This window comes from Sciurus carolinensis, chromosome X (assembly GCF_902686445.1).
Source record: "Sciurus carolinensis chromosome X, mSciCar1.2, whole genome shotgun sequence".
Classification (NCBI taxonomy): Eukaryota; Metazoa; Chordata; class Mammalia; order Rodentia; family Sciuridae; genus Sciurus; species Sciurus carolinensis.
In genome coordinates this window covers 85,670,826-85,742,613 of record NC_062232.1, presented here as the reverse complement: position 1 = coordinate 85,742,613, position 71,788 = coordinate 85,670,826, and the positions used below count along the sequence as shown (strand labels likewise).

At 41.0% G+C, this 71,788-nt stretch overlaps 6 protein-coding genes and 1 pseudogene across 8 annotated transcripts in view; 4 read left to right on the top strand and 3 right to left on the bottom strand.

Moving 5' to 3' along the window:
- Window positions 1-3,700, top strand: part of Slc25a53 (solute carrier family 25 member 53) — an 11,271-nt gene extending 7,571 nt beyond the window's left edge. For all 3 annotated transcript variants that reach the window (XM_047536937.1, XM_047536938.1, XM_047536936.1), the window contains one exon: window positions 1,218-3,700. In XM_047536937.1, the coding sequence (XP_047392893.1) occupies window positions 1,218-2,172 (955 nt within the window). In that variant the 3' untranslated portion in view covers window positions 2,173-3,700. The remainder of the gene's footprint in view (window positions 1-1,217) is intronic.
- An 11,040-nt stretch (window positions 3,701-14,740) lies between these two features.
- Tmsb15c (thymosin beta 15C) lies at window positions 14,741-17,919 on the top strand. Its single transcript, XM_047536713.1, has 3 exons — window positions 14,741-14,841; window positions 16,303-16,419; window positions 17,486-17,919. Exons 2-3 carry the CDS (start codon window positions 16,320-16,322, stop codon window positions 17,521-17,523), a joined length of 138 nt encoding a protein of 45 aa, XP_047392669.1. The 5' UTR covers window positions 14,741-14,841; window positions 16,303-16,319; the 3' UTR covers window positions 17,524-17,919.
- Window positions 17,920-24,963: 7,044 nt separating this feature from the next.
- LOC124971593 (histone H2B-like) lies at window positions 24,964-25,449 on the top strand. The gene has a single exon (XM_047535287.1). It carries the CDS (start codon window positions 24,964-24,966, stop codon window positions 25,447-25,449), a length of 486 nt encoding a protein of 161 aa, XP_047391243.1.
- Window positions 25,450-32,145: 6,696 nt separating this feature from the next.
- Window positions 32,146-32,565, bottom strand: LOC124971592 (late histone H2B.L4-like). The gene has a single exon (XM_047535286.1). The coding sequence runs from the start codon at window positions 32,563-32,565 to the stop codon at window positions 32,146-32,148; it is 420 nt and encodes a 139-aa protein (XP_047391242.1).
- Window positions 32,566-34,283: 1,718 nt separating this feature from the next.
- On the top strand, window positions 34,284-34,703 carry LOC124971590 (late histone H2B.L4-like). Its single transcript, XM_047535285.1, has one exon. The coding sequence runs from the start codon at window positions 34,284-34,286 to the stop codon at window positions 34,701-34,703; it is 420 nt and encodes a 139-aa protein (XP_047391241.1).
- A 6,700-nt stretch (window positions 34,704-41,403) lies between these two features.
- On the bottom strand, window positions 41,404-41,889 carry LOC124971589 (histone H2B-like). The gene has a single exon (XM_047535284.1). The coding sequence runs from the start codon at window positions 41,887-41,889 to the stop codon at window positions 41,404-41,406; it is 486 nt and encodes a 161-aa protein (XP_047391240.1).
- A 16,904-nt stretch (window positions 41,890-58,793) lies between these two features.
- LOC124971588 (histone H2B-like) lies at window positions 58,794-59,195 on the bottom strand (annotated as a pseudogene).
- Window positions 59,196-71,788: the final 12,593 nt, after the last annotated feature.

Genomic DNA, 71,788 nt, shown 5'->3' with positions numbered 1-71,788 from the left:
CCTGCTCAAAATGTCAATAGTGTTGAGGTTATGAAACCCTGCTTTATTATATAGGTACTCCTCTTAAAGGTTAAACTTGGAAATTGCCAGGGGCTAAACTTCTTGGCATTGTAATAGTGCCCCTTGAAAGGGGTAGCTGCTTTTCCCTTCCCTCATTTGGGAGAGGGGACAGGGTATTGATCTAAGACAGCTACAATTTAGGCAGGAATCTACAGCGGGTGGGGAAATTCTCCCCTCCCCATATTTACTACCAACTTTTACTTATTTATTTTTTTTAAGTATTGGGGATTGAACCCAGGGGCACTTAACCACTGAGCAACATTCCCAGCCCTTTTTTATGTTTTATTTTGAGACAGGGTCTTGCCAAGTTGCTTAGGGCCTTGCTAAGTTATTGAGGCTGTTTTTGAAATCTCAATCCTGCCTCAGCCTCCTGAGTCACTGGTATTACAGGCATGCCCCATGTACCTGGAACTACCAACTTTTAGAAGAAGTGTTGCACCACAACTTTTGAACACTTCTTTTTTTCTTTTTTGGTACTGGGAATTGAACTCAGGGGTACTTAATCACCAAGACACATCCCCTAGCTCCTTTTTTAAAAGATTTTATTTAGAGACAGGGTCTCACTGAGTTGCTTAGGGTCTAAGTTGCTGAGACTGGCTTCACACTCCCAATCCTCTTGCCTAAGTCTCCTGAGCCACTGGGATTACAGGCGTGCGCCACCACACCTGGCTTTGAACACCTTTCGAAAGAAAATTTGAGGGTGCCTGATGAGTGTAGCTAAGTGCTAGAGCAGGAGGCCCTGGGTTCAATCCCTAGTGACACATGCACACACACAATTTTTTGGGAAAGAGAATAGTAATTTAACAGTCTAGTAGATCATAAAATGCAAAGTCTTATGCAGTGAAAGTTGAATGTGATAGTTTTTAGAGACATCCCTCCTCAGTTTTCCTGATTTTAATTTATGATCCTTTGAATATTGGAATATTTGCTGTGTTACAAAAATACTCCAGAGGTGACTATCAACAACTAACTATCTTTATTTTAAGGTTGATAAATTCTTAATTTCTTTCTTAAGGGTGCGCCTGTTTCTCAGAAACTGGCCCAAGTGTTGCTTGTTTCCTTAGATTTGAGTTTCTCGGGGCTCCATTTCTAACCAAGCAATGAAAATGCTTGTCAACAGATTTAAATTGTCAATCTAACTCCTTCCACCTTGCCAGTTTCTTCCAGCTGCACCCAGTTGTCTTCAGTATGGGGGAGCCGAACCACTCCGCCTCCGGGAAAGAGCTTCAGCACAGGACACGAACAGAGGCTCCAGCAAAGAAAAACTGGCACTCCCAGGCTTACACTCTTGGGGCCATTTCCAACTTTATGTCCACTTTTCTGACTTTTCCTATCTATAAGGTGGTATTCCGGCAGCAGATCCATGCTATGGCAGTGTCAGAGGCTGTGAGACAGCTTTGGCATGAAGGTCCTCAGTACTTTTACCGGGGAATCTACCCTCCTCTTCTCTCCAAGACGTTGCAAGGGACTCTCCTATTTGGAACTTATGATAGCTTGCTGTGCTCTCTCTCCCCTGTTGGGCCACATTCCCTGGGACACCGCTGGGCTGCAGGGCTCATGTCCGGGGTGGTAGAGGCTGTGGCACTCAGCCCTTTTGAAAGAGTTCAAAATGTGCTCCAGGATGGTCGAAAGCAAGCTCGCTTCCCCAGCACCTTCAGCATTCTCAAGGAATTCAACTCTTATGGGCTGTGGGGGCGGCTGTCACTGGGCTATTATCGTGGTTTCTGGCCTGTCCTTGTCAGGAACAGCCTGGGGAGTGCTCTCTATTTCTCTTTCAAGGATCCCATCCAGGATGGCTTGGCAGAGCAAGGCTTGCCCCATTGGGTTCCTCCATTGGTGTCTGGTAGTGTCAATGGAACAATCACCTGTCTAGTTCTGTATCCTCTGATTGTGCTGGTTGCCAATATGCAGTCCCATATTGGTTGGCAGAGAATGCCGAGCCTGTGGGCCTCTGCCCAGGATGTGTGGGACACTCGGGGCCGAAAGGTACACCTGATCTACCGAGGAGGTTCCCTGGTTATCCTAAGGTCCAGTGTGACATGGGGTCTCACTACTGCTATTCACGACTTCCTGCAGAGGAAGTCTTACTCCAGGAAGGAGCTGAAAGACTGACTAGCTGAAGGAAGTGTGGCCGTGGCATCTTTGTTCTTCTCAATCTTCCATGGTTGGTCCTATCTAGCTTACTTTTTGACTTGATTACCTAATGCAGCCATTCTTTACCATCTGTCATTGAACAGGAGAAGTTCCCAACTACCAGCCTGTTGGGAATGGACAAAACCCAACAGGACCCCTTCGTCAGAGAGAGTCACCCCAGTCTATCCACAGCTTCAGTAGCCTCAGAGCCAGGAGGCCTTTAAGTAACTAGTAACCTAGATTAAATGTCATTCCTTTAAGGAATTCCTTAATAAAAAGACAGTTCAACAGATGAGTTTACTCAGTTTCTCTGAGTTCTGGGACCACTCCAGGTGTCCTCCAGACCAAACTGAGAAGAACTCCAATTTCAAAGAACTATTCTGGACACTGAGGATGGGGATTCCATAGAACTTCTCAGATTGTCACTTTGTTCACTGCCTCTATCCCAATCACTCTCCCTTCTTCAGGCTGTAGGGCCTTGTTTCAGGGTAGTAGTTGTGGCTGGAAATCTTAAATTTGGGTTGCTTCATCTCATCAGGTGCCAAAAGATCTGGTGGGGCCAAAAATGGAAGTGTGGAGAAATTTGGTCCCTGAATGGAATGAATATAGACTTTGAACAATGAGATTTAATTACATGCAAAATAGAAAAATTTACTATAGGTCACTTGATATTATCTGCTGGGACATTTTTGATAGCAAAAATTACATGGCCTAGAAACCACTCAAGTTTCCCTAAGAAATCTGGAAGTGAAATGACCATATCCCTTTACTAATAATTATGTATTTTGTTGATGTAGATAGAATTACTATGACATAAAGATCAGAAATTTTAGCTTTGTCCTTCAAAGCCATTCAGTGTATTAACATACCACTCCTACTTAAATGGACCCCTATGCCAGCCAAAATGAATTATTGTTTCCTTCCCAAACATGCCATGAACTTAACCCATAGTCATACTTTGGCTCAAGCTATTCTCTCTGCCTGCAGTTCTCCTTTTTTTGGCCAGCCTGCCACAATCCTAGTTCTTCAAAGCCCAACTCAGATACCAACTTCTGTATGGAGCCTCTTCTCAATTTCCCCTAACTGAATGTGATATTAGTCTCTTATGATGCCCCTTTCCAACAGTACATCAGTATGGCACTATTTCCATTATGTCCCTGATCAAATGTGGCCCTGTGTTCTTAATGTTCTTCAATACCTCCTACTAGACTGTAAAACTTCTTGAAAGCAGGGATTCTTGTATGCATTTTTAAATTCTCCATTGTGCCTAGGTGCTCAATAATATTGGTGAATTATTGAATTGATTATCAAGCTGTGATATGGTCTATATCCTCAGGGTGCTCTACCTTGTATATGAAGATAATGTTACTGACTCATTGTCAGCAAGACATATCCTTTTGGGGTGTGTTTTGTTTTCTTTTAATATTGGATTTAGTTTTGTGCTAATGATAATGATTCCAATGACGATGATAATAATAATAACAATAAATCACTTTCAATGAGAACATTTGATGAGTTTGTGTTTTTGATAGCATATTTTTTGTTAGGACCAGTTTAGGGACTGAAATTTTAGAAACAGAATCACGTTAATATCTATCCCATTCATATCAACTGTGGAATTTTGAGTATTTCCAAGATAATATGTGTTGCAATTCTCCCTTTATAGATAATATCATGATAATGCCCTCTACTCACACCTCCTTACTGACCCAAATGTGTCCTTTATAATGACCAAATTATAGATCTAGCAATGGTAATTCTTCACTGAATGTGATAAAAATTAAAGATAGTTATTGGCCATATGGTATCAGCATTTGTCACTGAGACTAAAAACATGGATGTCCAGAAGAACTGCAGATGAGTTTCCACATCTGGAGAACTGGATGGGTTGGGGTAATGCTATTGGTCCTCTGTCTGCAGGTTCCACATTCTTCATTCAACCCATTATGGATAGAAAATATTTGGAAAGAAATTACATCTGTACCGAACATGTATGGCCTTTTTTCTTGTCACTATTCCCTAAATACAATATGAGCGCCATTTACATAGCATTTATTTTGTATTAGGGATTACAAATAATCTCGAGATGATTTAAAGTATATAGGATGGGAACTTATAAGCAACTGTGCCGTTTTTTTGTAAGGGACTTTGGTGTCCATGGATTTTGATATCCATGGGGAATCCTGGAACCAATCCCCTCTGACCATGGACGGATGACTATACTTGTAGCTTAAAGGATGTAGAACACATAGTTGGCACAAGGTAAGGAAATACAGAACAGCAGCTAGTTATGTTTAAGGCTCTCAGAAGAAAAATAATGCTTAAAAAATGTGTAGCAACTTAGGACTTTAGTTTTTAAGGTAAGAAGAAGAGGGATAAACTGCCACTACTCCCCGTTTTTATATAAGAGATGCATTAATCTCCAAGTACATTGATTATTTACATTTATGTCACTGTCAGTTCATGTCCCTTTCTTCATTCTAGCTTCTCATTTACAAATAATTTTGAACATATAAAAACGTTGCAAACATAAAGCATAAAGAACCTCCATATACCTTTTACTCACATTCACCTATTATTAATCTTTTTACCAAATTTTCTATATTATTTAAGTATGCATTCTCTGTACAGGCAAAAAGTATTTTTTCCTGAACTGGGCACTGCATATATTAATTTTCAATATCTCTATATCTAGTATTTATAGATTTTAAATTCTTTTAAAAAGACTTTTATATCTGTGGTAATGGTATAGAGCTGGGGATGTAGCTCAGTGGTAGAGCACTTGCCTAGCATGCACAAGGATCTGGCTTCAATTCTCAACACTGCAAAAAAAAAAAGCAAATAAAGGTATTACAAAATATAAATTGAAAACTTAACATGACATTTAAAGCTAAATTGGTGGTCTTAATTGAATTTACAATCTTTGCTTTTATAATTACAAAACATTTACATTATGTTTGTTGGAACAAAGTAAATGCAATTATTAAACATGGATTTGAAACTAAAGCATGTTATAATTTAAATTATTTTTACAAATCGATTCATATAAACACTTAGGTAATACTGTAAAATTATAGGAACCTATCAACTTTTCCCATTTTTCAGTCTTCCAAGTAAAGTTTAAGAGTATAATGGCTTTTTAGTAATTACATATGACATTAATATTTGGTTTTGCTATGTTAATGTAATCATGTTTCTGATATTTAAAAAGTTACCATTAAGATGAGATTGATAAAATAAGGAGTAGTAAACACCTATATCTGTGTAAAGACTTATAAAATGTAGAGTTTACCATTAAAGGTACTTGACATAAAAACTTGAAAGATAAAAAGCAATTGTACAATTCCTGTATGAGCTCTCTATAATTTTGCTAAATATAAAGTTCATCAGCTTTACTGAACTAAACATAAAATAATATATAAGTAATATATTATGAAAATTATCATAATTATATCATTTACTTAGAATTAATTTTGCTGTTGAAATATTTGTAAACATTAAGTAGCATTATAATTTAAGTATTTGGGACAACTACATAAAATGTAGTATATTAGAGTTGATAAAATGAAGTTATATGACAGAAAAAGTATAATAAATGTAAAAAAGCTTTCATAAAAAATAAGATTAGAATACTTCATTTCCCTATTCTATTTACTTTCCAATGTCTCTGTGTCTTTTATACCATCTTCTTTTCTTCAAAAAAATTTTTTTGAGGGAGGTATCAGGGATTGAACTCAGGGCACTCAACCACTAAGCCACATCCCCAGCCCTATTTCTGTATTTATTTTAGAGACAGGGTCTCACTGAGTTGCTTAGTACCTCAGTAAATTGCGGAGGCTGTCTTTGAACTCTTGATCCTTCTGCCTTAGCCTCCCAAGCCGCTGAGATTACAGGCATGGGCCGCCACGCCAGGCTTCTTCAAATCTCTTAAAGCTTCCTCCCGCAAGGTCAAAATTGGTGGCCTTGCTTTCTATTTCATTAAGAGAAGCATTAAACCGGTGGTTCACGCCCACAATCCCAGCAGCTTGGGAGGTTGAAGCAGGAGGATCACAAGTTCAAAGGCAGCCTCAGCAAAAGCGAGGTGCTAAGCAAGTTAGCAAGAACTTGTCTCAAAATAAAAAAAAAATAAAAAAAGGGCTGGGGATGTGGCTCAGTGGTTAAGTGTCCCTTGGATTCAATCCCGGGTGAGGGTTGGGGGGGTAAGGAAAGAACATTCATAAGGCTCTCACGCATGTACTAACATCCAGGACAAGAAATAGAACACCTTAATCTCCCTCCACACCATCTTAGTGGTAACCCCTATTCTCACTTTTATGACAATTGTTTCTGTGCTTTTGTCATAGTTTACCTTTCTTGTTAGCATCCCTAAACAACAAATTTGTATTACTCATGTTTAAATTTTATGTACTTTGTAAACGTCGAACTGTGACTATCTTATTTCATTCCACATTTTTGTGAGACTCATTCACGTTGCAGATAACAGTTGTTGGTTCATTTTTAATGTTGGGCAGTATACCATTGCATGAATATGCTTTGGACCAGAAGGTTGTTTCCAGTTTTTTGTTAGTGTCTGTTTGTTTTTGTGGTACTGGGGATTGAACTCAGGGCCTTGTGCTTGAGAGGCAAGCACTCTACCGACTGAGCTATCTCCCCAACCCTGTTTCCAGTTTTTGACTGCTAGAAAACAGAGCTACAATGAATATTCTTGGAAGTGTGCATAAACACGGGTGTTTGTAGGGCATTTTCCTAAGAATGGAATTATTGGTTTATGGAACATGTACACTTTCAACTTTCTAATGGTATGTCCTAATTTACACTCTTATCATCCATGTTTTGAATTCCTACTGCTCCACCTGCTGGCCACAACTTGGTATTACAGACTTAATTTTTGCCTATCCACTGGGTGTACAATGGCATCTCATAATTAGATTCTCCTGATCCTAATAACCTTGAGCATTATTCGTATGCCTATTGAACATTAACATTTCTTCTTTCCGGCTGGGCTTGTGGCTCAGTGGCAGGGTGATTCTCTAGCATGTGTGAGGCACTGGGTTTGATTCTCAGCACCACATAAAAATAAATAAATAAATAAAATAAAGTTTCATCAACAACATATATATATATGTGTATGTGTGTGTGTGTGTGTGTGTGTGTGTGTTGAATTATATATATACATATATGATTTCTCTTCCTTAGAAGAAATTATTGAATTATTTATTCAAGACATTTCAATACTTTTTTTATGTTGGGTTCTGTGAGTTTTTCAAATTAATTTGTGGGTGTTACTTGTTCTAACTTCAGTCCTGTTTCCTTTGTATGAGTGGCATATATCTTTCCCAACTTAGTCATTTATTTTCTCATTTCCTTAATGGCTTCCTTGGGTAATCAGAAGTTCTAATTATAATATAGCCAAAGTTATCAATTTTTTTGTTTATGGTAAGCACTTTTTTGTGTTTTTTTTCAAATAAATTATTTTCTACCTCAATATCATGTATTCTCTTATATTAACATTTAAGTTTTCATAGTTTTGCCTTTTGCATTTAGGTCTTCAGTAATCTTGGAATTAATTTTGTGTGGTATGTAAGAATAGAGGTCCAGTTTCATTTTTTCCCCTTTATATCCAATTGTCCCAATATCATCTGTTAAAAAGTCTTTCTTTCCCCATTCATTTATAATGCCAAGCCTGTGAGGTATGAAGTACTCATATATTTTGGGGATTATTTCTGGCCCGTTTGTTCTATTCCACTGGCTTATTTGCTTAACCTTGTGCTAATATGGCATTGCCTCATTACTGTAGCTTTGAAATAAGTTTTGATATCTAATAGGGAAAGTCTTCCCACCTCATTTTTTTCAACAGTATCATAACCTTATAAATAGCTACAGAAATAGAGTTCATTTTCTATAAAACTTAATGTTGAGATTTTAATCTAGCAAGAGTAACTATTGAATTTTAATGTAAACAAAATAATGATTGTACTCTAATTTTAATGTTTCTCAAAGTTTTATAATATTCCTTCATAGGGCTTAACATATTCTCTTTTGGATTTTTTTTGTGGTGCTGAAAATTGGCCTCAGGGCCTTCAGCATGCAAGGCAAGCACTCTACCACTGAGCTATATTTTTCAGCCCCTGTTGGATTTTCATTAACTGCTTAATTTTTTACAAATTACTGACAATAAGAGGATTCTCAAGAATAGGTTTATAATGGGTTTCCTGTAGGTAATGCTATTATACTTTGTTCTAAGAAAAAATATTTATCTGTTAAGATATCAGTTTATATATAGTGATCCCTAAATTTTTCATATTCAATATTATATATTGATTAATATGCTACTAAATTATAAAGATACCAGTAATTCACTAGATTTTTCAAAAAGTAAATAGCAAACCTTAAGTAAATTATAATGATAATGGAGAGGAACTGTGAGATAGTGCGCAAAGAAGTACAAGATATTTGTTTCCAACTGACTGTGTGACATTTTCACTGAAATATGGACATTCCAAGCCTGCTATGTCAAAGATTGAACTTTTTATTCCCTCTACCAACCTTTCCCTAGTCTTTCCACTTCCCATGGCATCAGCATTTTCTTGTACTTTCAACACAAAGAATCCTAACTTTGGGCTGGGGTTGTGGCTCAGTGGTAGAGCACTTGCCTAGCATGTATGAGGCCCTGGGTTCCATCCTCAGCACCACATATGAATAAATAAAGTAAAGGCATTTTATCCATACACGACTAAAAAAATTTTTAAAAATCTCTTTAAAAAAATAAAAGAATCCTAACATATAAGGGAATACACTCTCATTCACCTATTTCCAGCATCCAGAATGTCTCATATATAAATGCTTAATAAATATTTGTAGAATGAATGGACCCAGTCTTCCGAATATGTTCAATTAAAAATTTTTCAAGCCTGGGATTGTGGCTCAGTGGTAGAGTGCTTACCTAGCACCTGTGAAGCACTGGGTTCCATCCTCAGCACCACATAATAAATAAATAAATAAATAAACAAATAAATAAATAAATAAAATAAAGTTATTGTGTTCATCTACAACTAAAAATATATTTTAAAAAATTTTAAAAATTCAACAATATACACAAAGCAATATATTGAAAAAGCCAAATACTTCTGGCATTTCATTTCTATTATTAGACCTACTACTTTTGTTCAGTTCCTCATTTTATACCTGAACAATTGCCTCAACGCTATTTAGTGTATCTGCTTGCCCTCTTCAAATGTGAATAGCTTACAGGATAAGATTCAAACCACTCAGCATGGCATTCAAGGTTCTTTATAATCTGAGACCAGTCTACCTTTTCCACCTCAGTTTTCTTCACTTAAATATCACGAGTCCCAATGTTTCAACCATGTTAGACCAATGGGCATTTTCCTAGTGTGCCCTGCACTTCCCTTTGTTCTTATTTCCCCCCAATTCTTGGAATTTCATTACCCTTATTTCTTTCTTAACCGAATGCTACCCATTCTTTATGACACAATTCAAATGTCATTTTACGTATTCAGGTTTCTCCACCTTACCCCAGTACTTATTAATCTTGATAGAGCACTTACAATCATAGAAATCAGAGAATGAGATTTTAGACTCAGAAATGGTTTGGTGATTGGGGCTGGGGAGATAGCTCAGTTGGTAGAGTGCTTGCCTTGCAAGCACAAGGCCCTGGGTTCGTATCCCCAGTACTGCAAAAAAAAAAAAAAAAAAAAAAAGAAATGGTTTGGTGATCATGAAGTCTTACTTCCTCATGGAGGGCCAAAGCAAGAATCCAAATTTTAAAATCTGCCTTGCTTCATAATTTTGTGTGTGTGTGTGTGCTGCTGTGCAGGGGATTGAGTCCAGGGCTTTGTGCATGCTAGACAACTGCTCTACTACTGAGCTGCTTTCCCAATCCTTAAATACTTTTTATCTTTTTCCTGATATGTTATTAGGTAGAAATAGGATCTTATTCATCTTTTTGCACTCCATGATACCTAATGCAGTCTATTACACACAGTGGAAATACAATAAATGTGTTTTAGTTGACCCAAGAATCAGGAACAAATGAAGTAAAAGTGCTATTTATAATAATTAATGTTTACTGACTTCATACTCTGTACCAGGTACTATACCAAAGCTTTACAAGAATTATGTAACTGATTACACGATCCTATTAGAAAAGTACCATTTCTAGTTTTCATTTGCCCCATATTTCATACCAGTAAGTTGTGGACCATGATCTAAATTTGTGGGGCTCCAGATCCTTTACTGTTAATCATTGTGCTACAATACAGAGCATTAAGGTAGTCACTTAAACATTATGAGTTTGGAAGATGGTTGATGAATGAATTTGGCATGAAAGGCTAAATATTATTTCCTGGAAGACATTGTAGCTAGGTTTGGGAAGGTATTATGAGATTAAATTATGGATGGCCTTGAATGCCAAGAATGGTATGAGAAATCACCTCCCTTATCTGTTCTCCATCTGCACCAGTCTAGATCACCTTCTGAGATCCAAATCAAATGATACTTATTGCATGAGGTCTTCCAGAATCCTCCCAGTCACAATAATTTGCCCCAACTCACATAGTACTTTATTCATATATCTGTTATACTGCATTTTATTGCTTTCTTAATATTTTGGGAATGTCTGTCTTCTTCATGATTTTTAAAACCCTTAAGGGTAGGCACCCTATTTTATTTGTGGTTGTACACCTCTCATTCCTTAGTTAAGAACATATTATAAAGTAGATGCTCAATAAATGTTAGTTGAAGTACATGTTTCACTGGAAAAAATGCAGACATGAATAAGGCATTGTTTCTACTCTTGAGAGAAGTCAATAGCATATTGAGGGAAAAATGCAGTACACTATATGAGAAGTTATACTAGTGACACAGAAAAATCCTGTGGAATTCAATAACCAACTAGAAAATACAACAGAAAAAGCCCATTCATGATAGTACAAAATATATAGGACATCTATGAATAAAACTAACAATGATGAATAAGCATTATGCAGAAAATCATAAAATTATGCTAAAGGAAAAATAATGTATGTAAAAGAAAAATATATGCTTGTTCAGAACTGTACAGGGTCTGGGATTTTACCACCTATACAAGCTAGCATATTTGCCTGCCATAGTTTCATGGATTCTATCAGAAGACATAGGAATTTTAGGCAAAAGACTTTACTACTCACAGAAACAGGAGTTGCCAGATATTCATGTTGGTTTTTATTTGTTCCCTAGGCCTCCCAAGCCACAAAAGGGCAATGCAAAAGAATGATGAGAGGTGACTGCACACACAGTGCGTTGCATTAAAGCAAAGGAACAGTAATTTGAAGAATCCAGTGCTTTCATAGGAAATAGAAATAAGTCTGCTCTTTGTCTGTGAGGTGATGTTTCCTCATCCCTCAGGGTTGGCCACTGCAAACATGACCTTGAGAAAAGGCCAAATGATTAGAGCCCTACATTTTTGGCATACTCATCAAGCACATGAAATGACACTCAGGGCCCATGAAGGGGTGACTTTCCCAACAATATTCCATTATGAATTGGATATATGATATGGAAAGACTTCTTGTCAGTAAGATGGCAATCGTCAAATTAATGCTCAACACTAATCCAACCAACACATTAGCAGGTCCATTTTTTTGTGGAATTTGAGAAGTGATTACAAAATTGAAAAAGGTATATGTGGGAAATTGGTATATGAAAGGTGACATTGCAAAGGAGTAGAGAAAGGATAAGTAATTTGATACATGTGATTGGTTCAGTTGGTTTTCCCTATGGGCAGAATCTAGAGTCATGCCTTATACAATAAAGTCTAGATGTACAAAAGACCCAAGTAACAACCAAAATGTTAAAACCAATAAAATAATCATAATGTACTTAGAGAATAATTTTCTGAATAAACACCCCAAATACAAGTTTTTAAATGAAAAGCTGAATACACTTCATTCCAGAAACATTGTATAATAAAATACATGAGAAATAAAAGACAATTAACAATTGGTATAAGCTTTATAGCAAACAAGTTACCATATCTATTAAAGCTGAACATATGATTCCTTATGACCAGCAACTCTAATGCATGCAACCAAGAAAAAATGTATATATATATGTTTACTAAAATACATATTTATGCTCATAACAAAACTATAGGTAAACTAAAGTCCCTAAAATTGAAATAAATAGGACTGGAGAGGTATCTCAGTAGTGGTGAGGGGAGGAGAAAGAAAGACAAAATATCCATCAACAGTAGAATGAATAAATAAACGGTGGTATATTCGTACATATGTTGAAATACAGTACACAAAGGAGACCAAACTAATGACAAGTACACATGAAAACATGGATGAATCTCACAAACCTCAAGTTGAAGTTGAGCAAAAGAAGACACACACACACACACACACACACACACACACACACACACAGTGTTTATTTAAAAAATGAAGGAGGTAAAACTAATTGTCAGGGGAGTATCTATCATCTTTGCACATAGTGGTGACTGGAAGGTTGCACAAGAGAGACTTCTGGAGGGCCGATCATGTTTCATGTCCTGATCTGGGGACTGGTTAAGTGGGCTTCACCACCTTGTGAACATTCATCAAGATGCATACCTAAGCCCAGTACAGTGGTGCCTTACTGTAATCCCAGCGACTTGGGAGGCCGAGGCAGGAGAATCACAAGTTCAATGCCAACCTCAGCAACTTAGTGGGGCCATAAGTAATTTAGTGAGACTCTATCTAAAAACACAAAATAAAAAAGGGCTGGGAATGTGGCTCAATCCCCAGGACAAAAGAAGATGCATACATAAGATATGTCCATTCTTTGTGTATGTATATTGCACATAAATAAAATATTTGAAAACCTAATAGAACACTTCCTGACATATGGCTGTCGAAGTGAAGTTGTGTGCATATCAAAAGTTATTTTTCCTCAGACAAGTTAATTTCAGTTATACTAGTTGTAAAACAATAGAGTATGAATGCAAAAAAGGACCAGCAACAGATTCAGAGAATTTTTTTGTTAAATTACTACAAATGAATGATTAGAATACAGAATATATAGAGTCCACAAGAAGCAATACTAAAAAGACAAACAACTTTAAAAAATGGGTAAAGAATATTTTAAAAAGGTACTTCACAGAAGAAGAAATACATATGACCAGGAAACTTATAAAAAGTTGCTCACCCTTATAAAATAATCTGGGAAATGCAGGTTCAAACACTAGAGAAATGAACTGGAAGGCTATACATCACATTCAGGATAGGACTACCTCTAAAAGGGGGAAGGTTGAATGGAAATGGGACAAAAGTCAAGAAAACCTTGATTTTTCATTACTTACAAAAAAGAAAGTAAAATGAAATGTACCTAAATATTAATAACGTTGAAATCTGAGTGGTAGAAACATGGGTATTTATCATTTTAATGCCTGGAACATTGTAGGTATTCAATGGAGTATTATCTGTTGAACAAATGTGCCTTTCAATTTTAAACAATTCTCTAAAGACATACAAAACTCTGAAATTAACACAAAGTGACTCAAAAGCATAGAAAACAGAATGGAGTGAGGTGGGAAAGTTTTGAGAAATCCCTGTAAATAGTGATTTCTGACCTTCGTAGCTTTATAGTATCATCTATGAGCCCTGTAGAAAACATAGGGTCCAAGCTATATATAGTTCTACTTCCATTTTACCTTAACACTCTAAGTTTTTGGGTGAGTACCCAGAAAATGACCTTGAACTTGAAGTCCTTTCGAGAAAATCTCGGATTCTCACTTTTCTCCCCTAATAGACACTGGGTGGTGCTGCTGTTCAAAAATTGTGCTCTTTCATGAATTTATTACTTCAAACTACAGACATGTCTTTATCCAGTGTCTCCTATGGGCCAAGCAAAGTGCTGGGGACTGGGGATATAAAGATGGACAGTCCAAGCACAGTCTTCTGTGATTATTCAAATACTGACTGCTATCATGTTCAGTGGTAGAGAAAGTGAAAAAAAATGTGGCTTTTACATAGGAGGGCACCACTGTCACAGAAATGTCTAGCTGTGGGAGTGAATGACCCTGAACCATCCATCCTTACCCTGAGCAGTAGCCCTACTACAGGCTGAGGATTAGAATAAACATCACTGAGCACCTCTTCCAAATTACTGTTGGGTCATCACAGTGAACTTCGGCTCCATGGACTATAAAATGCCAAGAGAGCCTAAGCACTGCTCATTCAGCTTGAATCTTGGAGTTTCAGACATTCAAATCTAAGTGGGTTTGATGTTTGCTTATTGCAGAGGCACCTGCTATTGTGGAGGAGTGAGGGTATTTGGGATGAAAAGAATGTGGACCCTCAGGACTAAAGCAGTGGAAGTGGGGAGTTGAGCCCTCCCTGGAGCAGGGTCCCCTAGGACGTCATCAAGTATTGTGGTGAGGGATGAAGTATATCGTACAACAGTGGACTCAGGCCTGCTGGGCTAAAGCAGAGGCAGGCAGGGAGGCGAGCCCAGACCCCTCATCCAATCAGAGGGCTGGGGAGGGACATGGGGGCGGGACCTGCTATAGACGTATAAGTGCCTGGTTCTGCGCGGGAACGCCAACCTGGTCCAGAGTGAACGCGGCGGCAGTTAACAGACAGCGGCACGCTAGACTCAAGCCTTCAGGTGAGGACATGTGGTCTCATCCGAATCAGAGGACCATGGGTACGGGAGGGCGCAGGGCGTCTGTCGCGCCCTCAGGAACCGAGGAGGCGGGGGTTGGGCGGGCGTTTAGCGTCTGTGTCGCAGGAGGGTCCGCGCCTTTGTCTCCCGGCGGCACCACCTTCTGTGTGAGATGTCGAGCCCTCCTGGGAGTCGGTCTCTGGAAGGCCCAGGGGGCTGGACTACCAGAACCGCCTGACCGTGGTATATGCAGTTCCCGAGACTGCGAAGACGAGGAGTTTGGGGATCAACCAGAATGGGTCTTCTAGGGCTGGCCCCTTGTACCCTTGCCTCTCCGTGACCATTCAGCTGGGCGCCAGATAGTGATATTATTTCTTAAAAATGTATGTAAACCGTTCCTGACAAATCATTCCTGACAAACTCGTCAATGAGCCCCGCCCTGCCTTTATTATTATTAATATTATTATTATTTTGTTAATTTCAGTTTTCCAAGCTTTCAGAATGGTGTCCGATGGCTTGGCAAGAGGGCCTTAACTGGAGGCATATTTGGGACTTCTGGCTGTTTTTGTGTGTGTGATGTGGGGCTCTTCATTCTGTTCTGGGTACTAGACGTGTCTTTCCCCACAAGGGTGGGGCCAGCCACGCACAGGAAAGCTCCCTTCCGGTTTGTGGAGTCTCCCATTGTCTCTCCTGGACAAATAAATGCAGGATATTCAGAGGGTACCTCTGAGCCTCATCTCTTTGCTTCTTCTTTTGCAAAGAAAATAGGGTGAAATAAGAATCAATTCTGTTTGGTTTACCCCAAACAGAGTCTGATTCTAATTAGCTATTCCTTACAATGTTTACCAAACTTGTGCCACAAGAAGCTATTACCAGACCTGTGATTAGTTTTGACCAGATTAAATCTCCCCCTTTCTTATTGAAGTGTCTTTGGACATTTAAAATGGAAAGAAATGGGTGCAATTTTGCATATTACCTTTTTTTTTTTAATGATACCCCTCATCGCCCAGGGAAAATGCCAGAAAAAAAAAGAAAGAGAGAGAACTTGAATAGAAGGCAAAAATGCTCAAATAGTGCTAGCTCCTGGTACAAAATCATTAACTAGTCAAAACTAACCATTCTTCTTATTTTCTTTGTCTTCTCAACCTACCTGCTTATGTGCTTCTCTCATCTCCATTTTACCTGTGCTGTGATTTGGAAAGGGTCAGACATATTGGCTCTGGGTATCTAGAGCATCTTGGTTTCTACTGCATTCTTCCACTATCATTTACTGTCTACCAGAAATGGGCTAATGATGCAAAATTGAAAGTATTCTAATAAAAGTGTAACCTTTCTAAGCTCTGTTACTCCTTCTGTTGAAAATCAGCAGGTAAATACACATTGGTATTAAATGAGAACAGTTTTTACTGTTACCCGTTACTCTGATGATAGTTCTGCCAGGCAACTTAATTTTTTTTTTTTTAGTCTTTCTTTTAGTCAAGATGAGTGATAAACCAGACTTGTCCGAAGTGGAAAAGTTTGACAAATCAAAACTGAAGAAAACTAATACTGAAGAAAAAAATACCCTTCCCTCAAAGGAAAGTAAGTAATGGGGGATTTGTAATTGATACCAACAAGGGTTGAAGTCATTGGGTTCAGTAAATAAACCCATCTTCTAATATATTTTGCCACAAAATGGGCAGTAATTAGAGTATCATTGTATTTAATACAACAGTTAAAAATATCAAATAGTTGACTTGGTTATTGGGGTTACATAAATGGTTCTCACATGATAGGCCCCTTGCAATATGTGGGAATAGAAAACTATGTTTTTTGAATATTACTAATAACCACATTAAATCCAATCTTGAAATATTGGACTAAACACTAGAAGAGCTTTGGTTTTATCCACTTTCATTTATCTGGTATTTTTTCTGCATTTAGAAATTTGAGTCTGTGATCTCACCCTTAAAGAACCATGTAGATTCTGCAGTTTTGACCTTCTCTACCTAATGATAAGAGGGAAGAACAAGTTTAGATCTTGAATATACTTAAGATTCCCAGACTTCAGGGGTCAGTTTTACTCTTTAGAGTTATGGCCTTCTGGAGAAATTCCAAGTGTATTCACAAATGCTCTGGGACATTTTTGTCATGTCAACATTATTTGGGAATTTCAAGAAATATCTTAAAGTATAATTTTCTTATTGTATAGTAATTGAAAATGTGGAAGAAAATGCTATGCTTTCTCTTCAATCTCAAATAATTTATGGAAAAATGACAATAGAATAAATCACCCTCTCAAGTGAGGAAAAAAAAGCCCACAGTTGATGTAGATTCTAATGTATGTTCAGGTAGTTAAAAAGCATGCAATACTCACACTGTGAGGATTTGTGCTTAGCACCTTGGCATCCTAAATTTAAAGCATATATGGCAGACTTAAGTGATTTAGCAACGATTTCATGTGTATGTGTGTGTGTGTGTGTGTGTGTGTGTGTGTTTGTGTGTGTTGCTGGGGATTGAACCTAGGGACTCCTGCATATTGGGTGAGCACTCTGCCACTGATCTGTACCCCCTGCCCAGTAGCAAATTGTATTTTTGGAAGGAACTGAAGTTAATCTTAGGAAAATACTCTCTTAATGTTTTTTTATTGTCTTGTTTTCCTCCTTAGCTATCCAGCAGGAGAAAGAATGTGTCCAGACATCATAAAATGGGGATCTCCTCCCAAGAGCAAATTTCAATGTTGCTGGAGAGTCTTAGTTTTAGGCTTGTTTTTTGTAAACCTGTGTGTTTGTAGAAGTTTTCAGCACCTATGGCTTCTCACCTGTACTCCCTGGATAAAAGATCGACACTAGTTAATGTTCCCTTAAATTTATTTTTAAACTTCTCATTGGTATATAAATAAATTACAGATGACAGATGCTATGAATAATCTCACCATTGATTATCTTTGTGTGTGTAATCTTTGCAACCCCTATAAGGCAAACCAATTTTAACTTAGAATGGGCACCACCATTGCTTCTTAATCTTCATGAAGTTACATGCCTTTGTAGCTTCTTACAGTTTATTTTCATTTCTAATGTATCAATAAAATAATAAATACAATCACTGTTTTCCTGTGGTTCATTCTTGGTGTTCTTCTAAGGAATGAAATTAAATGAGGGTATTCTTTTCAACTAAGCAAAGTAGTTGAAAGGAAATCTCTTTAGCATCTTATGTGTGAAAAAAATGCTTGTCCTGTTCAGGTCTGGTGGGTCCTGACTTGGGGATGCTAGATGCTTTCCCCTTAGAGTTGGAATCATAGATAACCTTGGAAGAGAAGGTCATGTGGACTAACCTTCTTAACTCAGAATGAAGAAATGGAAACATGAGGTCTGAAGAAGTCTGTTTAAGATGAGTAATGGCTAGGATTCATGCTAACCCTCTTGTTTTCTGGAAAGTATTTTTCAATTTAATGAGAGGGAACACTCAAGGCTGAGGTTGAATGGGAAGGGAGAAGGAGATGCTTGCTAATGTGCATCATACTAAGAATATCAGGATGTTCCATTGAGTGTAAACTCAGATTTCAATATCACTAATGACCTGTAGCACTGAACCTCTGGTCTGGTCCTTTTTATTTTTTTGGTACCAGGGATTGAACTCAGGGGCACTTGACCATGGAGTCACATCCCCAGCACTTTTTATATTTTATTTTTAGACCGGGTCTCTGCTAAGTTGCTTAGGGCCTTGCTAAATTGCTGAGGCTGACTTTGAACTTGTGATTCTCCTGCCTTAGCCTCCAAAGTACTGGGATTACAAGTGTGCTCCATCATGCTTGACCTCTGGTTTGGTTCTTTTGTACTGAACATAATTTACTGTCTTATGAACCGAGCATTTTTGGTCATTGTGGTGAATATAAGTACTACTGACTGAATTGTGTGTGTTGCAAATTTACATGTTGAAGTCCTAACACCCATGACTTTGTATCTATCTGGTGGTGGAGGTTTTTTGTTTGTTTTTTGTTTTTTTGTTTTTGTTTTTGTTTTTTTGTTTTTTTTAGTGGTGGAGTTTTTAAGTAATTATAGTTAAATCAGTCCATAAGGGTTGGATCCTAGTCTAATAGGACTGTGGCCTTATAATAAGAGGAAGGGAGAAAGAAATACTTCCTTTCTACTGTGAGAAGACATGATGAGAAAATGGCCATCTACAAAAAAGGAGGAGTACCTTCACCAGAACCTGTCCATGCTGGACCTTGACCTGGGACTTCTAACATCCAGAACTGTGAGCAAATAAATTTCTGGTGTTTAAACCACCCAGTCCATGGTATTTTGTTATGGCAGCCTGAGGTGATTAATATAATAAGGAATACATATAAGTGCATGTCTCAATCCCTGCCTGTAAACAATACTTTTATCACTTTATATTTATAAAACCAATCACCTGTAGTCCCACCAATTAGAAGTATTAGCCATCCAGTATAACTATCCAATGTTATCTATTAATATACATATCATCCCTTAAAAAGGAATTACACTCTGAATACCTATTCGTGACCTGAAGTATTATCTTATTTCTTACACCCTTAAATAATCACTGTAATTAAGTGGAACCCATTTTCTCTGCTATGGCATGAACTTCCATATGAAAAACAGTAGGTGGGTCAACTTTGATCAAGTGCCAATGAGGTAACACAATCACAAGGCTTTTTAGCGAGAGGATCTGAACCTCGTAAGTAAACATGTTAGTCACTAATATATTTTTCCAATAGAGACACTTAGCCCCTTGTAGTGACATGTTGCTTACACTGTGCCCAAAGCTGCCTTCTTGTAACTTCTATTCAACAGTCATAAGTTATGCACAGGAGGCTCACACAGCAGAGTTAATCTGAAATACAGCTGCTGTGTGCCTGCCCCTGTACCTCCAAGTCTTCTCCATCTGACACTTCTCAGATACTTTGGCCCAAGTTACATGGATAGGGGACATCCTGGTTCCCCATAGGCTTGAACTTGTTCATCATTGGATCTCTGGATCCTGATTCTGTTATCCAACATGTTTGTTCTCCTTTCAGTGGTGCCATTTACAGAGACATTATTCATCCATGATAGATTCAGCAACCTCTGTATTTGCACACTAATATAGCTGAAAGAAAGGTGAGCTGGGATTAGCCAATAACTCCCAGTGTTAAGTTGCTTCTGGTAGCCATCTTCTTCATTCAAGTATTGGTTCCACCCTGGGTAGGGTAAGTGCTAAACAGAGTGGGAATAGATGAGAGGTACAAGGCAGGAGTTGAAACACATGTAGTTGCTAAGTAAATGTTAATAAAGAATGGCGGTGGGGAAAACAATTTCTTAAATACATAATGTGGGGCCACTCTTCTAGTCACTAGGTTCACTTGCCTTACCAACAGTGGGAGAATTTTTTCCCCAATATGCAGGGATTGACATTTAGGGCCAAAAATCTATTTTTTGCAAAACTGACAGCACTAAGGCCTGTTGTAGCAGAAAAGGGAAAAGGAAAAGGGCTGAGTTTAAATAATTATCTTCTCATACACATGCATATCCTTTAAAAAATACTGATATGTGTCTTAAAAAATTTATCCTGTCCTTGAACATAATTAGATGTGACCTTAATTACTAAAAACAAAAGGGGCGAAATGTCAAACATAATAAAATATGCCCTATTAATTTATTTGTTCATTCAACAAATATCTGAGAATTATTATGCCCACAACTTTCTACATGATCTAGTTACCCTGGGAAGTGTGGAATAGTAAATTGGAGCACATCACAGATTTTAAGGGATGCTATTTAGAAATACACAAGAAGAGCAGGTAAAATCAGGGCAGAAGGAAAATGCCTGGGAATACAAAAAAAGAGTAAATGGCCACTTGTTCAAGATTCTGCACCTACCACCCAATTTCATACTTTTATTCTTCCCTTATGAAATGATAAAAGAGGAAGACTATTATATTGGGTGATGAATCAGGGTCAATCATATTTGCAGAGAGCATTGATTTGAAGGAGGTGTTTTCATTATCCCAAATTACTACAGTGGGTTATTTTTGTCAGAGACATGATTAAAAGTGGAGAACAAAATAACATAATAATCAAACAACTTGGTAAAAAGAATGGAAGATTAACCCTAGTTCTCTGAATTGGTCATCATCATTTTCTTAATATGATGCTAGAGAGAGAAGACATGTACACTCATAGCTTTGGATTCATATCCTTAAATTGCCATGATTAAAAGCAAAACAACAACAACAAAAAAAAAACTGACCAAAGAACAAACACAAAAACAAAATATCAATTTCCTCCAAAATCTGCAAATCTGAACACTCAGGAAAGCACTTATTGGTTCAGCCTAGATTACCTGTTCACACTTTGAGCCAGTGGAAAATACATTTTGAGCAGCTCTCCTTGAATGCTTCCATTATTCCAGTAATGCATAGTTATAGATAATAAAGCTTTAAATTAGAAAAAAAGATTTTAGACTGTTGATATAATTTGGATAGAAGACTTGGACCCTAGTGCAGAAATGTTCGGAGGTTGAGCTGTTGGGAAGTAGCTGGATTTTGAAAGCTCTGATCTCAACAATGATTAACCCATTGATGGATTCATAATTGAACAAACTGTTGAGAGGTAGTGGGTCATATTGTAGGAAGTAGGTCACATGGGGCATCCCCCTGAATAGTATATCTTGTTCCCAAATCCCCTTTTTCTCTCTCTGCTTCCCATTCACCTAAGGTATGAAGATCTGTTCTGCTATACCGTTCTACCATGATGTTCTGATTCACCTCAGGCCCAAAGAAATGGAGCCAGAGATCATGGACAGAATCCTCTGAAACAATGAGCCAAAATAAATCTTTCCTCCTTTAAATTGATTTTAACAGGTATTTTGTCACAGTACCAGAAAGCTGACTAACACAACCTTCCAAGGTTCCATGTGTTAAAGCCTTAACCATCAGCCTGTGGAATTATTTTGAGGTAGCAGATCCTTTAGGAAGTGGGGCCTAGTGAAAGACAGATCATTTAGGGCATGCACTTGAAGGAGATACTGTAAGCTGACCCCTCTTTCTCCTTTACCTTTTCTCCTCCTACTCCTCCTCCTCCCCCTACCCCACCTCCTTCGTCTCCTTCTCCTACTCCTCCCTCTCTCTGTGTTTCCATTCCTGGCATTTAGAAGATAAGCAAATTCATTTACCATGTTCTCCTGACACCTGTAGAGCCTCATCACAGGCCCAAAGTGACCATGGACTGAACCCTTAGAAACCTTAAGCCAAAATAAATGTTTCCTACTTGTAAGTTGTTTATCTGAGGAATTTTGTTATAGTGATGGATAATTGATTAACAGAATATGAAAAAAAGAGAATCAGATAAGTCTGAATGAGGTAGAACTGTTACCTCAGTTTGAGAAAGGTTGAAATGAGAAGTCACTATTTTTTCTTTTTTTATTTCTATTATATTCTCTTTCATTTTCTTTTCTTTCTTATTTCTTTTTCAGTGTTCTAGGACTCAAACCCAGGGCCTGATGCAGGCTAGGAAGGTGCTCTATCACTGAACCAAATCTTTGTATCATTTAAGTTATTCATGTACTATTTCTCCACTGGATTTGGTCTTTGGTAATATATTTAAATAAAATTTTTGGAGGGTACCAGATATTAGACTCAGGGGTACTTGTCCACTGAGCCACATCCCCATCTCTATTTGAATCTTATTTAGAGATAGGATCTGACTGAGTTGCTTATCCTTCACTTTTTCTGAGGCTGGCTTTGAACTTGTAATTCTCCTGCCACAGCATCCAGAGCCACTGGGATTACAGGCATGCACTACAGCATGCAGCTATTTGAATGAATTTTATAGTATGGATTATGTTGAAAAAAAGGTGGAATGAGACACTTTGATACCATTAATAATGTTTTCCCTGATTGCTATTGTTATTCCTGACAGCAAACTATTCCTTTAAATTGATTTCTTTAATGTTACATGGTATATTTGATTGCTGATATTTCAAGAAACATTTTTGTATCTTTGCTTAAAATGAACTGCACAGAATTTCTTAGCATGCTTCTTTCAACAGGTTTTCTCATCACATCATGTTTTGGGGAAAGAAACGGTTTTCATCCCTTCATTTTCTAGATTTATTGCTCGATTCTTACAGGCCTGACAGGAAACACTGTGGGAACTCTGGCCATTTGGTGTGACATCTCATGGCGGATCTGCGTTTCTTCAAGTCTTTTTAATCCTTCAATCCTTCTTTGGCTCAGTTTCTGCAATTTATGTTGTACTTCTGTCTATTTAAGAAATGGTTTTGAGGGCTGGGGAGATAGCTCAGTCGGTAGAGTGCTTGCCTTGCAAGCCCAAGGTCCTGGGTTCGATCCCCAGCACCGCAAAAAAAAAAAAAAAAAAGAAAAGAAACGGTGTTGAATGTGTTATCATAGATTCTTGAAGGATATCCTTCCATTGAAAGCCGTGTTCCACTCACTTTATTCCCTTTGTGTCCCTAAGGAGGTTTCTTAGAGAAATTAGGTTAACAGTAGTTGCCTGGAACAGCTCTCGTTCTCACATCCTAGCATTTAGAATACTTTCAGAATCCAGATATTGTTAAGAAAACAGTTTTACACTTGGTAGAAGTTTCAGAAAAATTAACACTTATGTGTGTGTACCCATTTCTCTTTGTGGTTCTGGGACTGGAGACTGTGGATTTGCTATTTCTACTTTTCTGATTCTCTGAGGGTTTTGGTCAAATGTGAAGACAGAGGGTATGCAGCCAAGACTCCACTTCCAGGAGCCCTGCGCTGGCCATGTCAGGGAATTCCTGCTCAAAGCAGGGTGGGTGATTCCAGGAAAGCAAAAAAAAAAAGTTCTGATTTGAAGGAATACTGGACCAAACTGGCTTAAAGTCGCTTCACAGGGGAAAGGGACTTGGATTGCAGAGGTCAGGCGGTTGTCTAGGTAATGGTGAGGCCCATGTGGACGTGTTTCAGCCCTGGAGCAGGTAGGTAGCAAAACTGTTGTGATGAACACTAGACTCGAATTACTGAGACTAGACTAGCTTTCTCTCCCTCCCTCTGGTGGTTTATTACAGAATTAGTGTCATATGTAATTTCAGTCGGGACCCTTTATCTTCATTCACCAATGCTAGTATGTGGAAGCATTTTATTTTAAGGATTAAGTATTGTTAAATATACGATTTGGATCAGGCATGCTGAGGAAGGCCTGTAATTCCAGCTGCTGGGAGGCTGAGGCGGGAGGCTCACTAGTTCAGGGTCAGCTCAGCAGTTGAGCAAGGCACTACACAAACTTAGTGAAACCCTGCCTCAAAAAAAGAAAAAAAAAATTAAAGCCTGAGAGTGTGGTTCAATGGCTAAGTGCCCCTGAGTTCAATCCACCGAAAACCCCCCGCCCCCCAAAATTAGCATACAATTTGGACTTGGAAAATGCTGAAGGAATTTGTACATACACAAATAGCCAGCTTCCCCGTGTTCACCGTTTGGGAACTGGGGTTTTGTCATTCTCCCTTTCCCGGTTCACTGAGGGACTGAGGGGACCTCGAGGCATGAGAGGGATGGCCAGGCCCCTTGGCTTCCAGGAACTCTCAGCTGGCCGGGTCAGGGTACTCCTGCTCAAGCCAGCCTGGCTCACCTCGGGACAAAGATATTGTCCGCTTTGACAGAGTAATAGCCCAAACGTGCCTACTGGCACAGCTCTGAGACCGTGGGCTAGGGAGACTGAGGATAGACTCTGTCAAAGAGCCAGAGCTCTAATCCCCACTCTCGAGGACATTTTGGTAACATGTTTTCAAAATGCTCTTGGTGTGCCTTGAGTCACTGGAAGTGCTTCGTCCGATGACCGTTTGCCCTCTGTGGCCTCATCCTAAGTCTCTGGCAGAGGCGACGGCTGGGTTCTGGAATGACACACATTCTCTATGGTTGGTGAGGCGGGAGGACCATCCCACCACAATGGGCACCCACTCTGATTGGTGGGCAGGACGACAAGGAACAGGTCCATCCAATCACATTGGGCCACTGGCAGTGTCCCCGCGTGGCAGGCCATCCAATGGGGCATCGAGCTGTCCCATGACGTGACACAGCTCGGCCTACATAAAGGACTGCTGGGCCTAGCAACTCTCATTGTCTGTTGGCCCCAACTGTCGGGCGGTGCCAAGGCGATGGCTGAGGAAGCTTGTGGCTTGTGTGCTCCCCCACCGTCAGACGGTGCAGAGGCGATGGCTGAACAAGCTTGTGACACGTCTTCTGAGGAGTCCCTGAAGTGCCAAGAACTGGAGAAGGCCGGCCCAACCGCCCCACCTGAAGAGAAGAAGCAGAGGCGCGGCAGACGCTCCAGGTGCGCCAAGCGCGGTAGCCACTCCAAGTGCGGGGACGGTTTTGCCACCTATTTCCCCAAGATGCTGAAGCACATCCATTCGGACCTCAGCCTGTCCCGGTCCACCGTGAGCGTCCTGGACTCCTTCGTCAAGGACATGTTGGACCGCATCGCCAGCGAGGCCAGCCGCCTGGCCCGCCAGAACAATCGTGTGACCATCACCTCCAGAGAGATCCAGACGGCCGTGCGTCTCCTGCTGCCCGGGGAGATCGGCAAGCACGCTGTGTACGAGGCCACCAGGGCCGTCGGCAGGTCACACCACCGCCAGTGAGTCGCCTCTGGGCGCCCTAAGCAGCCAACCCCGAAGGCTCTTTTCAGAGCCACCACTGGGCCCCAAAGACCCTTAGTGCTGCCACGTTGCACAGCTCGGTTCTGGGGGTCCCACGGGGGTGCCTGCTCATTCTCAAAGCATTCATTAATAAACGACGCGTTGTCACCTCTAATACATCTGTGGTTTCATTTTCGCCAGCGAACATAGTGGATTTCGTTTAATCATCCTACACTTAATCATTCTGAATAATGGCAAATTTTGATAGGTATATTTCTAGGTCACTCTTCCTAAGGCTAAATCGGGTCGCCTCGGTTGTGCAATAATGGAATTTACATTTTTCACTCTTATTCTCCAAGAAGTGTGTGGCAGAATTACATTTTGAGGGATAGGGCAGAAAATAACCAGACATCCCCCAGTCAAAGATATGAACGTATCACATGTCCAGAATTCATTCAGTATGGTAAAGAAGGTAGAGTGCACAATGAGTGAAGCCAAAATGTCGAGAAATGATTCATTTTCCAGTCTCCCCAGAGCCCGAAATTAATAGTCTAATTCATTGAGATTTTTCTTATGTTTAAGCCAAATCCCTTCATGCTGTGCAGTTACGCATGGATGGTGGGACCACAGCCCAAGTCCCAGTCAGAGACCTGCAGCATCTAAATCACAGCCATAGACCCACAGTGTGGGTAGGTTGCTGGGCTAAGGCAGTAAGACCCTCCCTGAGAAATTCTTCTGGGGGTTTGAGGAGAGAGGTTGTGATTCCTTTTGTTGCCACGGACTGATGGCCTACTTGTTTTTAAAAGCAGTGATTTGAAAATACAAATCCAGAGCTGTGAAAGGAACCTGTTTCTTGTCCCTTTCATCAAATTAGGAGGAGGAAGGCGAGTAATTAAGAAAGCTAGGATTACTCCTTTTTTCTCACACGATCTCAGTGTTAATATTCATGTTAATGTCTTCTAATGTGTTATAAATAAGTCCTCTCATGAGGATTAGTACCTATTATTGCTCTGGAAATTGGAACAAACTCATGAAAACATCTGAAAAAAGCACTTGCTGCACAAAACGACCAAAGAAAACTACTGTGAAATCAACTGCTAGTAAATCCTGGATGGTGACTCGAAATAGTTGTACACAGCTGGAATGAAACTGTGGGTGCCAAGGGGGCATATGCCCTTTTATGTGGGCCAGTAGGAACATACCCATTTCCCTAAACCACTACATTCATCATGGTAGTTGGTACTGCTTCAAAATGCCAGTGTTTCCATTTGAAACATTATTCCAAGTTATTTCATGCATACCATCCTCAAACTTATCTTTGTAAAAGAAGTAAGGTTCAGAAATAACATCCATTTGATTATCTCTACTTTGCTCTGGGCTGGGTGTTTTACCTTTGGAAATGCAGAAATCCAGTAGCATTCATAAAACCACCGGAAACGGGTCTGTGGATTGAAGACAGGGAGCGTAATGGGACTGACACAGGTAAATTGTTGGGAAGAGAGGGGGCCATGGAGATGAGGACTGGAATGGAATATGAATTCATGTGATTATTCACTTCAGGGGTTGATAGAGTAAAAGGGGCAACCAGTGAGCAATCATGACCTCATGGTATGTTTTACTGAAAAGACAAACTACGGGAAAGAGTTAACGTTCAAATAGCAAATCGTGGAGTGCGTGTGGTGATTACATGGGGCGCTGGGCTGCGAAGAAGGTGCCTGAACACTGAGCAGGGGCCCGACGGGTAGGGTTGTGTTGAGGATGGAGTCATCGGGTCTCGAGTCGTGACTTCTTCATGGTTAGTCAAAGGATCACAGGCATGGCCCAAGGAGCATCCAGACAGCAGAATTTCCAGAGAATTTCCAGGGAAGGTGGCAGGTGTGTCACTGACATGCTCTGACAAATGGTGAAGACTCGGGCTGCTGAGAGAAGACCGTGAGAGGTCCCACTCATTACCCAAATAGGTTGGTTCTCAGAGGTGGTGGATCTAGGGCACTTCCAGGGCCACAGTAATTGACCCGGGGCTGCAGCAGTCCGGGGGGAGGCAGGTCAAGGGGCAGCTCAGGTGATTGCTCACTAGGTGCCCCCTCTACTCGATCAACCACTGAAGTGGTTAATCACATGCATTCACATTCACCACTGGTCCTCAACCTTATTATTCCACTCTCAGTCCAACTGTTGATCCGTGTCGGTCCCACCATATTCCCTGTCTTCAATCCACAGACCCGATCAGGGTTGTTTTACTAATGCCCCTACTGTGATTTCTGAATTCACAAAGGCAAAACACCTATAGAAAAATAGATCCAATGTAATGAATGTGGCTTCTTAAAATTACCCCTCCTAAAGAGATTTGTGTGAAGTCAGTATGCGTGAGACCCTTTGGAACAATAGTTCTCATTAAAAATAGCTGCGAATTGGTGCAACCACGCTGGCAAGCAGTACGGAGATCCCTCAGAAAACTCGAAATGGACCCACCATTTGATCCAGCTATCCCACTCCTTAGTTTAAAATCAACATACTACAGTGACAAAGCCACATTCATGTATGTTTACAACAGCTCAATTCACAATAGCTGAACTGTGCAACCAACCTAGAGGCCCGTCAGCAGACGAATGGATAAAGAAAGAGTGGTGCAGATACACAATGGGATATTACTCAGCCTTAAGAAGAATGAAATTATGGCATTTGCAGGTAAATGGATGGAGCTGGAGAATATCATGCTGAGTGAAATAAGCCAATCCCAAACAACCAAAGGCTGAATGCTTTCTCCCATAAGTGGATGCTGATCCATAATGGGGTGGGTATGGAAACATTAAGGAACTTTGGGTTGTGGAGAGGGGAGTGAGGGGAGGGGAGGTGCTGTGGGGCTGGGAAGGACGGTGGAATGCGGTGGATATTATTACCCTATATACATGTATGATTACACTACTGTCGTGACCCTGCACCATGTACAACCAGAGGAATGAGAAATTGTGCTCCATTCATGTGCGATGTGTCAAAATGCAGTCTACTGTCATGTATAAATAATTAGGACAAATTTAAAAATGAAAGATGAAATAAAATAGTGGCATTTTGAAGCAGCACCAACCACCATGACTAATTCAGCAGATTAGTGAAATCTTTCTTTCTTCCTCCCTTCATCCTCTCTCCCTCCCCCCTCCCCCCTTCTTTCGACAGTCTGTAGAAAAAAGCACATGGCTCCTTCAGCATCCACAGTTGTATTGTGGGATGTGTACAACAATTCGAGTCACCACCCGGGATCTCCTTGAGTTTGATTTCGGGGTAGCTTTCCTTGGGCTTCTTGTGCATCAAGCACCTTTATTCACATCTTTTTTATGAGGTTGTTCTAATTTTCCTGAACGATAAGTACTAGTCCCGATGACAGGACTCATTTGTACTATATCCTGTCACTACTGACCCCAGGTGGAACTCTGGAGGTGAAATTGCACACCCCACATCCCTGCATGTCTCAGGGAATCCTCTCTTGCTATTTTCTCCTCAAGCCCACAGGGCCCTGTCAAACAGAAGAATCCATGTCAGGGGATCTCTCCTGGGAGGGTCTTATTGCTCCCCTGATGGGCTCAAGAAATGTTTTGATATTTGCAATTTACCCAGATTTTGTCTCATTGTTTGGCTAAGACTGGCTTCCTTAAGGTTGTGTGCATACTTTTAATAAGGTCATTTACAACATTTAAGAAATGTGCAAATGAAGCACTTCACAAAAATGATCAAATATTGGGCATTAAAGAAAACTATAATAAGTGTCTTAGGACTGAAATCCCAGAGTATGCTCTTTCTCTGCAAATAATGTCAGCTAGGAAACAAGTTTTAAAAGAAAAGTAATTAGAAGATTGCCAACTGCTTTGAAATTCAGCAGTACATTTATAGAAAAATGAACCAAATGAAGTTGTTGGGACCAAGAAGAAAACACAATGGAAATTAAAATACAAGAACATTAAATTGAGTATTAACATTCAGATCACTTAAGGAAAAGGCATCATCGTAGTTCTTCTATCAATGGGCAGACCTTACTCCTCCTATTTGATGCAAGGGATAGGGAAATATCCCACTCCCAGGTCCATATTCCTATTTTTAAAATGCCAGGAAAACCACAAAGTCAGAGAACAAAAACAATAACAAATTTAAGTCCCATTCCCCTTAATCTATAAGCTGCACATCGCAGGAAGGCTGTGTCTGGCATAATGCGGGTCACTTTCCCACACATCAGGCCAATGATTGTGTCTCAGTGGCTGCAGGTCCCTTCTTGGCATCACCATTCTTACCGGAAGCTCCCTTCACCCAAGAGATGCATAATTGCATGTAATAAAGTTTTTGTTTTGTTTGTTTTGTTTTTTGCCATGCTTGGCATTGTACCCAGGGCCTTGCGCTTGACAGGCAAGCACTCTACAAACTGAGCTATGTCCCCAGCCCGAGGTTTGTGTTTTTAAAGTTGGAAGATTATCATTAGTAAACAGTAGAATCGGATAAATCCCAATGATTCTAAACACCAATTACAGCATCCAGGGAGCTGGAAAAGAGAACTGCTTCTTGAGATTTTTATTTAGCTATTTCCCTACCATCTTTTGGCACTACTTTACATAGTTACAAGAATTCCGTATGAGGGATATTTGGAAAAACTGAATTGGACAGGTGTGGTTTTTATGTCAAATTCTTCATTTTATATGTGACCTTATCACACATACTGACCTTCTGGATTATCCCACTGAATCCTTTACGGTGAATGAGAATGAAAATGATGAAAGACATTATTACAAAAATAATCTTGACCTGACTGGTGGTAATAAAAAGTGACCTAAGACTATAACCTACAGAAATGACTATATGATAAAGTGGTTAAATGCAGAATCATTTCAAAACCAACTACCTTCTTTTGAACTATTTGCACAAAGCTAGAAATGAACTCTAAAGCAAACAAACAGAAAATCCCCAGTTGTTTGAAAACTGATCTGTGCCATGTGTATAACAGCAAGCCAACAAAAAGCACTCAGACCACGAGGAGAAAAAAATGCGATGGAAGTCGGAAAATGTTAAGACGAATGCCAGCCGGGACACGGTGGTACATGCCGGTAATCCCAGCGACCCTGGAGGCTGAGGCAGGATTGCAAGTTGAAAGTCAGCCTCAGCAACGTAGCGAGGCCCTAAGCAACTTAGCGAGACCCCATCTCAATAAATTGTTTAAAAAAGGCCTGGGGATGTAGCTCAGTGTTTAAGTGCCCATGCGTTCTTGCTGATCATCCTCCTCTTAATTTGATGCAAGGGGCAAGGGACATGCCCCGCTCCCAGCTCTGGATTCATATTTCTAAATCGCCATGCTTAAAGCCAAACGAGTCACCGAACCACCGGCTGCACTCGAGGACTCACGCCCTGTTTCTCCTCCACCTCCACGCTGAATTTCCGCGCGGCCGCTCTCACTGCTTTAACAAACTAGCAACCCACACTGCCCACACTGTGGGTGGGCCAAGGCTGTGGCTCAGAGGCTGCAGGTCTGTGATTGGCTGGTCCTGCCCAGACTGGTACTTGGACTGGTCACAATGAATGCTCCCATCACTCACGCATAATCGCACATCATGAAGGTTTTTGGTTTAAAAATAAGAATCCCAGGGCGGGAGGCATAGATCAGTGGTAGAGCATTTGCCTAGCTATGCCTGGCCCTGGGTTCGATCCCCCACACCACCAAAATAGAACATGAATAAACAAATAAAATAAGAATAGAAAGAATCAGAATGTAATAGAACAGTCATTTTAGAATTTAGAGAGCATGAATTACTTTTAGTAAATTTGATCTAGCTATTTCAATACTAGGTGCTTTCATTTCTGCATTTAAACAATTCCAAGCATGGGAAATGTTTTTCTTTTTTTAAGTTTGAATGAAGTATGCTTATTTAAATCTGCTTTTGTCCCCCACCCCTACCGCATACACACACATTGTGTGTGACAGAGTGTGTCTGTGTGTGCGAGTGCACGCACACTCACACTAGGGCGCAGGCCCATGGTGCTGCGTGGCACAGCCACACCAGCACATGCACTCACGCTAGCAAGTGCAGTGCTAGAAATTGAACCCAGGGCCTCACAGGTGCTAGGAAAGTGCTCTAGTGCTGAGCTACAACCTCCAGTCCTTAAAAACAAACAAATTAATTAAAAGGATTTTTTTGAGGCATTACCTCGCTGAATCGCTCAGTTTGGCCTCACACTTGGCCATCTACCTGCCCCAGTCTCCCGCATAGCTGGGATTACCACAGGTCGTGCAACCACCACGCCCAGCTGCTTCTGACGTTTATCTGGTGCCACATCATACATAAAGTACCTCTGGATAATAATAACCCACACCCCTGGGAGAATCAGATTTAAACACCATTATTACAAAAATAAATGTGACCTGACTCATCTTTGCAACGGGTGACCTAGGAGTATAAGCGACAAAAATAAGCACATAGTAAATCGATTAATGCAGAACCATTCAATGAAATCCACTGTTTTCCTTGAAACACATTTCACCACAGACATATAGTAAAGCGGAGGAGACAACCTTTAATTTAGCAAATAATGCTTTAAGAATCAGCAGGACGCCCTCCGCCCCCAGACTGGAGCTGCCCAGCTTTGGCAGTGCTATAGGTCTTTTAGACCAAGTGGTGGCTCTGAAAAGAGCCTTGGGGTTGACTGCTCAGGGCGTCCAGAAGTGGCTCACTTGTGGCTGATGTGCCTGAGGAGGGCCATGGTGCCCTCAGACACCGCGTGTTTGTTGATCTCCCCGGGCAGCAGGAGGCGCACAGCCGTCTGGATCTCTCTGGAGGTGATGGTCGTGCGATTGTTCTGGCGGGCCAGACGGCCAGCCTCACTGGCGATGCGCTCGAACATATCCTTGATGAACGAATCCATCACGTTCACCGCCATCTGGGAAAGGCTGAGACCCACGTGGACTTGCTTCAGCACCCTGGGGAAATAGGTGGCGAAACTGACTTCGCGTCCGCGTCCGGAGTTACGGCGGCGACGGCTGCTGCGGCACCTTGGCTTCTTCAGCTTCTGGGTCGTCCGATCGACACTCTCTGGCTCCTGGGGACTGAGGCACTCCTCAGGAGATTTGTCACAGGCTGGCTCAGCCATTGCTCAAGCAATCGCCAATAGCTGGTTAGGACAGGTAATGGCGCTTGCTGAGCGGGCTGTCCCATTTATATTTGCTCTGTTGCCCCACGTGATACGTCAACTCATTTCTAACTGGATGACAAGACTTGAAGGGAGCCTGTCACATGGGGGCGCTCCATGTAATCGTATTGTCCGCCTCTCAGCATAGCATCCACCAATCACAGTAGATGCTCAATGGGATTGGACGGTTCTGCTTGACCATCCAGTAGGGTCGACCAATCACAACGGGTACTCAATGCGCTTGGACAGCCCTCCTCTTGGCATAATATCGACCAATCACTGTGGCTGCTCAATGGGGTTGGACTGTTCTACTTGGCCATCCAATAGGGTTGACCAAGCACAGCGGGTACTCAATGCAATTGGACGGCCCTCCTCTTGGCATAATATCGGCCAATCACTGGGGGCGTTCCATGGGATTGGTGAGTCTTCCTGCTTGTCATAGCATAGGCTCATCGCAGTGGGCATTCATTGGACTCCGAGAGTCCTTCCCACTTGGCAACATGTAGACCAATCGCAGTGGATGTCTGGCATCGCAGAGGCTTTCTGTTGCCTCTACTGGAGAAAAGTTGGAAGACATCGCAGAGAACAAAAGATCATCAGCCCACAGCAGCTCGCTAATGCCACATTGTGAGTTATCTGAGAAGACTGTACCTCGACACCCCACAGTGTACAAATTTCAGCCTCCCTGACTTGAGTATACCCCAGAATGCATGTCAATGGACCTGGATTTCCAGCCTGTGACGACAGTCCCCATTAAACCCTTACCTTGGGAATATAGTATTTTCAGAATCAGAGTTTCCAAAAGCAAACACAAACAGAAAGGAATTATTTTTTAAAAAATATATGACATTCAACGTTTCCCTAGTTTGAATCTGTATTTTCTAAAATGCCTAGATGCTAAGATGATTTCACGTCTCTCAGCCAGATCAGGGATCTGTTACTCAAGTCAGAGTGGCTCATTCCAGGATAACAATAAAATGTGACCTGAAATAGAAATTTTCTAAATAATGCCTGGTGTCACTTCTCTGGAATCTGAACTTGTGTTCCTTGACATCAAAAGTTCCCAGGGAACCAGAGCTGAACAGTAGAGGCAACAGAAAGCCTCTGCGATGCCAGACATCCACTGCGATTGGTCTACGTGTTGCCAAGTGGGAAGGACTCTCGGAGTCCAATGAATGCCCACTGCGATGAGCCTATGCTATGACAAGCAGGAAGACTCACCAATCCCATGGAACGCCCCCAGTGATTGGCCGATATTATGCCAAGAGGAGGGCCGTCCAATTGCATTGAGTACCCGCTGTGCTTGGTCAACCCTATTGGATGGCCAAGTAGAACAGTCCAACCCCATTGAGCAGCCACAGTGATTGGTCGATATTATGCCAAGAGGAGGGCTGTCCAAGCGCATTGAGTACCCGTTGTGATTGGTCGACCCTACTGGATGGTCAAGCAGAACCGTCCAATCCCATTGAGCATCTACTGTGATTGGTGGATGCTATGCTGAGAGGCGGACAATACGATTACATGGAGCGCCCCCATGTGACAGGCTCCCTTCAAGTCTTGTCATCCAGTTAGAAATGAGTTGACGTATCACGTGGGGCAACAGAGCAAATATAAATGGGACAGCCCGCTCAGCAAGCGCCATTACCTGTCCTAACCAGCTATTGGCGATTGCTTGAGCAATGGCTGAGCCAGCCTGTGACAAATCTCCTGAGGAGTGCCTCAGTCCCCAGGAGCCAGAGAGTGTCGATCGGACGACCCAGAAGCTGAAGAAGCCAAGGTGCCGCAGCAGCCGTCGCCGCCGTAACTCCGGACGCGGACGCGAAGTCAGTTTCGCCACCTATTTCCCCAGGGTGCTGAAGCAAGTCCACGTGGGTCTCAGCCTTTCCCAGATGGCGGTGAACGTGATGGATTCGTTCATCAAGGATATGTTCGAGCGCATCGCCAGTGAGGCTGGCCGTCTGGCCCGCCAGAACAATCGCACGACCATCACCTCCAGAGAGATCCAGACGGCTGTGCGCCTCCTGCTGCCCGGGGAGATCAACAAACACGCGGTGTCTGAGGGCACCATGGCCCTCCTCAGGCACATCAGCCACAAGTGAGCCACTTCTGGACGCCCTGAGCAGTCAACCCCAAAGGCTCTTTTCAGAGCCACCACTTGGTCTAAAAGACCTATAGCACTGCCAAAGCTGGGCAGCTCCAGTCTGGGGGCGGAGGGCGTCCTGCTGATTCTTAAAGCATTATTTGCTAAATTAAAGGTTGTCTCCTCCGCTTTACTATATGTCTGTGGTGAAATGTGTTTCAAGGAAAACAGTGGATTTCATTGAATGGTTCTGCATTAATCGATTTACTATGTGCTTATTTTTGTCGCTTATACTCCTAGGTCACCCGTTGCAAAGATGAGTCAGGTCACATTTATTTTTGTAATAATGGTGTTTAAATCTGATTCTCCCAGGGGTGTGGGTTATTATTATCCAGAGGTACTTTATGTATGATGTGGCACCAGATAAACGTCAGAAGCAGCTGGGCGTGGTGGTTGCACGACCTGTGGTAATCCCAGCTATGCGGGAGACTGGGGCAGGTAGATGGCCAAGTGTGAGGCCAAACTGAGCGATTCAGCGAGGTAATGCCTCAAAAAAATCCTTTTTAATTAATTTGTTTGTTTTTAAGGACTGGAGGTTGTAGCTCAGCACTAGAGCACTTTCCTAGCACCTGTGAGGCCCTGGGTTCAATTTCTAGCACTGCACTTGCTAGCGTGAGTGCATGTGCTGGTGTGGCTGTGCCCACGCAGCACCATGGGCCTGCGCCCTAGTGTGAGTGTGCGTGCACTCGCACACACAGACACACTCTGTCACACACAATGTGTGTGTATGCGGTAGGGGTGGGGGACAAAAGCAGATTTAAATAAGCATACTTCATTCAAACTTAAAAAAAGAAAAACATTTCCCATGCTTGGAATTGTTTAAATGCAGAAATGAAAGCACCTAGTATTGAAATAGCTAGATCAAATTTACTAAAAGTAATTCATGCTCTCTAAATTCTAAAATGACTGTTCTATTACATTCTGATTCTTTCTATTCTTATTTTATTTGTTTATTCATGTTCTATTTGGTGGTGTGGGGGATCGAACCCAGGGCCAGGCATAGCTAGGCAAATGCTCTACCACTGATCTATGCCTCCCGCCCTGGGATTCTTATTTTTAAACCAAAAACCTTCATGATGTGCGATTATGCGTGAGTGATGGGAGCATTCATTGTGACCAGTCCAAGTACCAGTCTGGGCAGGACCAGCCAATCACAGACCTGCAGCCTCTGAGCCACAGCCTTGGCCCACCCACAGTGTGGGCAGTGTGGGTTGCTAGTTTGTTAAAGCAGTGAGAGCGGCCGCGCGGAAATTCAGCGTGGAGGTGGAGGAGAAACAGGGCGTGAGTCCTCGAGTGCAGCCGGTGGTTCGGTGACTCGTTTGGCTTTAAGCATGGCGATTTAGAAATATGAATCCAGAGCTGGGAGCGGGGCATGTCCCTTGCCCCTTGCATCAAATTAAGAGGAGGATGATCAGCAAGAACGCATGGGCACTTAAACACTGAGCTACATCCCCAGGCCTTTTTTAAACAATTTATTGAGATGGGGTCTCGCTAAGTTGCTTAGGGCCTCGCTACGTTGCTGAGGCTGACTTTCAACTTGCAATCCTGCCTCAGCCTCCAGGGTCGCTGGGATTACCGGCATGTACCACCGTGTCCCGGCTGGCATTCGTCTTAACATTTTCCGACTTCCATCGCATTTTTTTCTCCTCGTGGTCTGAGTGCTTTTTGTTGGCTTGCTGTTATACACATGGCACAGATCAGTTTTCAAACAACTGGGGATTTTCTGTTTGTTTGCTTTAGAGTTCATTTCTAGCTTTGTGCAAATAGTTCAAAAGAAGGTAGTTGGTTTTGAAATGATTCTGCATTTAACCACTTTATCATATAGTCATTTCTATAGGTTATAGTCTTAGGTCACTTTTTATTACCACCAGTCAGGTCAAGATTATTTTTGTAATAATGTCTTTCATCATTTTCATTCTCATTCACCGTAAAGGATTCAGTGGGATAATCCAGAAGGTCAGTATGTGTGATAAGGTCACATATAAAATGAAGAATTTGACATAAAAACCACACCTGTCCAATTCAGTTTTTCCAAATATCCCTCATACGGAATTCTTGTAACTATGTAAAGTAGTGCCAAAAGATGGTAGGGAAATAGCTAAATAAAAATCTCAAGAAGCAGTTCTCTTTTCCAGCTCCCTGGATGCTGTAATTGGTGTTTAGAATCATTGGGATTTATCCGATTCTACTGTTTACTAATGATAATCTTCCAACTTTAAAAACACAAACCTCGGGCTGGGGACATAGCTCAGTTTGTAGAGTGCTTGCCTGTCAAGCGCAAGGCCCTGGGTACAATGCCAAGCATGGCAAAAAACAAAACAAAACAAAACAAAAACTTTATTACATGCAATTATGCATCTCTTGGGTGAAGGGAGCTTCCGGTAAGAATGGTGATGCCAAGAAGGGACCTGCAGCCACTGAGACACAATCATTGGCCTGATGTGTGGGAAAGTGACCCGCATTATGCCAGACACAGCCTTCCTGCGATGTGCAGCTTATAGATTAAGGGGAATGGGACTTAAATTTGTTATTGTTTTTGTTCTCTGACTTTGTGGTTTTCCTGGCATTTTAAAAATAGGAATATGGACCTGGGAGTGGGATATTTCCCTATCCCTTGCATCAAATAGGAGGAGTAAGGTCTGCCCATTGATAGAAGAACTACGATGATGCCTTTTCCTTAAGTGATCTGAATGTTAATACTCAATTTAATGTTCTTGTATTTTAATTTCCATTGTGTTTTCTTCTTGGTCCCAACAACTTCATTTGGTTCATTTTTCTATAAATGTACTGCTGAATTTCAAAGCAGTTGGCAATCTTCTAATTACTTTTCTTTTAAAACTTGTTTCCTAGCTGACATTATTTGCAGAGAAAGAGCATACTCTGGGATTTCAGTCCTAAGACACTTATTATAGTTTTCTTTAATGCCCAATATTTGATCATTTTTGTGAAGTGCTTCATTTGCACATTTCTTAAATGTTGTAAATGACCTTATTAAAAGTATGCACACAACCTTAAGGAAGCCAGTCTTAGCCAAACAATGAGACAAAATCTGGGTAAATTGCAAATATCAAAACATTTCTTGAGCCCATCAGGGGAGCAATAAGACCCTCCCAGGAGAGATCCCCTGACATGGATTCTTCTGTTTGACAGGGCCCTGTGGGCTTGAGGAGAAAATAGCAAGAGAGGATTCCCTGAGACATGCAGGGATGTGGGGTGTGCAATTTCACCTCCAGAGTTCCACCTGGGGTCAGTAGTGACAGGATATAGTACAAATGAGTCCTGTCATCGGGACTAGTACTTATCGTTCAGGAAAATTAGAACAACCTCATAAAAAAGATGTGAATAAAGGTGCTTGATGCACAAGAAGCCCAAGGAAAGCTACCCCGAAATCAAACTCAAGGAGATCCCGGGTGGTGACTCGAATTGTTGTACACATCCCACAATACAACTGTGGATGCTGAAGGAGCCATGTGCTTTTTTCTACAGACTGTCGAAAGAAGGGGGGAGGGGGGAGGGAGAGAGGATGAAGGGAGGAAGAAAGAAAGATTTCACTAATCTGCTGAATTAGTCATGGTGGTTGGTGCTGCTTCAAAATGCCACTATTTTATTTCATCTTTCATTTTTAAATTTGTCCTAATTATTTATACATGACAGTAGACTGCATTTTGACACATCGCACATGAATGGAGCACAATTTCTCATTCCTCTGGTTGTACATGGTGCAGGGTCACGACAGTAGTGTAATCATACATGTATATAGGGTAATAATATCCACCGCATTCCACCGTCCTTCCCAGCCCCACAGCACCTCCCCTCCCCTCACTCCCCTCTCCACAACCCAAAGTTCCTTAATGTTTCCATACCCACCCCATTATGGATCAGCATCCACTTATGGGAGAAAGCATTCAGCCTTTGGTTGTTTGGGATTGGCTTATTTCACTCAGCATGATATTCTCCAGCTCCATCCATTTACCTGCAAATGCCATAATTTCATTCTTCTTTAAGGCTGAGTAATATCCCATTGTGTATCTGCACCACTCTTTCTTTATCCATTCGTCTGCTGACGGGCCTCTAGGTTGGTTGCACAGTTCAGCTATTGTGAATTGAGCTGTTGTAAACATACATGAATGTGGCTTTGTCACTGTAGTATGTTGATTTTAAACTAAGGAGTGGGATAGCTGGATCAAATGGTGGGTCCATTTCGAGTTTTCTGAGGGATCTCCGTACTGCTTGCCAGCGTGGTTGCACCAATTCGCAGCTATTTTTAATGAGAACTATTGTTCCAAAGGGTCTCACGCATACTGACTTCACACAAATCTCTTTAGGAGGGGTAATTTTAAGAAGCCACATTCATTACATTGGATCTATTTTTCTATAGGTGTTTTGCCTTTGTGAATTCAGAAATCACAGTAGGGGCATTAGTAAAACAACCCTGATCGGGTCTGTGGATTGAAGACAGGGAATATGGTGGGACCGACACGGATCAACAGTTGGACTGAGAGTGGAATAATAAGGTTGAGGACCAGTGGTGAATGTGAATGCATGTGATTAACCACTTCAGTGGTTGATCGAGTAGAGGGGGCACCTAGTGAGCAATCACCTGAGCTGCCCCTTGACCTGCCTCCCCCCGGACTGCTGCAGCCCCGGGTCAATTACTGTGGCCCTGGAAGTGCCCTAGATCCACCACCTCTGAGAACCAACCTATTTGGGTAATGAGTGGGACCTCTCACGGTCTTCTCTCAGCAGCCCGAGTCTTCACCATTTGTCAGAGCATGTCAGTGACACACCTGCCACCTTCCCTGGAAATTCTCTGGAAATTCTGCTGTCTGGATGCTCCTTGGGCCATGCCTGTGATCCTTTGACTAACCATGAAGAAGTCACGACTCGAGACCCGATGACTCCATCCTCAACACAACCCTACCCGTCGGGCCCCTGCTCAGTGTTCAGGCACCTTCTTCGCAGCCCAGCGCCCCATGTAATCACCACACGCACTCCACGATTTGCTATTTGAACGTTAACTCTTTCCCGTAGTTTGTCTTTTCAGTAAAACATACCATGAGGTCATGATTGCTCACTGGTTGCCCCTTTTACTCTATCAACCCCTGAAGTGAATAATCACATGAATTCATATTCCATTCCAGTCCTCATCTCCATGGCCCCCTCTCTTCCCAACAATTTACCTGTGTCAGTCCCATTACGCTCCCTGTCTTCAATCCACAGACCCGTTTCCGGTGGTTTTATGAATGCTACTGGATTTCTGCATTTCCAAAGGTAAAACACCCAGCCCAGAGCAAAGTAGAGATAATCAAATGGATGTTATTTCTGAACCTTACTTCTTTTACAAAGATAAGTTTGAGGATGGTATGCATGAAATAACTTGGAATAATGTTTCAAATGGAAACACTGGCATTTTGAAGCAGTACCAACTACCATGATGAATGTAGTGGTTTAGGGAAATGGGTATGTTCCTACTGGCCCACATAAAAGGGCATATGCTCCCTTGGCACCCACAGTTTCATTCCAGCTGTGTACAACTATTTCGAGTCACCATCCAGGATTTACTAGCAGTTGATTTCACAGTAGTTTTCTTTGGTCGTTTTGTGCAGCAAGTGCTTTTTTCAGATGTTTTCATGAGTTTGTTCCAATTTCCAGAGCAATAATAGGTACTAATCCTCATGAGAGGACTTATTTATAACACATTAGAAGACATTAACATGAATATTAACACTGAGATCGTGTGAGAAAAAAGGAGTAATCCTAGCTTTCTTAATTACTCGCCTTCCTCCTCCTAATTTGATGAAAGGGACAAGAAACAGGTTCCTTTCACAGCTCTGGATTTGTATTTTCAAATCACTGCTTTTAAAAACAAGTAGGCCATCAGTCCGTGGCAACAAAAGGAATCACAACCTCTCTCCTCAAACCCCCAGAAGAATTTCTCAGGGAGGGTCTTACTGCCTTAGCCCAGCAACCTACCCACACTGTGGGTCTATGGCTGTGATTTAGATGCTGCAGGTCTCTGACTGGGACTTGGGCTGTGGTCCCACCATCCATGCGTAACTGCACAGCATGAAGGGATTTGGCTTAAACATAAGAAAAATCTCAATGAATTAGACTATTAATTTCGGGCTCTGGGGAGACTGGAAAATGAATCATTTCTCGACATTTTGGCTTCACTCATTGTGCACTCTACCTTCTTTACCATACTGAATGAATTCTGGACATGTGATACGTTCATATCTTTGACTGGGGGATGTCTGGTTATTTTCTGCCCTATCCCTCAAAATGTAATTCTGCCACACACTTCTTGGAGAATAAGAGTGAAAAATGTAAATTCCATTATTGCACAACCGAGGCGACCCGATTTAGCCTTAGGAAGAGTGACCTAGAAATATACCTATCAAAATTTGCCATTATTCAGAATGATTAAGTGTAGGATGATTAAACGAAATCCACTATGTTCGCTGGCGAAAATGAAACCACAGATGTATTAGAGGTGACAACGCGTCGTTTATTAATGAATGCTTTGAGAATGAGCAGGCACCCCCGTGGGACCCCCAGAACCGAGCTGTGCAACGTGGCAGCACTAAGGGTCTTTGGGGCCCAGTGGTGGCTCTGAAAAGAGCCTTCGGGGTTGGCTGCTTAGGGCGCCCAGAGGCGACTCACTGGCGGTGGTGTGACCTGCCGACGGCCCTGGTGGCCTCGTACACAGCGTGCTTGCCGATCTCCCCGGGCAGCAGGAGACGCACGGCCGTCTGGATCTCTCTGGAGGTGATGGTCACACGATTGTTCTGGCGGGCCAGGCGGCTGGCCTCGCTGGCGATGCGGTCCAACATGTCCTTGACGAAGGAGTCCAGGACGCTCACGGTGGACCGGGACAGGCTGAGGTCCGAATGGATGTGCTTCAGCATCTTGGGGAAATAGGTGGCAAAACCGTCCCCGCACTTGGAGTGGCTACCGCGCTTGGCGCACCTGGAGCGTCTGCCGCGCCTCTGCTTCTTCTCTTCAGGTGGGGCGGTTGGGCCGGCCTTCTCCAGTTCTTGGCACTTCAGGGACTCCTCAGAAGACGTGTCACAAGCTTGTTCAGCCATCGCCTCTGCACCGTCTGACGGTGGGGGAGCACACAAGCCACAAGCTTCCTCAGCCATCGCCTTGGCACCGCCCGACAGTTGGGGCCAACAGACAATGAGAGTTGCTAGGCCCAGCAGTCCTTTATGTAGGCCGAGCTGTGTCACGTCATGGGACAGCTCGATGCCCCATTGGATGGCCTGCCACGCGGGGACACTGCCAGTGGCCCAATGTGATTGGATGGACCTGTTCCTTGTCGTCCTGCCCACCAATCAGAGTGGGTGCCCATTGTGGTGGGATGGTCCTCCCGCCTCACCAACCATAGAGAATGTGTGTCATTCCAGAACCCAGCCGTCGCCTCTGCCAGAGACTTAGGATGAGGCCACAGAGGGCAAACGGTCATCGGACGAAGCACTTCCAGTGACTCAAGGCACACCAAGAGCATTTTGAAAACATGTTACCAAAATGTCCTCGAGAGTGGGGATTAGAGCTCTGGCTCTTTGACAGAGTCTATCCTCAGTCTCCCTAGCCCACGGTCTCAGAGCTGTGCCAGTAGGCACGTTTGGGCTATTACTCTGTCAAAGCGGACAATATCTTTGTCCCGAGGTGAGCCAGGCTGGCTTGAGCAGGAGTACCCTGACCCGGCCAGCTGAGAGTTCCTGGAAGCCAAGGGGCCTGGCCATCCCTCTCATGCCTCGAGGTCCCCTCAGTCCCTCAGTGAACCGGGAAAGGGAGAATGACAAAACCCCAGTTCCCAAACGGTGAACACGGGGAAGCTGGCTATTTGTGTATGTACAAATTCCTTCAGCATTTTCCAAGTCCAAATTGTATGCTAATTTTGGGGGGCGGGGGGTTTTCGGTGGATTGAACTCAGGGGCACTTAGCCATTGAACCACACTCTCAGGCTTTAATTTTTTTTTTCTTTTTTTGAGGCAGGGTTTCACTAAGTTTGTGTAGTGCCTTGCTCAACTGCTGAGCTGACCCTGAACTAGTGAGCCTCCCGCCTCAGCCTCCCAGCAGCTGGAATTACAGGCCTTCCTCAGCATGCCTGATCCAAATCGTATATTTAACAATACTTAATCCTTAAAATAAAATGCTTCCACATACTAGCATTGGTGAATGAAGATAAAGGGTCCCGACTGAAATTACATATGACACTAATTCTGTAATAAACCACCAGAGGGAGGGAGAGAAAGCTAGTCTAGTCTCAGTAATTCGAGTCTAGTGTTCATCACAACAGTTTTGCTACCTACCTGCTCCAGGGCTGAAACACGTCCACATGGGCCTCACCATTACCTAGACAACCGCCTGACCTCTGCAATCCAAGTCCCTTTCCCCTGTGAAGCGACTTTAAGCCAGTTTGGTCCAGTATTCCTTCAAATCAGAACTTTTTTTTTTTGCTTTCCTGGAATCACCCACCCTGCTTTGAGCAGGAATTCCCTGACATGGCCAGCGCAGGGCTCCTGGAAGTGGAGTCTTGGCTGCATACCCTCTGTCTTCACATTTGACCAAAACCCTCAGAGAATCAGAAAAGTAGAAATAGCAAATCCACAGTCTCCAGTCCCAGAACCACAAAGAGAAATGGGTACACACACATAAGTGTTAATTTTTCTGAAACTTCTACCAAGTGTAAAACTGTTTTCTTAACAATATCTGGATTCTGAAAGTATTCTAAATGCTAGGATGAGAGAACGAGAGCTGTTCCAGGCAACTACTGTTAACCTAATTTCTCTAAGAAACCTCCTTAGGGACACAAAGGGAATAAAGTGAGTGGAACACGGTTTTCAATGGAAGGATATCCTTCAAGAATCTATGATAACACATTCAACACCATTTCTTTTTTTTTTTTTTTTGCGGTGCTGGGGATCGAACCCAGGACCTTGGGCTTTCAAGGCAAGCACTCTACCGACTGAGCTATCTCCCCAGCCCTCAAAACCATTTCTTAAATAGACAGAAATACAACATTAATTGCAGAAACTGAGCCAAAGAAGGATTGAAGGATTAAAAGACTTGAAGAAACGCAGATCCGCCATGAGATGTCACACCAAATGGCCAGAGTTTCCACAGTGTTTCCTGTCAGGCCTGTAAGAATCGAGCAATAAATCTAGAAAATGAAGGGATGAAAACCGTTTCTTTCCCCAAAACATGATGTGATGAGAAAACCTGTTGAAAGGAGCATGCTAAGAAATTCTGTGCAGTCCTTTTTTTCAAATTTTATTTCATTTTTTTTTGTTCTATTTAGTTATATATGAGCAGAATTTATTTTAATTCATTGTACACAAATGGAGTAAAACTTGTCATTTATCTGATTGTACACACTGCAGAGGCAAACCATTCATGGAATCTTGTATGTACATAGGGTGATGATGCTCATCTCATTCCACCATCTTTCTCATCCTCCTTCCCCCTCCCCTTCCCTCATTCCTCTCTGCACAATCCAAACTTCCTCCATTCTTCCTTTTCACCTCTCTTTATGTTCGGCATTCACTTATGAGAGAAACTTTTCTCCTTTGTTTTTTGGGATTGACGCTTTATGCTGAGCATGATATTCTCCAACTCCATCCATTTACTTGCAAATGACATAATTGTCTTCTTCTCTAAGGCTGAGTAATATTCCAGTGTGTATATATGCACCACAGTTTCTTATCCATTCATCTATTGAAGGACAACTAGATTGGTTCCACAATTTTTTCAATTGTGATTTGTGGTGTTATAAATATTGATGTGGCTGCATGACTGGAGTATTCTGATTTTCAGTCCTTTGGGTATAGACCGAGGAGTGGTGTAGTTTGTCTATTGTGCCATTCTAACTCAGATAAGGACATGGAGTCACGACCCCCAGATTCTGGGAGTTGGGTGGAAGCAGGCTTGTGGTGAGCAGCCAGCAAACTCCTGTATTGCAGAAACAGCTGTACATTTTATAGGTTTCTTGCCCAATCACAATGTACCATGGGGGATCAGACCACTAGGTTCCTATACAGATTCCCTAGGTAACACTGAGTCAACCTGAAGGAGTTGTTTACTTTCCTAGGTAGGAGAAGTGGAACGCTCCTCCCTGCAAGTTTACACACTTGGGACATTCGCTGCTGCCAGCCCAAACTAGGATTTCTCCCAACAGAGTGGGATACCTGGGTCAATGGTGGTTCCATTCCAGGTTTTCTAAGGAATCTCCTCCCTGCTTTGCAGAGTGGCTGCACCAAGTTGCAATCCCAACAGCAATGTATGAGTGCACCTTTTCCCCCACATCCTCGTCAACTTTTATTATTACCTGTATTCTTGATAATTGCCATTCTAACTGGAGTAAGATGAAATCTTAGAGTAGTTTTGTTTTGCATTTCTGTAATTGCTAGAGATGTTGAACATTGTTTCATATGTTTGTTGACTAATTGTGAAATGCCTTACTGTACCAATTTTTTGATCTGACTATTTTTGTATGTGTGTTAAGATTTTTGAGTTCTTTATGTATCCCAGAGATTAATGTCTATCTGAAGTGCAGGTGGCAGAGATGTTTTTCCCTTTCTCTAGGATCTGTCTTCTTGTTCCTAATTGTTTCAAATGCTGTGAAGGAGCTATTTAGTTTGATACCATCCCATTCATTTGCTAATGATTTTACTTCTTGCCCTTTAGGAGTCTTGTTGAAGAATTTGGTTCCTAAGTCAACATGATAAAGTTTTGGGACTACTTTTTCTTCTAGTGGGCACAGGGTCTCTGGTCAAATGCATAGGTCCTTGAGAAGGAACTCCCTGACTTTGAATTGAGTTTTGTGCAGGGTGAGAGATAGGTTTATAATTTCATTTTGCTACTTATGGATTTCCAGTTCTCCCAGCACCATTTGTTGAAGAGGCTATCTTTTCTCCAATGTATGTTTAGGTGCTTTTGTCTACTATGAGATAATTTTATTGATGTGCGTTTGTCTCTGTGTCCTCTATTCTGTACCATTGGTCTTCATGTCTTTTTTGGTGCTAATACCATGCCATTTGTTTTCTACAACTCTACAGTATAGTTTAATGTCTGGTATTTTGATGCCTCCTGCTTCATATTTTTCACTAAGAATTGCTTTGCCTACTTTGGGCTTATTTTTCCAAATGACCTTAATGACTGCTTTTTCTATTTCTATGAAGAATGTCATAGGAATTTTGATAGGAATTGCATTAAATCTGTATTGCACTTTTAGTAGTATGGCCATTTTGACAATATTAATTCTGCCTCTCCAAGAACAAGGGAGAACTTTCCATCTTCTTAGGTCTTTCTCAATTTCTTTCTTTAGTATTCTGTAGTTTCCATTGTAGAGGTCTTTCACCTCTTTAGTTAGAGGTATTCCCAAATATTTTATTTTTTTTATGACTCTCACAAATAGGATAGTTTTCCTAATTTCTCTGCCAGTTGCTTCTTGAGGTATGTATAGGAATGAAATTGATTTATGGGTGGTAATTTTGCATCCTGCTACTTTGCTGATTTCATTTATGAGTTCTAGAATTTTTCTGGTGGAGTTTCGTGCTTCTTCTGAACGTAGGTAGAATCTTGTCATCATCAACTACTTCTTCTTTTCCTATTTGTATCCCTTTCATTTCTTTCTTCTTGTTTCTCTGGCTAGAGTTTTCATGTCTGTGTTGAATAGAGGTTGTGAAAGGGCATTCCTGACTTGTTTTTGTTCTTAGAGGGAATGCTTTCAATTTTTCTCCATGTAGAATGATGTTGTCCTTGGGATTAGCATAGATAGCTTTTACAATGTTGAGATATATTCCTACTATCCCTAGTTTTTGTGTTGTTTTAAACATGAATGAATGTTGTATTTTTTCAAATGCTTTTTATGCATATATTGAGATAATCATGTCAATCCTGTCTTTAAATCTATTGATGCGATGAATTATGTCTGTTGATGCGATGAATTATGTTTATTGATTTCTGTCTGTTGAACCAAGCTGTCTCCCTAGGATAAACCCCACTTGATGATGGTACACTTGGTATTTTTAGTACATTTTTGTATGTCACTTGCCAGTATTTTTAAAAGAATTTTTGCATGTGTATTCATCAGGAATATTGGACTGACATTTTCTTTCCTTGATGTCTCTTTTTCTGCTTTTGGTATCAGGGTGATACTAGCTTCATAGAATGAGTTTGGAAGAGTTCCCTACTTTTCTATGTCACAGTGTAATTTGAGGAGGATTGGTGTTATTTTTTCTTTGACAATCAGGTAGAACTCAGTTGAGAATCCATCTGGTCTTGGATTTTTCTTTGTTGAGAGGTCTTTGATGATGTCTTTAATTCCACTGCCTGAAATTGACGTGTTTAAATTTTTATGTCCTCCAGATTTAAAAGGGTTAGGTCATGTATCTGTAGAAGTTTGTCCATGTCTTCAAGATTTTTCTTTGATTAGAGTAAAAATTTTCAAGTGAGTTTCTGATTATCATCTGTATATCCATAGTGCCATTGTGATATTTCATTTTTCACACTAATTTTAGGGATTTGTGTTTTCTTTCTCTTTCCCTTTGCTGGCTTGGCTAATGGTTTTTCAATATTATTTATTTTTTGAAAGTATCAACTTTATTAATTTTTAGAATCAACTGTTAGTTTTGTAGATTTTTAATTTTTTTGTTTCCAATTCATTGATTTCAGCTCTCATTTTAATTATTTCCTACCTTCTGCTTTTGGTGTTGATTAGTTGTTCTTTTTCTAGGGATTCGAGATGTAATTGTCGATTCTTATTTTTTAATCCAATCTGCCCATCAATGTCTATTTGCACAAAATATTTGTATGTGGACACATACAATTATTTTACTTATTATTTTTATGTGGTGCTTAGCATCAAGCCCAGTACCTTATACATGCTAGGTGAGTGCTCTACCACTGAGACACACCCATATGCCCAGGCTATGTCTGTTGATTGATGAGTTTAGGCTATTTACATTTAATGTAATTGAGAAATGATTTTCGTCCCTTGGCATTTTGATTTATTTCTGTTTTTTAATTTGAATGAGTTTCTCTTTGGATTGCCTATTCTTCTTTCCTGATTTTCACATTTAGTTTACATTTCCTCTTTAGGAAATGTTTTATTGAGTATATTTTTCAGTACAGACTTTCCTGTTGTGAATTCTTTTAACTCTTTTATCTTGGAAGGTTTTAATTTCATCATCAATTCTGAAGCTTCATTTTACTGAGTATCATATTCTTGGCTGGCATCCATTTTCATTCATATCTTGGTATACATTATTCCAAAAATTGTGTTTTTGCAGGTCTGAGTTGGGAAATCAGCTGAGATCTGGATTGGTTTCCCTCTAAGGATGACCCGTTGGTTTTTTCTGTCAGATTTTAAAATTCTATCCTTATTCAGTATGTTAGGAATTTTCATAATAATGTACCTTGGCGAGGGTCTGTTGTAATTTTGTTTACTTGGGGTGCTGTAAGCCTCCTGATTTGATTTTCCACTTCATTCTTTAGGATTGGGCAATTTTCTGATATTTCATTGAAAATATCATGCATTCCTTTGGTTTGTATCTCTGAGCTTTCATCTATTGTGATAAATCTTAAATTTGGTCTTTGCAGATTTTCCCATATTTCTTGGAAGTTCTATTCATTTTCTCTTAACTTTTCCCATGGTCAGCTTCATTTTCAAGATTTATATTTTGTCTTCATTGCAAGAAACTCTTCATTCCAAGTGGTCTAGTCTGTTGTTGATGCTTTCTATTGAAATTTTAATTTGGTTTATTCATTTTATTTTCATTTTTAGAATTTTGTCGGGGTTAAGCCCCCTTGCCCTTCTCAACCAGCAACAAGGGAAGGGGACACTCCCCAACAAGATCAGACCGGGATAGGTAGGGCGGACAGACTGCCTGCTCCAAGCCCTCCAGGCGGAGGACAATCAGACGCGTCAGGGAGACCAGTCACAGCAGGAACTCGTTTATTGAGGAAGTCACACAGCTTTTATGTAGGGTGGGGGCTAGGCGGGAACCAATCAGCTTAAAGGTCAGCAAGGCAGGGGGGTTCACGCAGGCGAGAGTCCCATTGGACTATATGGCAAGCACGAGCTGATCACGTTCGCAGAACTGTTGTTAACCAATCCCTGACGGTGGTCCCATTCATCGTCATTAACTATTGAAACCGCCTTTGAGGCCTTGATCTTGCTTACTGAGGAAGTAAGGAGTCAGCCTGAGTCAGTTAACGTGTCATTAGACCCAACACATCCCCCTTTTTTGTTTTATATTAAGGGTGTGTCTGTCTTAGGTTGACCCTGGGAGGGTCTTACCCATCATGGAACATCACCCTAGCAATTTGGGGGTCTGCCTTACTCGAAGGTGTGCCTGTCTTAGGTTGTCCACGGCAGAGCAACATCCTTACCCATCATTGGACAATGAGGCTCTAGCCCTCATTTCCTGTCTTAGGTCGGTATGAGCTCCCCATGAATCTTACCCGTCATTGACTACCACCTTAGCACTTCAGGCGGGCCCCTCAGGAGGAGCAGGGTTTAAGGGAGAGACACTTAGACCCCAGTGTCCTGATACGAGTGATCCATGATCCTATAGGGCTCCCAATCATCATTATGAAGGGCGGTATAATGCTGTAGGACCACCATGAGCTGCACAGACTTAGCCTGGCTTTTCAGGAAATGGATAAGCTTATTGATTATGCAAGGCCCAAAGGTGGACACAAGGATAATGGTGATTAGCAGTCCCATAAGTGGGAGGAGGTAGGGGAGCCACTCATGTAACCCAGTCCAGAGGAAATTAGACTGGAGCTCGCTCCTACGATGTTCCAGATCTTCTTGTAGGTTTTTGATTTTATCTTGTACAATGCCAGAGCGGTTGGCGTAGGAACAGCACTTCTCACCAAGGAACAGGCAAAGCCCTCCTTCCTTCGCCGTGAGCAGATCCAAACCACGATGATTTTGCAGGACGACAGTGGCCAAGGAATCAAGTTGAGCCTGTAGATCCAAGATGGTAGAGCTGCAAAGTGCAATGTTAGGAGTTCTGTGTAGCTCTCAAGGAAGTCTGCTGTCCAAAGTTATGAGGTCAGAGACCCCAATCTCAATCACTGTTGTCCCATTTTTGCTACTGCGCATTACATTCTTAAATGTCATTTTAAGAAGTTTACATATATTGACTCCTGAGTCTATATGAACATTAGTTTAACACAATTTAACACTGTATCCAAACATGAATTAAAGAAATGCTGAGAGAGCTTTTAACTTTCCTTTTGTGTGGTGAAGTGGCAAAATGTTTTTACGTTTAATCTTTAAACAAATCAGGCTCTCAATAACCTTCAGAAATACATTTAACAAATTTTACATACACCCTATTGATGACAGGTCCTATAATAGAACATTAAATAATAGAAATAAATCCCCAATAAAATTTACTCTTTTTAAGTTTAAAATTACTATTACAGAGAAGTTTAGTTTGGAGAATAACAGCTTGATAAATTCTCTGCTTTAAAAACTTATATACCTGGAAAATGTGAACACATTCAACATACAAAGAGTGACCATTTCACAATTACCTTGACACTTTTATATTACCAAATTTAGTTTTTAAAGAAAAATTTAGATTCTAACGTAGTACAATACTCTGACAGTTGCTTAACCATAATTGTATAAACCCCAATTTTTAAGACTAATTGTTCTAAAGAATAAAACTTAATAGACACAAAGTTAAGAGTAAATTAGTGTTTCTAAGAAATCCTTGTCATTTTACCATATAGACTAAACTTTGGTTTATATCAGAACATTAGTATTTCACCTTTGGAAAAACCTTAAATAGCTTTAACTGCTTCACATACGTACAACCAACTTAGTTACATGCAAACTTGTTGAAATTTGCCTTTTACTTACATAGGTTTTCTTAGCACTTACTTAGACCCTCATGTATTTCATCACACAAGCACTTTCTTACCCAGAAACATTTCCTTTTCCCTTGTACTACATATTTTTTTCATACTCAAAACCTTTTATTTTCTCTTTCCTATCTGTTGACCCCTTTGTTCACATTCTGAAACAACTCTTATGAAATTTCTTAATTTATATAAATTACTCCATTTTAATAAGATTAAATATTTTGTTATTTATAGTACTCTAATTGAAACACAGTTGAAACCTTTAGAACCCTTTGTATATAGAATTATACCTGTTAGGACATAACTCTTAGTAACCTTGTTTTTAGTTTAGACAAGTGTCCTGGACAGTATTTGCCATCTTTTTCTTGTTGAAGGAAAGTCCTAGAAAAATTGATGTTAGACATTTTATTAACATCAACATTTTATTAACATCAACATTTTATCATTTTGACCACCTAGAGACTTGCGGGTTATTTTCAAGACATTTTACTTCTATTAGTTTACCCATTTAAATTGAACCTTTTAAATCATGTGAATTAAAAGTATATGGATCCATTTTTAAATTTTAATTTTAGGAGCGCTCAGTTTCCATACCGACAAAACATGACACCAGACAGCACGACATATACATAACACAAAATCAAAGGCCTTGAAACTTTATAGGTGAATCTCCATTGCAATGTACCAGATGTTCAGAAACTCTAGTTGAATAAAAAAAATAGAACTGATCAAAAAAGTCATGAGCTCAAAAAAAAAGTGTAGAATTCAAAAAAACAAGAGTCCTGAAAAAATGATACGGCCGTTAATTACTTTAGTGAAGCACCATAAAATTTACTTTTGCTGGAGTTCAGGTAAGACCCTTTTTGCTCTTTTTTTTTTTTCCCCTTGTGTTTGATACCGGTCTCCTACTGAGCCTTCAGTCTTTCTCTATTTACATTTCAATGTAAGCCTTGACTGAGATCTGGATCTGAAAGGGGCTAAAATGTTCTAGCAGAAACTTGATGCCTAGGGCATTTTAACCCTTATTCCTGGTTAGTAATCAATTCAGGTTTGGATGCAGAAAATTGTGAAACAATTATCTCCCAATACTTGTGGGGACTGGGGCTATTATATCATACTCCTTACTAGAACATGCCACTGATTGTTGGGCTGGATACTCCCTCCCCACCGGCATACATGGGACCTCATGGCAGGAGGACTAGGTGGGCTGGGCCAGGGAATGGAAGCAGAAACAGCTGAGTCGAAGTTGGAGGAGGAGGAGGGATTGAGAGGGAGAGAAGAAGGAGGCATTCAAGTTTGCAGGAAGAGCAGAGAAGCACAAGAAAGAAGAGACTTGAAGATAAGGAATCCCTTTCCATCTGCCCCCTCGCTTGAGGAAGCTGTGTGCCAATACCTTTGGTAGCCACAATCCACCTTCCCATGGAGCGATCTTTCATCCCTGCACAGGCCAATTTGTGATCGGTAGTCATTCCTTCCCAAACTAACATTTTACCATTTACCTGGAAGGCCATACAGGGAGGGGGGAGGTTAGAGTCTATGAGTTCTTGCCCAGTATCATAAAATGGCCACCGGGAAGATTTCCCGCCATCCAGAAGGAGGAGGGCGAGGGCTTTCATTGGAGTCTGATGTGGCCCCAGAATACAAGATGGCAGCAATGAGCCTCCCCGGGGCATTAGTGGGCCCTCCCTGTGTGTAGAGGCTGGCTGCCCTCGTGGTTCCTCAACCTTGGGAGGAGCGGATGGAGATGGATTGGGCTCCTCATTAAAGGTCTCACAACGTTGTTTACTATGTGGCAAGTTTCTGGAAGGAGATGCAACGGGAGGAGCCGGCGGTTCTTTAGGCGGCAGCTCTTTGGAGAGAAATTTGGAGCCCCCTTTGGGAGGTCCTGGAGAGAAGCAGGCCTTAATGGCGGATAATGTGGGGCAGACTCTTAATGGGGGACCCTCCCCTAAACTGATTTCCCTCTTCCTAACAAGTTGTTCTACACGATCCCATGTGGACCAGTCAAAAAGATTAGCGGCGGGAAGACAAGGGGCCACCCAAGTAAAGGTGTCCCAGGCTTTTTCCGCCTGTGTATCAGACCACTCAAGGCCCCTACTCTTCAGCATGAATCTAAGAGCTGAGAGCGCAGGGTCACCATGTGTGGTGTGTGTTTGCCCCATCTTTTCAGGGATGCCTTACCTCGGAACTCGCTTGGCCCAATCTGCCGGTAATTTCAGTTTCAAAACTGCCTCTTTGCTTTGGCTGCAGTTCAGCCTTGAGGGGCCCCACGTTGGGTGCCAGATGTCGGGGTCTTAAGCCCCCCTGCCCTTCTCAACCAGCCACAAGGGAAGGGGACACTCCCCAACAAGGTCAGACCAGGATAGGTAGGGCCGACTGACCGCCGGCTCCCAACCCTCCAGGCAGAGGACAATCAGATGCGTCAGGGAGACCCGTCACAGCAGGAACTCGTTTATTGAGGAAGTCACACAGCTTTTATGTAGGGTGGAGGCTAGGCGGGAACCAATCAGCTTAAAGGTCACCAAGGCAGGGGTGTTCACGCAGGCGAGAGTCCCATTGGACTATATGGCAAGCACGAGCTGATCTCGTTCGCGGAACTGTTGTTAACCAATCCCTGACAGTGGTCCCATTCATCGTCATTAACTATTGAAACCGCCTTTGAGGCCTTGATCTTGCTCACTCACCAGGAAGTAAGGAGTCAGCCTGAGTTAGTTAATGTGTCATTAGACCCAACAGAATTTCCCTTTAATTTTATTATTCAGAATCCCTATCTCTTTATTTAAGTCATTTTTAACTTCTTGTATTTAATTTCTGATTTCACTCCTTACATTGTCCAGTTTGACTATGTACATTCTAAACTCTTTCTCTGACATTTCTTCCACTGAGTTGTTTATGGATTCTGCTACTGAGGTATCTTACTTTGTTTGGGGCTATTTGTTCACTTACTTTTTCATGTTGTCTGTGTGTCTACTGATATGACAGTATGGATCTGAGGCAGTGGAGTTTCTATCCTATGGACTTATAGTGTTCCTGAAGGTTTGCAGAATCTCACTGTTTAGTGGGAGACAAATAATAACAACAGCCAATGTGAACAATAGGAAGCATTAAAACCAATAGATCCTGCTGTGAGGTCTACAAGTTAATTGTGCCAAGAACAGAAATGGTATGATCAGGTTTTGCCTAGAGCAAATACAGTAAGTTTGCCAAAGGATATATAATTTTGAAGGGTGGCCAGGGCGAGAACAAAAGTGACATAGAATGTGATGATTATGAGGTAGGAGGAGAGAAGACAGAAGTAAAAGATTAAAGGAAGAGTGAATGAGACAACAATAGAGTTTGGCCATTGGCAGAAAAAAAAGGGAAATCGAAGGAAACAGGTAGGAGAAAAAGTACATATAAAGCAAAAATTATTGAAAAACTTACAAATAAAAATAAAACAATACAAAACAAAAGTGAAATATGCTAGTAATATATTAGTCTCAAAATACTGATCCATGAGAAGCAACTGTCTTCAAAAATGCTAGAAATGAGAAAAAACGAATATGAATACGTATAAATGTTCATGAGCCATTAAGGTCACAATTAAACAGAGAAAAGAAAAAAGAAAGATCTTGATGAAAAGTTAAAGAGTCATTTCTGCTGGCATTCAAAGTATTCTCAGGTTCCTTTCTCAGCAGTGTTAGGTGGGATCATCTGGAATGTGATGTTTACTCCACCTGCAGGGTGTGGTTGCTGGAATAAGAAAGGTAATCCTGTAGGTGAAACCCCTGGATGTGGGGTTTAGGTTTAGGTAAACTCCACGTTCTTTACTGAACACCAGTTGGTCTGGAGATTATAAATCATGGCACCTCCATGACCCAGGAATTGCTGGTCCTTCCTGGAAGACTGTACCCCACGGATCTGCCCTGGGTCCCAATCATGTGGTGGAGGAGCCAATTCGTAGTCCACTCTATCATCTGAAGACTCCATGCTTCCTGGTCTTGGGTTCAGTCTCCAAACTCAACCCCTCTCTCCCCTGCCTTTTGAAATTCCCCACCAGGAGCTGCCTCTCCCAGCTGGTTTTGCAAGTAGCTGGATTGCAGGGCATGGGGGAGAGCCGGGTGGGTTTCCACAACCAGTGGTCCCTGTGTAAACCTCTCTCCATGTTTGATTTTCTCCTGATCACTTAGTCACACTCTAGGTCATGCAGTGTGTGTTAGCCAGGCGTGAATGTGGGGCCAAACTCGGGTTTGCCAGGAATCGGCTCCTCCAGTTGCTGGCCCCCATGCTGGAGCTGGCAAAATTCTTCCTTCCTCTGTCCTCCCCATACAGCAGGGAGAGATGTGGCATCTTGCCCACACAAGTATGTTGTGCAGCATGCCTTTCAGTTTAGTCAGGCAGTGTCTTTGTTCTCTAATCTCTCTGTTCCCAGACAAACCTCAGTGCTCCTAAGAACGTGGGTTCCTTTGATTCCCTTATCCCTCTATTTTGCTCATGGAGGCACCACTCTGGCTGGTGCCGCTAGCCACAGCAGCAGCTATGGTGTTAGGGATTTCATCCTTATTATACCCAACTTCCTTAGTCCCTGATCTCCTTTGAATGTCTAGTATTAAATTCCCATAAAATCCCCCTACGTTTTGGGTTCACTCACCTTGCTGAGGAGCTGCCTACCTGCTTTCTTGGTTTCATGCCACAGAGAAACCAGGGAAGCAACCTTCTCTATTCTGCCATCTTGGATCCCTCTGGGATAATCATTCTTGATTTAGAAGGGGAATCTTGTGCTTTAATTCATATGACTCATTGCCTGCCAGTTGTGTGTGTGCATGTGTGTGTGTGTGTGTGTGTGTGTGTGTGTGTGTATGTGATGGGGTGCCATTTTTTATAGTCATTTGTGTCAGATATATCCCTGGCCTTCCTTTATTTTGACTACTCAGATAAAAATTATTTTTCGTAATGTCCTTTAGCTTTTCTATTCTCCTTCTCCTTACAGAATGTTGTGGAACAATATATAATTTTATTTTGTGTCACCATAAAAACATTCCTAACCGAAGCAATTTTTCTATCACATCCCTAGTATGGAATTCTTTTAAGTACATAAATTAGGACCCAGAGCCAGTAGAGGTATAGCTCAATAAAAGAAATATTTCACTTTTCTAGCTCACTGGGCTCTGAAATTAATTTCCATTTCAGTACGATTTATCTAAGTTGATCCCTTTCTTCTATATAATCTCTTCTTTTTAAAATACAAAACTTCATTAGTTAGAATTGTGCATCATTGGGTGATGGGACCATCTGATGAGAACAAAACAAGTCACAGTCTCCACTGAGTTGGCCAATAGGGGACCTGTCACTCCTGAAGCACAGTTGTTGTCCCAAACTGTGATCAGGTGAAACTGAACCAAATGATACTTCCTAGCCCTAGTGGTGTCCTTGCAGGTTGAGGGGCCAGTGCATGATTTTTGTATTTCTTGTTCCTTGACTTTGGGCTCACTTGTTTTCAAATTTGGGGATTCAGTGATATGAACATAGAGCAGGTCCTAGGATATTTCTCTTTCCCTTCACATAATATAAGAGAAAGTTTCCGAGCAACTAAGAGACCTAAGAAGATCACTTTTGCTTTCTCTTTACATAATGTGAATGTTAATGTCAATATGATCTAATTTCATTATGTTGTCTTCCTGGCTCAGTAGATTTTTGTCTGCTTGTTTTTCTTTATGCATACTGCTGAATTTTGAAGCAGTGATAGTCTAGTTGCTTTAAAAATATTATTGATATGTAGCTCTCTTTACTGTGAAAAGAGGGCGTGCTCTATGATTTCAATCCTTTGAAATTTATTATAACTTGCTTCAAAGCACAGTTTTTGCATATTGTACTGTTTCCATTTTTATTTTAAAAACAAGTTGTAAATTCCTTTTTGGATTAGGATGTAAAGACCTATAAAGGATGTCACTCTCAGACAAACTTTGGGACAAACCTTTGGTAATCTTTTCAAAGTCAAACTTATTTGGGTCCGTAATGACGTGGCAAGACCCTCTCGGGAGAGACAAAACATGCAGGAGATTGTACCTTTGCCAGAGCCCCATGTTCTCAATAGATTAATGCAGCCAGGAATGGATGCTACAGAGGAAATCCCTGAATAGTGCAGGCAGAAAGGGAGGCAATGGCTGCTCACGGAGGTCACATAAAGGCTTGGTTCTCTCCAGCTCTACTACAAAATAAGTCTGGTGGGCCATGATAGTCTGATGGGATATCATACCTCCAGAGTTCTCCTTGGGAAAAAAGGAAAAAAAAAATTTAGGATGAATGATCTAGCTTGTCAGGATTTTTACTTATTATTCTGCTATACTAAAAACATCTCATAAAAAGATTTTTAGAAAAAGGTTTGCTTCCAAGAGATACTGAGAAAATCGACCTGTCAATGAACTGAAATTGAATCCCCCAGGGGATGATACCACCACATTGCCTTACATGTCCATGTAGCAAAATTTAGGGAGCCAAAGGCACTTTACAAAGGCATGAGACTTTTCAGAGAAAAAATTGTGGACCAGGTCAAAGTCACTTAATTTCTGCTATGCCCATTGTTGCTACATCAGAACATCAGTGTTTTTTTCCATATGGAACACGAAGGTTTTCTCATAGAATGTCAAGCCCCGTATGCTGTTCCTCAAACATATCGTATTGTGAGTAGCCCCTTTAGGAACTTGAACCAATAGGGTATTTTCTTTGCGTTTTCCCTGTGTACATCCAGGAAGTGTATGGGATCTACACTCATCAGCTTTCCATTGCTGTCACCAAAATACCTGACAAGCATAATTTAGAGAATGGAAAGTTTCTTTGAGGCTCACAGTTTCAGAGGTCTGTCTTAATTTATGGATACTGAGTCTATTGCTCTGGACCCAAGCGGAGGCAGCACATCATGTAAATGAGATATCACACAATGTTTGATAGATGCATGCATTGTGTTATGTTTAAATCAGGTTAAATATCTTTATTTCCTCAAACATTTATCTCCTCAATTCTTTGTGGTGAAAACTTTCTAAATCCTTACTTCTTTAGTTTGCCCTCAGTCAGCAATTCAAAAAGCCATTGAGGGTTATTAAGCACGTTCCAAAAGCTCCCTAGCAACCGCCCATCACTAATCATTGTGGCCTTATCTCTGCAACTCCAGTAACCTAATGTGATGTTCGGGAGGGAAAAAATCATCCTCCCTTATCTCACTGTCAACCCTATGCAAACAGGTGGGGGCTCAGCAGCCAGGAGATTGCATCCACACAGCTGTCATGCACTGAATCTCACCCCAAACCCCTAGTTGCCTAGGGGCACGAATATTAGAGCTGAGAATCAGCATAGACAATATTCATTGCTTATTGAATATGTACCCTATACTCTGCTTGTAGTATCCCATTGAATCCTCACAACCTTTTAGGACCCTATTCACCAAAAGAGGACACTGAGGCTTAGAGATCAAAACCATCAGCCAAAGCAGTACAGTCAGGAAGAGGCATAGCTGGGGTTTGAAGTCACAGTTTATCTATGCCCCCAATTGCGTTTGCAGTAGAGTGTCCTACCAGCTCACATGAGTCATAGAACCAAATCAGACACTGTCACCTTGTTATCTCTTTTCCTTATTAAGGCAGTTATTTGTCTCCAGAAAACAAAGGCAACCAATAATGCACAGAGACAAAATCATGAACAAGATATTAAAACTAAAGTCAGCCTCAATCCCCAAGAGGTATTCTTATTCTATCCTGATGAAATGGAAGTTTGAGAGGAAGCTAGAGTCTCTGCTTCTGCTGGCAGGTTGAGTCTGTGTAAGATGCAGGTCACTGCAGCCCAGAAAGCCCATTGTTGTCCCAGCAGGCATAATTGTAGCCTCTGAGACATTATGACCTGACTGATCCTTACAAGGATACTGATCTAAGAGTATTAGTGACAGAAGCACTCGTGTAATAAATGAAGATTCATTCAACGAAATCTATTATTTTCCTTGGAACGAATGTCCCCACAGACACATAGTAAAGCATAGGTGATAATGCTTAGCTTATGAAAGAATGCTTTGAGAATGGGCAGGGCACCACCTCGCTCACCCCCAGACTTGAGCTGTGCAGCAGTCTTTTAGCCCCTTGGTGGCTCTGAAAAGAGCCTTTGGGGTTGGCTGCTTAGGGCGCCCAGAGGCGACTCACTGGCGGTGGTGTGACCTGCCGACGGCCCTGGTGGCCTCGTACACAGCGTGCTTGCCGATCTCCCCGGGCAGCAGGAGACGCACGGCCGTCTGGATCTCTCTGGAGGTGATGGTCACACGATTGTTCTGGCGGGCCAGGCGGCTGGCCTCGCTGGCGATGCGGTCCAACATGTCCTTGACGAAGGAGTCCAGGACGCTCACGGTGGACCGGGACAGGCTGAGGTCCGAATGGATGTGCTTCAGCACCCTAGGGAAATAGGTGGCGAAACTGTCCCCACATCCAGAGTGGCTGGGGTGTCTCCGCTACTTCTTCTCCTTTGGCGGGACTGTCGGGTCAGACTTCTCAGGCTTTCCAGGTTTGAGGAACACCTCAGATGTGTCACAAGCTGGTTCAGCCATCGCCTTGGCACCTTCCGACAGTAGGGGAGGAGAGACAATGCCAGTTGCGGGAAGACAGACAACGTCAGTTGCTGGGGGGCCCGGCAGCCCTTCTTTTTTTATTTTTTATTTTTTTTTATTGTAAACAAATGGGATACATGTTGTTTCTCTATTTGTACATGGAGTAAAGGCATACCATTTGTGTAATCATAAATTTACATAGGGTAATGTTGGAATATTCATTCTATTATTTTTCCCTTCCCCCCACCCCTCCCACCCCTCTTTTCCCTCTATACAGTCCTTCCTTCCTCCATTCTTGCCCCCCTCCCACCCCCCATTATGTATCATCATCCACTTATCAGTGAGATCAATTGTCCTTTGGTTTTTTGAGATTGGCTTATCTCACTTAGCATGATATTCTCCAGTTTCATCCATTTGCCTGCAAATGCCATAATTTTATCATTCTTTATGGCTGAGTAATATTCCATTGTATATATATATACCACAGTTTCTTTATCCATTCATCAATTGAACGACATCTAGGTTGGTTCCACAATCTGGCTATTGTGAACTGAGAATCTATGAACATTGATGTGGCTGTATCTCTGTAATATGCTGATTTTAAGTCCTTTGGGTGTAGGCCAAGGAGTTGGATAGCTGGGTCAAATGGTGGTTCCATTTCAAGTTTTCTAAGGAGTCTCCACACTACTTTCCAGAGTGACTTCACTAATTTGCAGCCCCACCAGCAATGTATGAGTGTACCTTTCTCCCCACATCCTCACCAACACCTGTTGTTGCTTGTATTCTTGATAATCGCCATTCTAATTGAGGTGAGATGGAATCTTAGGGTGGTTTTGATTTGCATTTCTATTATTACTATAGATGTTGAACATTTTTCCATATGTTTGTTGATTGCTTGTAGATCTTCTTCTGTGAAGTGTCTGTTCATTTCCGTAGCCCATTTGTCAATTGGATTATTTGCATTCTTGGTGTAGAGTTTTTTCAGTTCTTTATAGATTCTGGAAATTAGTGTTATATCTGAAGTATGATTGGCAAAGATTTTCTCCCACTCTGTAGGCTCTTTCTTCGCATTGCTGATAGTTTCCTTTGCTGAGAGAAAGCTTTTTAGTTTGAATCTATCCCAGTTATTGATTCTTGCTTTTATTTCTTGTGCTATGGGAGTTCTGTTGAGGAACTCTGGTCCTAAGCCGACATGTTGAAGCTCTGGACCTACTTTTTCTTCTATAAGATGCAAGGTCTCTGGTCTGATTCTGAGGTCCTTAATCCATTTTGAGTTTAGTTTCGTGCATGGTGAGAGATATGGGTTTAGTTTCATTCTGTTGCATATGGATTTCCAATTCTCCCAGCACCATTTGTTGAAGAGGCTATCTTTTCTCCATTGCATATTTTTGGCCCCTTTGTCTAGTATGAGAAAATTGTATTTATTTGCGTTTGTGTCCATGTCCTCTATTCTGTAACATTGATCCACCTTTCTATTTTGGTACCAATACCATGCCATTTTTGTTACTATTGCTTTGTAGTAGAGTTGAAGATCTGGTATTGCGATACCCCCTGCTTCACTCTTTCTGCCAAGGATTGCTTTAGCTATTCTGGGTTTTTTATTCTTCCAGATGAATTTCATAATTGCTTGCTCTATTTCTGTAAGGTACATCATTGAGATTTTAATTGGAATTGCATTGAATCTGTATAGCACTTTTGGTAGTATAGCCATTTTGACAATATTAATTCTGCTTATCCAAGAACTTGGGAGATCTTTCATCTTCTAAGGTTTTCGTGAATTTCTTTCTTTAGTGTTCTGTAGTTCTCATTGTAGAGGTCTTTCACCTATTTTGTGAGATTGATTCCCAAATATTTTATTTTTTTCGAAGGTATTGTGAATGGGGTAGTTTTCCTAAATTCTCTTTCTGAAGATTCATCACTTATGTATAAAAATGCCTTAGATTTATGTGCATTGATCTTATATCCCGCTACTTTACTGAATTCACTTATGAGATCTAAACGTTTTCTGGTGGAATTTCCTGGTTCCTCTAAGTATATAATCATATCATCAGCAAATAGGGATAGTTTGAGTTCTTCTTTTCCTATTCGTATCCCTTTAATTTCTTTGGTCTGTCTAATTGCTCTGGCTAGAGTTTCAAGGACGATATTGAAAAGAAGTGGGGAAAGAGGGCATCCCTGCCTTGTTCCAGAATTTAGGGTGAATGCTTTCAGTTTTTCACCATTTAGAATGATATTAGCCATGGGCTTAGCATAGATGGCCTTTACAATGTTAAGGAATGTTCTCACAATCCCTATTTTTTTTTCTAATGTTTTGAGCATGAAGGGGTGCTGTATTTTATCAAATGCTTTTTCTGCACCTATTGAAATAATAATGTGATTCTTGACTTTAAGTCTATTGATATGGTGAATTACATTTATTGATTTCCTGATGTTGAACCAACCTTGCAAACCTGGGATGAAACCCACTTGATCATGGTGCACTATCTTTTTAATATGTTTTTGGATGCGATTTGCTAAAATTTTGTTGAGAATTTTTGCGTCGATGTTCATTAAGGATATTGCTCTGAAATTTTCTTTCCTCGATGTGTCTCTGTCTGGTTTAGGTATCAGGGTGATATTGGCTTCATAGAATGAGTTTGGGAGGGTTCCCTTCTCTTCTATTTTATGGAATACTTGAGAAGTATTGGCATGAACTCTTCTTTAAAGGTTTTGTAGAACTCGACTGAGAACCCATCTGGTCCTGGACTTTTCTTTGTTGGAAGGCTTTTGATGACTTCTTCTATTTCATGACTTGAAATTGGTCTATTTAAATTGTGTATGTCCTCCTCGTTCAGTTTAGGGAATTCATATGTCTCTAGAAACCTGTTGATGTCTTCGAAATTTTCTATTTTGTTGGAGTATAGATTTTCAAAATAGCTTCTAATTATGTTTTGTATTTCAGTCGTGTCTGTTGTGATATTTCCTTGTTCATTCCGAATTTTAGTGATTTGGGTTTTCTCTCGTCTTCTCTTTGTTAGTGTGGCTAAAGGTTTATCAATTTTGTTTATTTTTTCGAAGAACCAACTATTTATTTTGTCAATTTTTTGTATTGTTTCTTTTGTTTCAATTTCGTTGATTTCAGCTCTGAGTTTAACTATTTCCTGTCTTCTACTACTTTTGGTGTTGGTCTGTTCTTCTTTTTCTAGGGCTTTGAGCTGTAGTGTTAGGTCGTTTATTTGTTGAGTTTTACTTCTTTTATTAAATGTGCTCCATGAAATAAATTTTCCTCTAAGTACTGCTTTCATAGTGTCCCAGAGATTTTGATATGATGTTTCTTTGTTCTCATTTACCTCTAAGAATTTTTTAATTTCCTTCTAATATCTTCTGTTATCCATTCATCATATAATAGCATATTGTTTAATCTCCAGTTTCTGTTTTTTACTCTTTCATTTATTTCTAACTTCAATCCATTATGATCTGATAGAATACAAGGTAGTGTCTCTATCTTCTTGTATTTGCTAACATTAGCTTTGTGGCATAATATATGGTCTATTTTAGAGAAGGATCCATGTGCTGCTGAGAAGAAAGTGTATTCGCTCTTGGTTGGATGGTATATTCTATAAATGTCTGTTAAGTCTAAATTATTGATTGTGTTATTGAGATCTATGGTTTCTTTGTTCAATTTTTGTTTGGAAGATCAGTCCAGTGGTGAGAGAGGTGTGTTAAAATCGCCTAGTATTATTGTGTTATGGTCTATTTGGTTTCTAAAATTGAGAAGGATTTGTTTGACATACATGGATGAGCCACTGTTTGGGGCATAGATGTTTATGATTGTTATAACTTGCTGATTTATGCTTCCCTTAAGCAATATGAAATGTCCTTCTTTATCCCTTCTGACTAACTTTGGCTTGAAGTTCACATTATCTGAAATGAGAATGGATACTCCAGTTTTTTTGCTGAGTCCGTGTGCATGGTATGTTTTTCCCCATCCTTTCACCTTTAGTCTATGGGTATCTCTTTCTATGAGGTGAGTCTCTTGCAGGCAACATATTGTTGGATCTTTCTTTTTAATCCAATCTGCCAGTCTATGTCTTTTGACTGGTGAATTCAGGCCATTAACATTCAGGGTTATTATTGAGATATGATTTGTATTCCCGGTCATTTGGTTCATTTTTAAAATTTTATTTATTTATTTATTTTTTTGACACAACTTGGTTCCTCCTTTATTTGACAGTTCCTTTAGGATAATTCCTCCCTTTGCTGATTTGCTTCTTTGTTTTTTATCTCTTCCTCATGGAATATTTTGCTGAGAATGTTCTGTAATGCTGGCTTTCTTTTTGTAAATTCTTTTAGCTTTTGTTTATCATGGAATGATTTTATTTCATTGTCAAATTTGAAGGTAAGTTTTGCTGGGTATAAGATTCTTGGTTGGCATCCATTTTGTTTCAGAGCTTGAAAAATGTTGTTCCAGGCCCTTCTAGCTTTTAGGGTCTGGATTGAAAAATCTGCTGATATCCATATTGGTTTCCCCCTGAATGTAATTTGGTTCTTTGCTCTCACAGTCTTTAAAATTCTGTCTTCATTTTGTATGTTAGGTATTTTCATTATAATGTGCCTTGGTGTGGGTCTGTTGTAATTTTGTATATTTGGAGTCCTATAAGCCTCTTGGACTTGATTTTCCATTTCATTCTTCAGATTTGGGAAATTTTCTGATATTATTTCATTGAATAGATTGTTCATTCCTTTGGTTTGTTTCTCTAAGCCTTCGATTTCTTATCATCTTCTCTGTTTGTTCAACTTTGTTTTCAAGGTTAAATATTTTGTCTTCAATATCTGAGTTTCTGTCTTCCAGGTGTTCTATCCTATTGTTTATGCTTTCTATGGAGTTCTTAATTTGGTTTATTGTTTCCTTCATTTCAAGGATTTCTGTTTGGTTTTTTTCAATATCTCCAACTCTTTATTGAAATGGTCTTTTGCTTCCTGTATTTGCTCTTTCAACTGTCGATTGGTGCGATCATTCAATGCCTGCATTTGCTCTTTCATCTCATCGTTTGCTTCCCTGATCATTTTAATTATGTACATTCTGAACTCCCTTTCTGTCACTTCTTCTGCCATGCTGTCGTTGGATTTTATTGATGTAACATCTAGATTTTTGGGGGGCATTTTTTTCCCTTGTTTTCTCATATTGTTCAGGAATCAGTGGGTCATTAAGATATTGCAGATTTCCTCTATTGACTTATAATATTCCTGAAGATTTCTAGTATATCCCCTCTTATCCTTCAGTAGCCTGAAGTCTTGGAGGAAGTTGATAATGCGATGCTCCACAAGGAAGCTGCCTCTCTAGGGGTGGTGACCCTCAGGTGGGGTATAGTGGGCAGAGGTGTCTCCGCTTGTTGACCAATGGTCATCCAAAGGGGAACTAGGCTGCGGGCTGAGGCAAGGCCTATTTGAGCCTGTGTCTCTGGTTTTACTGTCCTTGTGGGAAAACCTCACCTGGCAGGGAAGACTCACCCGGTGGGGAGGTCTCACTGGTCAGTTCCCCTCCTAGAGGTTCCCCTCAATCTACAACTACCACCTGGGCTGAGCTGTCTTCCTCTGCAACGATCCCAGGGGCCCGGACCTACCTCCTGGGCCTGGGAGCCTCACCCTTCCCAGACGCTTCTCCTTAGGCTGCCTCTCCTCAGAGAATCTGCCCGCAGTCCTGGAACCTTCGCTCTGCCCCTAAGCGTGTCTCTTGCAGCTCTTCCACTTAGAAGCCGCCTAGGTCCTGGGACCCTGCTCTGCACCTAATCGCCTGGTTATGCGGCCCCTCCTCTGGGCTGCCACCTGGAGCCCCGTACAATAGCTCCGATACCCAGAGACCTGCCACACACCTCTTCCTCCGGACAGCCGCCTGGTGTTCCGACGCAGTCACTAGGAGTCCAAGCAACTCACTTCGCATCTCCTCCTCCCGCCTACCGCCCGTAGCACTAGGCAGTCACTCCGAGTCCAAGTGACCTGCCCTGTTCCTCTTCCTCCTCGGGGTAGCCCCCCGGGTGTTCAGGAGCCGTTGCTCCGAGACCAAGCGAGTCGCCGTGCTCCTCCACCAGGCAGGCCACCGGTGTTCAGGAGCGGTCACTTTGAGTCCAAGCATCTCACCACTCGCCTCCTCCTCTGAGCAGCCACCCGGAGCTCTGATGCAGTCACTCCTAGACCAAGCGACACGCCGTGTTCCTCCTCTTCCTCCGGGCAGCCCCCCAGTGTTCAGAAGTGGTCGCTCTGAGTCCAAACAGCTTGCCACGCAGCTCCTCCTCAGGCAGCCGCCCGGAGCCCCAGTGGTTGCTCTGAGTCCAAGCGCTGTGCTGAGCAGCCACCTCTATGATGTTCCCAATTGTCCATGTTTATCGCTCCAGCGGGGGGAGGGGTGTCTCGTTGGGCAACTCTACTTCACAAAGTTCCCTGTGTTCCGCAACTACTGCCCCATACGGGATGCCTCCCCAATGGGAGAGACTCACCCGGCGGCTTTGAGTTGGCCCCAGGTCTCTCACTATCTCCTCTTTTGAATCCTGCGTCCTGGAACAACATGAAATGCATCCGCCCTCTAGTCTGCCATCTTGAAACCTTCCCGGCAGCCCTTTATATAGACTGTATTTTGTCAGGCCATGGGCAGCTCAGCCTCTCATTGGATGGTCCACCCCGCGGTAACCCTGTCAGTTTGCCTTATGGTACAACGTGATTGGATGGTCCTCTTGCTTGGCACCCTGCCCACCAATCAGAGTGGGTGCTCAGTGTGAAGAGGTGTTCCTTCTGCTTGACCAATCACAGAGAATATCTGTCATTCTAGAACCTTCCTGTTGTCTCTACCAGAGAGTTAGGACGGTGCCACAGAGGGAAAAATGGTCATCTTAGCACATCCGGGTGACTCATGGCACACCATGAACATTTTGAAAACATGTCATCAAAATTTCCTCAAGAGGTGCTGGGGTTTTGGCTCAGTGATAGCATGGTCGCCTAGCACGTGTGAGGCCCTGGGTTCGCTCCTCAGCACCACATGAAAGTAAATGTTATTGTGTCCACCTGCAATTTATATTATACACACACACACACACACACATATATGTATATATATATATATATATATATATATATATATTATATATATATCCTCAAGTGGGCTGGGGCTGTAGCTCAGTGAATCAGCGCTTGCCTAGCATTGTGAGGAGGCACTGGGTACGATTATTAGCACCACATAAAAAATGAACAAACAAAGGCATTCTATCCAACTACAACTACAAAAAATTTAAAGAAACATTTCCTCGAGAGTGGAAATTAGAGCTCTGGGCTCTTGGACAGAGTCTATCCTCAGTCTCACTAGCACACGGTCTCAAAGCTGTGCCAATAGGCACGTTTGGGCTATTACTCTGTCAAAGCGGACAATATCTTTGTCCCGAGGTGAGCCAGGCTGGCTTGAGCCAGAGTACCGTGACGGGGTCAGCTGAGAGTTCCTGGAAGCCAAGGGGCCTGACCGTCCCTCTCATGCCTCGAGGTCCCCTCAGTCCCTCAGTGAACAGGGAAAGGGAGAAATGACAAAACCCCAGTTTCCAAACAGTGAACACAAGAGAAGAAGGGTATTTTTACATAGGTACAAATTCCTTCAGCATTTTCCAAGTCCAAATTGTATTCTTAACAATACTTAATCCAAAAAATCCCCTCCATATAGTAGCATTGGTGAGTAAATATAAGTGGTCCTGACTGAAATTGAATATGACACTAATTCTGTAATAAACCATCAGAGGGAGAGAAAGCTAGACAAGGGACATGAAGTATTGTTAAGTTTTAAAACATAAGCACCTTAAAAACTATGATAATTCAAACAGCAGCATTCTGTTTTTATTTTAAGAACATGTTTATTTCAAAGGTTTATGTTTTTCAATCAAAATAGCCATCTCTATTCTTTATGGAAAATATTATATGTGTGCAAGTGAAAACCCCCAATATCCTAATGTGTCTTGTTTTTCTTATTATTTTAAACAAGTTGGGTAAAATATTGACTACCATATTAAATCAGTAAAGAATTAAGAATAGAAGTCCATTGGCTTAGACAAAGGGGAATGAAAGCAAGGGATCAGGGAAGAGAATAAGAAAGGAGTAGACTTAATTGGACATAACTTTCCTAGCCTTGTATTTGAGTACATGACCAGGGTTACTCCACATCATGTACAACCACAAGAATAGGATCCTTATTAGAATAAGTTATACTGCATGTATGTGTAAATGCCAAAATACATTCAACTGTTACGTATATCTACAAAGAACAAATAAAACTTAAAATGTTTTTTAAAAATTGGAATTCATCAATGAACTTCCAAATGTCACTATCTCAAATGGTCAGTCTTCCCTAGAGTGTTTTCTGTCATACATTTATGGAGAAATTATTTCTACTGGTAATGAAATGGTTCTGTATTAAGAAGGGACAAAAATCTCATTTTTATTATTACACAATATAACGTGTTGACAAAAGCAGTGGAAAATACATGTTACTTCGTTTTCAAATGATCCCATTAACAAATGAGAACACAAAATATGTAGTTGTAATGTAAGTCATCAGATCAATCGTTCTATTAAACTGATGCAGGATACAAGAGATGAGTATCCACCACAAATATCCACATTATATGATCAATTCACTATGACTAAAAACAAACAGGAACAGAAAAAGAGCCACACCCATTTTTTTCTGCAATCCTGGAGGATGAATATCCCAGGAAGACTTTTTTTGTGTGTGTGTGTTCGTTCTTGGTCATCGTCTCGCACTTCATGCACAGCTTTGGGGCAGTAGCTGCACATACTGGACGCTCCCATCCTCTGTGTGAGGCATATTTACGATATTGAGTCTTACCATGTTTATTTTAATCCTGAGAATAGCCATCATATTTCCTGCAGCAGTTTTATGCAGTTGATGTTTTTCATGAACCCCTATTAACTGATTTATTATAAGCATTCCTGCTTGTATCTACAATCATCTTCCTGTGATCATTTTACATCTCCTCAAACAACATCCTTCAGAAATCTCTTCAAGAAGTTTCCATTGGTATGAGAACTCTGAGCACTTTTATTTTCTCTCAGGCATCTTGATTTCCGAGTTCAGTTCTGTAGGAAACTGATATTAAGGTGGAATTTAGTTGGTAGGAATTGTATCCCATGTCCACAGCTGAAGAAGTGATGGAAGGAGGCTGAGGTGGGCAGAGAGAGAAGAACATTTCTGTTGTAGGGCAAATGAATGCCTCTATATGATCCCATAGGGAAATCTAAATGCAAATGACTGATCAAGGTTATTCCTCATTGTGTAAAAATACCTCTCCTTGATCAGGAATCATCATGAGCTTCCTTGAGAAGGAACTCTGGATAAGGCATATCCTGCAGCTGATGTAGCACCCCAAAGGACTAATGACCGAAGACTAGCACCTGCTTGCACTTCCTGCTTGCACTGAAACAGCAAGTCTCTCCTACAGGGATAATGGGTGAACCACCTGCATGTCCATGATATCCTCCTTCTTAAGCAATTCCTTAGCTGGGAATACATCACTGTGTTGACAGTTATTTTCTTTCAAAAATTTGATTTCCATTTACTGATATGTGGTGGTTGACTACCACACTATATTCCTTCACGGGTAATAAGATTTTAAAAAATAAGCTATTATAATCTATACCTTTTCATTTTTCTGAAGCTTTAGTATGATGTGAACAGGTGTGTTCCCTGAACATAGGAAATCATGCAATCCCTGCATTATATAAATTCACCACCTATTTCTTTTTTAAATATAATTGTTCCCTGTTTGCTCAGTATTATTTTACAATCTCCTATGAGATAGATACTATACTTTTTTAGTAGAGTCCTTAAGGCTCCTCACCTGTTTTGAATCCTGTCTTACTATTTATCTCCCTATGAAGTTTTCTTGATAATTTTTCTATCTTCTTGTTCTCCAATTCTCTATCCAAGTGTGCCTCATCTGATATTATGATTCTTTAATCTTTTCTTCAGGTGATTATCATTTTTGTATTTCAACAATGCCTATTTTTCATAATTAGCTATTTCTTCCTAATTTATAATATACTTATCATTTATTTAAATATTTTAAAGATATTTCTTACTAGTCTGAAGCTGATATTATGTCTTTAGGTGTATAAATTTTGGTTTATTTTTTATGACAATGGAGTCCTTTTAAATTGTGCACTAGTTATGAAGATTTTATCTAAGGGGTAATCATCATGATAACAGAAGTATTCTGAGAAGTCCTAAATTAAATTATAGCCCCAAGAACGGAGGGAGGTGAGAGATTTTTAAAAGTAATTTTAACTCCAATCTTCCAGCTAAATCATCAAGGGGAAAGAAAAAAACATCTGGTCTATATTCCTTTCCTGTATGCTGAAGATTATGCCTCAAAGTCACAAAACATCCTGCTTTAGGAACCAACCAACCAAGAAGTAGCAAAAACATCTTTATGGACTAACTTCCCATCTCAGGACCATGCATGCTTCACATTATGCTGACCTTCTTACCTATAGCCAATATAGGTTTGATGTAATGATTAACGTTTCTACTCCCCAAAATTTCATTACGGCCCCAAGGCCCTTTAGGTTTGGTGGACATTTTTCCAAATGCAATCTGGCTCTGCTGCTAGTAACTTGGGAAGTTTTCTCCAGGACCAGTCCTTTAACTTTGACAGGCATCTGTAACAGCTTAAAAACCTTTGATTCAGAGACAACTTAGTTTCCAAAGTTTGATTTTGATTTCTACCATAGTCCACTGGTCACTGAAAGGCCTAAAATCAAGAGAAGGGGAAATAATCCTTATGTCTCAATGATAGGAGTGTCCAGAAAGGAGCAACCTTAATAATATTACACATAGTGTCAGGAAACCTTTGATATGCTGCTGGGTATCATGCACATGTTATGTCCATGAACAAGGCCCAAGTTCACTGAGATAGAGTGATAAAATCTGGTATGGTTTCACACATGATTTCCCCCTAACTGGGTGCCCTCTCTCATGTGATTATGCCTGTATTCTGTCACAGTTATTACCCTAAAGTGGCACGAAAGTACTAACAATTATAGGTGTCCTTTCCCACTCATGGGTCTCTGGACATAATCAGACAAACACACAGAGAGAATGGAAAATGTAATGAGCGAGTACTTGGTGAAAGGAACTGGGCAAGAACCTGGTTCCAATTTCTAATCTTCCTAATTATTTGGCCACCAAGTTTTCCCATGTTTCTCATTGATCTCATTTTTAGGATGTCCTCTAATATCTCATGAATCTATTGTGATCCATATATCTCCATGGTGCCTACAAAAGAGAATATCAACAGTGTCAGAAACAAGAGTTGTGAGAAAGAATTTAGGGAGGCTATGACCAAGTGGCATTTATCCCTGGCATACAAGAATTGTTTAATATATGCAAACCAACAAATGTAACGCACCACAGGAACAAAATGGAGGTAAAAGCCATATGATTATCTTAATGGATGCATAAAACACATCTGACATAATTCAATACCACATCATGATAAAACTCAAGACAGATTAGGTACAGAAGTAACATACCTTAGGACAACAAAGGCCATATATGACAAGCCCGCAGTTAACATCAGAATTAATGGTGAAAAGTTGCTTATTTTTTCTCTTATGTCAGAGACAAGACAAGGATGTCCCCTCTCAACTCTTCCTATCAACACAGTAATGGAGATGCTAGCCAGAGCAATTAACCAACAGAAAGAAAGGGCATTCAAACAGGAAAGGAAGAGGTAAAATCATCTCTATTTGCTAATGAAATAACATTGTACACATAAACCCCTAAAGACTTCATCAAATAACTCTTAGAATTGATAAATGAATTTGGTGATGCCACAAGAAAAAAATCCACACACGAAAATTGGTAGTGTCTCTATATCCTAATGATGAAATATCTGAAAAAGAGATTAAGGAAACTATCCTACTCCCATGTCAATAGAAACCAAAACTAAAATAAAAATAAAAAAACAAATTTAACAAAAAAGATGAAAGAACAACATGCTAAAAATTATAAAACACTGATGGAGAGTGAAGAAAACACAAATAAGTGGTAAGATATGTCATGTACATAGATCAACAACCTAAATAAGAATTAATATTGCTAAAATGTGCACATTACTCAAAATGATCTACAAATTCAATGCAAATCCCTATCAAAACTCCAGCGACATTTTCACAGAAATATAAAGTAATCCTTAAATTTTTGAGGAATCACAAAAGGCTCCAAATAGCCAAAATGATCCTGAGAAAAAATAACAAAACTGGAAGCATCAGGATTCCTCATTTCATGATATACTATGAAACTATAATAAACAAAACAACATGGTACCAGCATACAAACAGCCACATCAACAGATATAACAGGACAGAATACCAAGAAATATTCCCATGTACTTCAGTCAATAGTTTTTCAACAAAGATACGAAGAACATACAAGAGGGAAGGGAAGTCTGTTTAATAAGTGGTTTTGGGGAAACTTATTATCCATATGCAGAAAAATGATATTGGATCTTTATCTTACACCACATCGAAAAATCAACTGCAGACCTGCAGACTTAAATATA

Excerpts from the sequence above, each read along its gene's own strand:
- Tmsb15c (XM_047536713.1), top strand. The coding sequence starts at position 16,320 with ATGAGTGATAAACCAGACTTGTCCGAAGTGGAAAAGTTTGACAAATCA. Across the intron at positions 16,420-17,485 it reads TACCCTTCCCTCAAAGGAAA|CTATCCAGCAGGAGAAAGAA; the intron begins GTAAGTAATGGG and ends TTTCCTCCTTAG.
- LOC124971593 (XM_047535287.1), top strand. The coding sequence starts at position 24,964 with ATGGCTGAGGAAGCTTGTGGCTTGTGTGCTCCCCCACCGTCAGACGGT.
- LOC124971592 (XM_047535286.1), bottom strand. The coding sequence starts at position 32,565 with ATGGCTGAGCCAGCCTGTGACAAATCTCCTGAGGAGTGCCTCAGTCCC.
- LOC124971590 (XM_047535285.1), top strand. The coding sequence starts at position 34,284 with ATGGCTGAGCCAGCCTGTGACAAATCTCCTGAGGAGTGCCTCAGTCCC.
- LOC124971589 (XM_047535284.1), bottom strand. The coding sequence starts at position 41,889 with ATGGCTGAGGAAGCTTGTGGCTTGTGTGCTCCCCCACCGTCAGACGGT.